Source organism: Echiichthys vipera (assembly GCF_963691815.1).
Source record: "Echiichthys vipera genome assembly, chromosome: 10".
In the NCBI taxonomy this organism is placed as follows: Eukaryota; Metazoa; Chordata; class Actinopteri; order Perciformes; family Trachinidae; genus Echiichthys; species Echiichthys vipera.
In genome coordinates this window covers 19,434,693-19,505,872 of record NC_139835.1, presented here as the reverse complement: position 1 = coordinate 19,505,872, position 71,180 = coordinate 19,434,693, and the positions used below count along the sequence as shown (strand labels likewise).

The 71,180-nt window shown below is 40.2% G+C and overlaps 3 protein-coding genes across 3 annotated transcripts in view; all 3 read left to right on the top strand.

Annotated features, from left to right (window-relative positions):
• The first annotated feature begins 10,759 nt into the window (after positions 1-10,759).
• LOC310952922 (muscleblind-like protein 2a) lies at positions 10,760-26,073 on the top strand. The gene is made up of 10 exons (XM_083921766.1): positions 10,760-10,936; positions 12,479-13,176; positions 15,945-16,109; positions 16,211-16,426; positions 16,552-16,806; positions 19,126-19,179; positions 19,549-19,711; positions 20,749-20,784; positions 21,473-21,567; positions 22,427-26,073. The coding sequence occupies exons 2-10, from the start codon at positions 13,003-13,005 to the stop codon at positions 22,439-22,441; spliced, it is 1,173 nt and encodes a 390-aa protein (XP_083777892.1). The 5' UTR covers positions 10,760-10,936; positions 12,479-13,002; the 3' UTR covers positions 22,442-26,073.
• Positions 26,074-27,356: 1,283 nt separating this feature from the next.
• rap2aa (RAP2A, member of RAS oncogene family a) lies at positions 27,357-38,581 on the top strand. The gene is made up of 2 exons (XM_083921169.1): positions 27,357-28,212; positions 37,733-38,581. The coding sequence occupies exons 1-2, from the start codon at positions 27,899-27,901 to the stop codon at positions 37,968-37,970; spliced, it is 552 nt and encodes a 183-aa protein (XP_083777295.1). The 5' UTR covers positions 27,357-27,898; the 3' UTR covers positions 37,971-38,581.
• Positions 38,582-50,502: 11,921 nt separating this feature from the next.
• The window catches only part of LOC310952917 (FERM, ARHGEF and pleckstrin domain-containing protein 1), a 54,829-nt gene continuing 34,151 nt past the window's right edge, over positions 50,503-71,180 (top strand). Inside the window, exons 1-2 of the mRNA XM_083921760.1 lie at positions 50,503-50,728; positions 54,498-54,704. Of these exons, the coding sequence (XP_083777886.1) occupies positions 54,525-54,704 (180 nt within the window). The 5' untranslated portion in view covers positions 50,503-50,728; positions 54,498-54,524. The remainder of the gene's footprint in view (positions 50,729-54,497; positions 54,705-71,180) is intronic.

The window sequence follows — 71,180 nt, the reverse complement described above, 5'->3', positions numbered from 1 at the left end:
AACTATCAAAGTTTTGGTTTTTTTTTGGAGGGGGTGCAATTTTAAATATCTTTATTAAGGATATAAAACTCATATAATGCTTCATCATAACTGTGTGGGTGTTTGGATCAGATTTAAGTACAAGTAACAATACATTGTTGTAACAATAATTCATGCATGTTCAAGTAACTCAATTACATTCAAGAAACTGAATAAAATAAATGTAAAAAGTGTGTGTACATTGCCCGTTATAGCAAGCTGATTGCCAAAAAAATATGTTTAAGTGGCCTTTAAGTAAAATATGAATGCAGAATAATTACTTTTAATTGGGTATTTTTTCAGTAAAGGCATTTAAGTCACAGTTGGAGAAGCACAGCTTTAAATAATAACATTAAATGTGGCTGAATTCCATGTAGCTACTTCAGTTTCAGAGTCCTGGTATTGTCTTTGTTTTAATTAAAGTGAAAATGTCTGCATATCGTAATAATGTTTATTTATCTTAAGTAAAGAATCTGAAGAGTATCTGAGTACTTCTTGAACCAGACAGATGCATCAACTGCTAATTATATAGCTATGAGACCAGGAGGGTTTCCTTTTAAAATGGTTACTTGCCAAAAAGGGAATTTATTTTGGAAATTTCTTTTAATAAACTAACATGCAGCCCTGCTGTGTGACAAGCTGTAGGAATACAATGTTCCCGATGACAGATGGCATGAACACTGCATGAACAGAAGTCCCACATAGCTATTAATGCTAATGAAACTCTTCTAATGTTGTAAATGTGTTATATACCCAAGTTATATATATATGTGTGTGTGTGTGTGTGTGTGTGTGTGTGTGTGTGTGTGTGTGTGTGTGTGTGTGTGTGTGTGTGTGTGTGTGCTTGTTATCATTGCAAAAGTTACTGGGATTGCTGACTGCAAAAAGCTGACACTAAGGTGTGGGTATGCGTGTCTATCATCATGTGTCTATGTGTTACTGGTACCACTAACACCTGTGTTGTGCTGCCTTAACGCCTTCAGTGATAGTGTACAGACCGATCACTTGGAGATTTACGTGAGAGGCAGAGAGGAACAAAAGGAACCGGAATAGTTAAAAATGTTCAAATGTAAATAATAACTGTGTTTACGTGTAATAAAAAAGCTACTGTGACACCACAAAGATTGGAGAAGGAGTCTAATTAGCAAATCTCAATCAGCTATGTGTTCCCACCTGCAATTAATGGTTGCTATGGAGAGACTCATTTTTATAAGCAGAGAGGCACAATTAAAACTCTAGTTTATTACTCAGAAGCGCTATTGCTATTGTGAGAAAGAGTGGACAGTACTGAAATTGTTGCTGTTCATAATTTCATAAATGTGGGAAGTAGAGGAGTCTAAGAAATTAAGTACATTGTTCTGGTTTGCTTCTTTAATGTCTCTGTTCACACTGAAGTCAATGGGGCAGTTGAATGGCACTCTTGGCTCATAGCTCAAAATGTGTTAGCCTGTTTGCTTAGATATTTACATTGTTTGAAAAAGAAAATTTTTCCTACATTTCAATGAAAAAATAATATAGGTATGAAGAGTGACATACCAGCCCGCAGTGGGACTTCAATGTTTGACTGGCACTCTTTTAATTATATCAAACTGTTGCACCCTCTTCTTCTCCAATGGTTTTCTGAGTGGATAACTGGTGCCACCTACTCTCGATGAACCAAATCCTGATAATAGCGGTAGTGGTTGGAAACAGGCTTTTTTTCCCTCTACATTTGGTTAAAATTTACAACACATTTGGATGGAAACTCAAATAGCGCCAATTTTTTGTTGGACTCATTTTCTGTAACCAGTGTATCATGAAACCATGGCAGGATTAGCAAACTTGCTAACTAGCCAGCTGTCTGCTAATTAGCTAGCTTTCATGTTACATTGGTTACAAACAATTTGCCAAACAGCAGGCTGGTGGCCAGCAGCAGCACTGGGTCTTGCTGGCCCTCAGCTTCACTCTCTCCGGAGCAGCGTCCGCTCTCCTCACACACTTTAAACCCCATTGAAGTGTGTTGTCGCTAAAACAACAATCAGCATTTTCTAGCGTCATAGCGTACTAGCCATATTACCACGTAAAACAGTTCATATTTCCTTTCTACCCATTCTATTTCTATGGTTTAACAGCTTAACCCCACTCTGTGTGTGATATCATACTCACCAACTTTAACTCTGAACATTACGTCCATTTGTTTGAATGGGGGAAGAATTCACGAAAAACAAAACTTATTGGCATAATTTGGAAAGTATAAAAGATACCAACACTAACGGTCATTCTGATAATATCCTGAGCTGATTTTGAATGTAGAAAAGGATGTTGTTGTTTAGATTTTTTGTTTTTTTTAGGTGCTATAGTGGTTAGGTGCCAAAACACGAGGAAGCACATGCTGTTACCCAGCAATCCCATAATCTCAATTGCTGTGCATCCATTGCCTTAGCATAATCAACAACATATGTAGATATAACACTTACATTTAAAGGCTGAGATCTCATCAACTCATGAACAACACATTTACAGAGGTCAGGGTTTATTTCTTGTTCAGTCACAGTTACCGCTCTGTACTTTTTTTGTCATCCGAAATTATTCCCTGAACACAGAACATATATAAGACATTTCAACTGCTGAATAGTTATAAATAAAACAATAGGACACTGTTCAATTTTAGGCTTATTATTTCTGTGACCTCTTAGTATTTGTTTTCACTAAATGATGTAACTTTCTAACCTATCTGAAAATGGGAAAAATGAAAACTGTCAGAAAATGCTGTAAATAAAGTGATGGGGGAAAAGCCAACACAGGTTTTCACAATCTCAAAACTCTTGCTGCCATTCCATCTCCGAGAAGCTGATTTATCTGTATGTATTTGTTTATTTATATAATTTCATGTTGCTAAAGAATGGCTTCGCCTGATGGAAAATACAAGTATTACCAACACACCTCAGTGATAATGGAAGAGAGCTTTCTTAGTGTAAGAATTTCTATGTACATGTTAAAAAAATAAATAAATAAATATAAAAAAAAGTCTTGTGATGAAATGAACAGTCTAAAAGCCTTTTGGCTTGTTATATTTAATCTGCCATTTTTCTTGTCAGACCTGGAAAAAAAAGTGAATTCCGCTTAAGATATCAGAAATAAATGCATTGAATGGCCATGAAAATGTGACGTGTGTTGCTTTTTTATTCTCAATATCTAACACTAATGAATATGTGTGGGGGTGTTTTGCAAGAATTACCTCTCTTCCCAAAGATAAGTTCAAAATTGATTGATTTCTTTCACCTCACTTACAGGCGTACTGTTCACCTGCTATCAGAGTGTCTGATTTTTATTAATTAATCCTTAGTTATATTGACTGCAATTTATTTAGCATCTGTCAACCAATTAAAAGTGGAATGTAGAACATTGTCTCTTTATTTAGACAGAACCAACTGCAAGACTGCTTTGCTGATATCTTCCATCGTACAAAAGGTCAAGAAGGAAATTCCCAGAATGTATGTTCAGACTCCGAAATAACCAGCACAACACAATTACAAGTGCATATTCATCTAACTATTCTCATTTCTTCAGATATGATGAAATAACAAGGTAAGCAGGTGGCTGCTGCTTTTATAAAGCCTAACTCAAGATATGCAAACCCAGTGCTTTTCTTAGGAACTGGCTTAATGTGTTTTCTTATTTCAATTTATTTCAACTCATATAAGAAACATACACATTTACATTCCTTTTAGGCAAGATAACAAATAAGTGAAGATCTGCAGATAAAGTGGTAACAGAGATAACACATTTACTATAGCAAAGCAAACTTTGAAGGTATATTTTTTGATGGCACCATGAAAAGCAATGTGACTTGTAATAAACTAATTATCTTATTGCAATTAGATCCCTGATTTTGTGATATTAAGTGTAACAATATTGCCAATATTAACTTTAGCACCACCAAACAAAGTGCTACAGTGCTTACAGTTTATTGAGTTAGCTTGGTGTTTTCAAAGGCCTGCATATATTGTTTCATATCCAGTGATGCACAGAAACTTCTGCTTCCCTCCAGGTTGTACAGTACTGCTGGCTCAGCATTTCAGCAAGTGACTGCAGCAAGTCACTTCTACCCAGATGGTATGACCGTATTATTTTTCGATGTTTAACCGTAGGAAGTGTTTAATGCCTTGAAGAAAAATTCAGCGTTGCTCGAAGACAGTTGCTCTACATTCTGAGTTTTTATAGTCAGCACAAAATCTGTTGCCTCATAATGATACGCTGGTACTTAAACCATTAAGAATGAACTTCATTATCAGCAGACATTTACCACTTTCTACCGATGGGGAACAAAAACAAGAATTTGGCTGTCGTTTTGACTGTTCAATAACATAAAACAAAATCAAATAGGTAAAAAGAAATCACTAGATCAGATCTACCATGAAATAATCATACAATCACAATAATGTAAGTCTGATTATACCCCCCCAAAAGACAAACTATAACCTTGGTGTAAAACTAAATGATGTTTAACCAAAATAAAAGTTTATTTGCGTTTGCTTTTGTTTCATTTGGCCTTTCTGAGCCATGCTAAGCTGGCCTGATGGAGCTATCTGAATATTGAAGTATATTGATCCTCAGTTGAACATGCAGGTCATCTGTCCCACACTGCAGTCCCTTGATGAGCATATTATGTGATACAGCTTGCATCATAAACCTCCTCACAGTTTGGTTTCTGAGCCAGTTTTGCCATATTTGAGCCTCTGGGTTAGTCAGTGTGTGAAAATATATTTTAGAGAAGACTGACATCTACAGGCCATATGATACAATTGCAGCCTATGTTGATCCACAGGCTGTTGATTCCTACTAACATTCAAGAAACCCCATGTTTTCCTTATGACATTTTTACAACAGTTATTAATGAAAGAAGAAATGGGCCTTCTGAAACACAAACATCAGTCCTGCTTGGCTTCTTTTATGTTTCTTTTTATCACTAGATGGGATTTTTGCTCTCAATAATTAAATATGCTGCAAGTACAGTGTACTGCAGTGCAAATAAACGGTTTATATCTTCTTTAAATATTCTTACTGGAGATTAATAAAATGTTCAAAAGCAAAGGACAGCAGCAAGGTTAGGTTTCAGTATCAGTTGATTAATGTTATTATGAAAGAGACCAACTTGAAACCGGACTGAGAACTAGATTAACAGTTGTATTTTGTTTTAATTTTGTGTAGTAAAATGGATCTTTAGTGTGTTTATGTCATAACAACAAGTACATAAAAAACAAGTGCATTTTCACCTGGAAAAAATATCATTTCAGGTAGGCCTTCCCAAGTAGGTAACATTTCAAGTTAAGCAGGCTGACTGAGTGATGTTGAGAGTGGATGCATTGTATTTCATAGTGCATGTGAGATCTGAACAAAATGACAGAAAAAGACAATGTTACACCTATCACAGCCACACGGTGATGCCAATAACTATTAAATGGTGTGTAAATAACTAAAAATGTGAACAACAAACCGGGTTAAGGTCAAAGAAAAGAAAGAATGGATTTCTGCATTCTCTTTGTTCTTATATCTGATTCACTTTGACAGTGACATTTCCCTCAAAGGGAGCAATATGGTGACCTTTCCTGTGGTACTTGATGCCACATCTCCAGTTTGTTGAAATGATCTGTCAGTATGACAGGTCAAATAAATCCAATCTGTTGCTTTAAAGAAGCCTGGACAAATGTAAAAGGTAGGTAATTGTTCGGTTAATCATAATATGTTTGTTTTTCATCCGCATCATCAAAGACTGAATAACTGACATGGACAAATATGGATAAAAGGTCACATTCGCCACTGTCTGGTTCTCAAAACAACTTTTATGCACAATTTTGATTATATGCCAAGTGCAAAACACAAAGATTACAACATTTTTTAAATACTAAATCAACATTCTCAATGACTAATTTATTTGTCTTCTTTCTAAACAACCCAACACACATATAGGCTACTGAACTGGGAATTTGAGATGTTATGGTTCAGAACGCCAAATTGCAGACTAAACCGATACAAAATATTCATTGTATCCTCCATCAGCAAACAAAATAGCAACTGAGTGTATTATACTGTATGATAAGATTTTATTGGGGACTTACTTATTGTGACTTGATTGTTAATCATGGTTTGATATCTTGTTTTACTATTTGAAACAATTGTCTTTTACTTTTGCTTGTCTTTTATTATTTTAAAGAACAGTCTCACACTCACAGTTTGAATTTAAGCATGTTTATGTGTATGTCTGTGTCTGTATGTATGGATGAAATTACAGACTGTCCATTTTGTATGTAAATGTGTTGTTAAACATAATAGCAAAATCTTGCTCCCTTCCCTTTCTCCCTCCCTCTGACTCTCCCTGACTGATCTTATCTGGGTTAGCATCCATCTTATTTGACCTTGAGCGGACCTATTCGGCTGGGTTGCTGCTCTGCGTCTTATTCTGATGATGCAAGTCAATGGTTTTTCATTATAACTCATAAAAATCCTTTCATTATCATTATTTCTAATAAAAACAGATTGGATAGTCTTTGGGGCACATGGGCTATTTCAATACTAAGTAGCATAATGCAAATTAATGGGCATAATTTTGACCTCACACTATTTTTGTCAAATTCGTGTAAATATAGTTTGTTTGTTTGTATACATACTTCGTTAATTAACGTTCATATGAAAACGTGTTTCAATTAATCTAATCCCCCCCAAAACTCACATGGTTTTATTGCTGTTCCCTTGGTAACAAGCAAACCCTTGCCCTTTTAGCCTACTGGCATTTGTGTGGGTCGTACCACTTTGTAGTGGAAGGGGGGGGGTGTTTCGAGATATAAGTTATAGAATGACCTCTATTTGCCAAAAAGAATTCAAGTTAAAATAATTATAATTCATCTTATACAGCTATATGACATATCGTTTGTTAATCTTCATTTCAAACGTTGTATATTCAATTATAGACCGCCTTTAGGCTTCCCAGAACACCCCGGTGAAAGTCATCACATTAAACGGACGATCGTACAGTAAGCTGTCAAAAGCTTGTTGCTTAAATCTGTGCAGTGCTAGAGAAGTAAATGTTGATACAAGGCGGAAATGACAAGCTGTAATTCTTTTGAACAGAGTAAGAATTAAACGGGGTTGTTGAACAGACATTTTGGGAGCACTTGACACCTTGTTTTCGTCAGTTCAGTCGAGCTGTCGTGTCGTCTGTTCCTAGCTGCTGCGTGATTGCTGTTTCCTCTGGGAGAGCGGTTCATCCGCGATGATGAGGTAAGCAGGTGCACTCCTTAGCTAACACGGGGGATGATGTAAAGCTAAAACATGTTAATGTACGTGTTCTTGGCACTGTTAGCCCCCATGACAGCGGTGCCTATCTCTTGCTAGCTAAGTATTCGTGATGAGCTAGCTAAAGTAGCCGAGGATGAGAATGCAAATCACAGACTTGCGTTAACCATGCTACCCGCGAAGGGACGTCACTAAACTGTAGCGTCACGTAATGTCATCACGGTATTGTATTTTCTGCTGTTTAATTACTTATTTTTTCTATGTCCATGGTTAATTAAGGGTTATAACTGTATATACAGTAACGTTGTATGGGCGGGACATTCATTATAAGACAAATTAAATTCACCCCCACCCCACCTCTTCATTGACATATGCAGTGGTGGGAGAAGAAGTCAAACCCTTTTACTTAAGTAGAAGTATTGATACCACACTGTATAAATACTCAAGTAAAATTCCTGCGTTCAAAATGTTACTGAAGCAAAAGTACAAAGCATGCATCAAAATGTACTTAAAGTATAAAAAGTAAAAGTATCATTATATAGAATGGCCTATTTCAGAATATTAGATTATAATTATGATAGAATAATTATAGCTGCTGTGTAGCTTAAGCTATAAGCTATAACAATATGTCATTTCAATTGTTGATAATATTTTGTATAAAAAATCTGAATCTGTAAAGTAACTAGTAATTAAAGCAACTGTAGTAGAGTATGAAGTTCAATATTTACTCTGAAATGTAGTAGAGTAGAAGTATAAAGTAGATAAAAATTGAATTAGTTTCAAGGTTGGATATGTAGAATCTTTATTAAAAGATATATATTAGAAAAATGAAAGTATTGCTTTTCCATATATATATATGTATATGTATATATATATATATATGTATATATATATGTATATATATATATATATATATACATATATATATATACGTATATATATACATATATATATATATATATATATATATATATATATATATATATATATAGATATGTATATAGATATGTGTGTATTTAGTCTGAATTAATATTTAAGAAAAAATTGTAACGGCTTTGACAATGACTTCCTGTCACGTTCTGTTTACATTGTACCAGCCAATAGTGGCCGGCATTGCTGGTTGCCAGGGTTGCCTGTTGTTTGGGGCAGCTACTGCAGGCTGGCACTGGGTGAAAGCCTCAGCGAAGCAGCGTTATTTGTCCCAGCAGCAGAGTGATCGGAGACGGGGCAGAAATGAGAGTCAATATAGGCCAAGAATTCACTCAATGGACTGATATAAAGGAGTTCAACTACATTAAAACGCACTCTGAAATGGCTACGCTTCTCCTTGAGAAGCTAACTTTCCTGTTTACTTAGCTGTAACGGCTAACACTAACTGCCAGTCGAACTCCTCTGCAATACTTGTTTTTATGGGGCGATTTGCCAGAGGAGATGGGTTCAAACAGGCTCAAACAGACTCTGGTGTCCTGTAGGCTACTGGGCCGGGTCTGACCAATCTGGCAACCTGACTGCTGAAATTATGTTTTGTTGTTGCGACTACGATCTTGAGACATTAGATTGCTGTGTTCTGCTCATGCTCCATATTCAATCTTTAAGTAAAGTACAAGTACCTCAAAATTGTACTCAAGCACAGTACTTAGTGACTTTTCACCACTAAATATGGATAACAACAACAACCCTTCACAAACAATTTAAAGTATTTATGGCTTTAATCACACAAGATGCTTTTAGTTGTGTTTTAACCAGTGGTTGAAAGGCTTACTGACAGTGATGACTTTCACAATAACAAATTTAGCTTGGCGATAAATTGTCCCAGAAATTATTGCGAGAAGCGATAAAACTGCCGAGACCATTTTCAACTGATAATCATAATGGCATAATAATGCAAGTACGCCTTTTCATAGATCAATAAATGTTTATTTCTAAATAATATTTAACACTAGAACTCAAAAATAAATAAACAAAACAACCGAAAACGATAAATTAAATGGATTCTCAGTATAATTTAACACACTGGCGTTTACTTGCTCCTGTTTTACAACAAATGCAACACACCGACTCGGTTTGAACTCAAAATCCTCCCATGCGACAGCCGTGCCGTTCGGCTTTTAAATCAACTCCATCTTTGTTTTTATACCTCCAAATCTCAACTAGCATGCCCTCTAACTGGCTACTCAGAGGGCTCTCCTGCTGCACCGCCAGGGGTCCGCCTCCCCACACAGAGACTGTGCAGCTGACAAGTGACTGACACGACATGTGACAAGGGTTAACTCCTCATTACCCTGAGGAAGCGAGAGGGGTCAGTGGAAACCGTTGCACCGGAGTGAAAACTCTTTTCATATAGTCTCTTTGATACAGGAACACCAGAAAACTGAAAAATGCAAAATATCGCGGCTGGAAAAGTTATCAAGCTCATTAAAAGTTATAATGCGATTAATTGATTTATTGATGATTGTGACAGGCCTACTTACAGTAAAAAATGTCCAAAAATGCTTTTTAATGCATTTACTACATTTATTTGACAGCTTTGTTACTTCACAGGGTCAGATTATTAATACAGAATATATTCAACAAATAAATGATGATGTGTTATCATAGATTGAACTACCCAGCAGTGTACAAAGTACCGTAATTAAAATGAGCCCCACCTTAACCAGTTGCAACAAGTGATGAAAACATGAAACAAAATACTCACGTAAGATTTTGAATGCAGGACTTTCTTTCACCTCTGTTTTTAACCTGCCTCCAGGTCGAACTGCTATGTTTGCATCTTCTCATCCTTAATACTTGACTGATTATGGCAGCATGTGTCAGAAATAAACATTAGCATACTATTCAAAATGGAAAATTCTTATCACCAAGAATCATGTCATTAATATACATAAAGTAAGCTGTGCAACAGGAGGTTAACCTCTGCTCAATTTAGGATCTTTTGATGGTACAACAGTAAATTTAGTGGTACAGGACTATTTATACAAAAGATACAAATATAAAAAAACAAAAACCTCTGTTGTACTCTGACATCAATATGGAAACAAAGTTGAAAACCCGGCTTATTAAGGAATTGTAAGTACACAAAATTTAAATAAAAGCCTACTTAGACCGTTGGAGCTATTGCAGCCATGTAAATAACTTCCTGCTCTCAAAGCACTATGTAAAGCATATACCGGCTACATTCATGTGCTTGCTACATGTTCTGTATGTCATATCAACAGGATAAAAGGTTTGTATGGTGTTAGTAGGTTTATTATTTTTTGTGTTGAATTCCGTTTGCTCTTAATAATTGCATTTAGTTCATAGATAAAGGATCAACTGCCAACAGTATCTTGCTCCAAGCTGTGCACAAACAGTGCATCGGCTACTGGTTTTCTATTGGCTAATTTCTGACTGGGAGGGGTTTCCTCAGGGCTGGCACCCAGACAGGAAGGGGGGTGGCTGGAAATGTTTCAGCGAGAGTTAGACAGGCAATCTGTTTTTACTGTTGTGAAGATAAAATCTTTGCTCACTGAATCCGTTGGACAGAGACGGGGTTAAAAGCTGTTGTTGTGGTCATTACATTAGCAATTTGGCTGCTCAATAGTTGCATCTCTAATCAAGATTCTCATTCGGGGACAGAAGTTCTTTAGTGCTACATGAAGTGAGAGAGGTAGGTTTCCGTGCTCTGTTTCCTGACTTGCGCCCAGAGGAATTTGCTGCAGTATGCTGGGAGATAGCATGCAGTAAAGCTGAGCGGCTGTTATAGCACAAGATCTAGGTTAACAACAGCAGAGTTTGTTCTGTTTGCTTTTATGAAAGAATGTGTGCGTTTTGAGTCTTTGTACATTTGTAGTCCATGTTACATGCTCTCAATGGAAAAAGTGCTCAACTCAAAAAATATTTATACAGCTCATCAGTTAAACATCTTTTCTGTCTGCTCAGCAATTTCCTGTGTGTTTTACCAGTTAGTGTGCTGGTCTGACTACCCGGTCCTGTATTTGACTCCCAGCATGTTGTGTGTTTAAGCTTTGCCTTGCTTTAGGCCTAAATTCTGTATGTTCTTTGCTGGGCCAAATGTCAGCATATCCGATGGCAGCAATTTGGCACCAAGTGCTCGTGTCATCCGACAGTATTAGCAAATAGAGAATCCCAGTGTAATGGAAAAATAGGTTATAGTGACCAGGAAAGAAGTTACTCATCAATAACATTTGTTAGGAATGTAGGCATCTTATTGATCTATGGATTTGGCCTCTCATATTCGTTTTTTGATTGAGTGATTGATTAATCGATTACCACTCGGCTACACAACCAAGACTAGCGCAACTGTGGCTCTGTGTTTGTAACATGCTTACATTTTTGTTGATGGCGTGGTGAAATCAATTGTGAAATGTGCAGACATGATATTGCATGTACAACAACCATCACAACGTTCTGAAGTTTAAAATAGTCTGTTAAAATGAAATAACGAGCATCTGTTTTCTCTGCTAGCTACCATCAGCAACATTAGGCTGAATAAAACAAAACAGAATGACTGAGAGATCAACGTGATGAGGAATTATTGTTAAGTTAACCACTAAACCACAAAAATAATATAATAACTAACTTTACAAGTACAAGAGTTTTTCAAGTTGTATAATTAACACTGCTGACTAATTTAAGTATCTTGTGTAGTTTCAGTGTTTGACCCTGGGACATACAGTATATTTGATGTTACCAGTGTTGAGGGTTAGCCTGACTTCCGGTCTCTAATGTCTAATGTCTCTAATTAATGCTTTTGATGGAGCCCTGCGCCTTGTCTTCCTTGCTATGAACAGTACTGTTCACTCTGATGTTAAAGAGACAAATGCAGCCAATGCTCACATTCGGGATGCCGGAACCAGAAAATGACCGGAGCTTTTTGTTTAAGAAATGACTTGAACAATTAGTCTCTTAGGAGTCTGACATGACTAGATACAACTTGACTAATTACAAAAGATCACATTTGCTATTATTTAACCAAACCAGATTTTTGCTGTAAACAGCTAAAGAACAGATGACTTTAGATAATGAAAAGTCTATAGTAGATCAAATAAAATAAATTTGCTACCAGTGTTTATGGTATCTCTACATGGGCCAACTGTAGATTGTCCTTCAGGGAATCGCACCATAATTGTAATGTTTTTTGTTGTATTTGGATACAAATTCTATACTACAAATGCTTTTTGTCTTTCAGATCACCAACAAAAAGTGCCTTTGAGAAGATATCCCTGACTTGAAGTTGGTCTGTCCACATTTCTGGCCTACGCTTTCTTTAAGGCCAGACTCAAGCACCAACACAGGATACCTCAGCTGAAAGTCGTTTGCCACCACTTTGCACATCTTCAGCACCTACATTTATAAAAATAGAGCCATAATATAAGAGGACATAGAGTAATGACCTGAGAATGTATGACTGAATTGAAAAGTCTGCATTCAATTCCCCTCACTTGTGTGATATTTATGGGCACCATCTGTGGAATATACACTTGAACGTGCAACAGAAAAACACACACATCTGCAGTTGTTTCCTTTTGATGGGTGATTTCTCAGTAATTGACCAGTCATCTGATCTTTCTGCTCCAGCTGATGGAGGACTCACCAGGTTGTCTTAAAACAGGGCTTTGCACATAGAGCCAACCTACAGGTTTTGGTGTATGAGACAAAAATAAGATTGACTTAAAAAAAAAAAAATTCAATTTATGATCATAACCTTTGGACATGGCGTTGAACATTTCTTCAGTAAGAGACACAAAATGGCTTACTCTGGAGGTCTGTCGACAGTTTCAGAGAGGAAACTGTTCACGTAGTGATGAGGAATGCAAATTCGCCCATCCACCGAAGAGCTGCCAAGTTGACAATGGAAGAGTTGTTGCATGCTTTGACTCACTGAAGGTAAGAAATACTGCACACATATCTTACAAAGACTATAAACTATTTCTGGCAGCCAGTTTGATTACAAACAGTTTGTTCTCCTGTTTGCTCAGTTGCCCTGATTGAGACCAAGGCTTCCATAATCCACTCTCACACATTCACTATCACACCACACAATACAGCTTTGCCCCCAGGATTATTCTAATGTTGAGTCATCGTCTTATCTCCTTACTGTAGGCAGTTTATACACAGCTTGTCTGGACAGAGAGCCTCTTCTCTGCCCCAGTGGGAAAGAGCCTGGGCTTAAGGTTTAACACTAAGTAGCTACCTTTTTACTTTATCTAAAAACAATATGTATTGATTCATCTTAATTGTCAAGAAGTGATGAGTTTAGGCTAAAACACCATGTATCAAATGCCTTCAAAATTATCAGGATTGATTTAATATTTAATAGTTATGGGTTATACGTTTTAAGTTATTTTTAAGTTTTAAGTTATTTGAAATACATAATAAATATATTTTGAATTAAGTTTAGACATGGTTTAAAGATCTCAGAAGGCGTACTGCTTTGAAATAGACCAGTCCTGCTCATTGCAGATATATCGGTATAGGCATATATGTCAGCCGCTCAATTGCAATAAATTAAAGAATAGAAATGCCAAATATATGTAAGAATAGATGTATTTCTATTTATAATGCACAATAGAGATGTTGAATCCCTATCAAACATAGTTCTATCTTATTTTAAACTAGAATTACATGCTGTGTTGATAAAAGAAATAAAGATATATATTTATATAGATATATAAATATAGAGTTAAGATAGCCATTGTTGTAGTCAAGTGGGGATGTTGCAGCTCTTCTTCATGAATAAGCTTCTGTCTGAGGAGGCATCAAATTTCTGTTACTGACATGGCTACTTGTATAATGTCTACTGGTACTAACTCAGAAGCCGTTACTCTCCCTCAGCCTTTATCTATGAAGGGACAAATAGAGCTAGTTGCCCAAGTTGTGCTTCCCAAACAAATGTTTTCCTCTTACTTTAATTGTATTGGCATTTTATTGACTCCTGATTGGTCACTTACAGGTCAAAACAATTGCTGTCAAAATTCTTTACCCATTCACCAATTAGTACTAACAGAGTTAACTTTATCGTACAGGAGAATGTGCACATGCTTCGCTATTGTAACTAGTATCTCATGACTTCCATTTAAGCAGATGAGTCTTGCTGATACACAAACTTGAGCCGTTTCCTGTGGCCAGCTCTCACAACTGCATTATGTTGGAAGATTAATCCCAGACAGCAGAGAAGTACATCACGTCATGCAACTTTAGCTTTACTGTCAAGATAGAGTAGTAAATGGACAACAACATCCTTGTCTTTGACCTTAGTGTAATAGCTGAGGCACATGAACCTATAGTGAAATACACAAGGCATACTTAATATTCACACTTTCAACTTTCAACTAAAAAACTGCACAAAGTCATATAACAATAAACGGTAGACATTAAAGGCTCAGTAGGCAGCTTATTTTTGTCAGTATTAAACAAAAACATCCAAAATAACCTTCTGGATAATGTGAATGAAGTGATATGAGAGCAGATCAGACCTCTGCGTCTCTCCTAGGCTCTGTTTTCAGCCTGCAAAGAATCTACCCCATGACGGAAGCCTCCTGCTTACCGTAGCCAAAGGCATACGGCTGCGGCTAATACAAGCTCAGGTTTATGTTGCTACGTTACCGAATCATACTATTCCGTCTCAAACGCCTTCACATACCCACAAGTTTGCCAAGAGTAACAGTAAATTCCCTTCTATAATTTTAACAATTGCAATCATGATCGGGACGATTGAAATGAGGGACGCGTAGGCATACTCATAGAGGTATGAGTAAAGTTAGTCATCCATTTCAGTCACCCCGGTCATCTAATGAACTACTTCGGCACTGTTCAGTATTGCCTAAATATAAATACTATTTACTATCGCTTATGTGTTAAAAAAAAAAAAATGACTTGGACATTATGGAGGATAACGGAGAAAAAGAAAAGAAGCTTTGGCAAGTTGGCGATTGCCCTGAGCAGGAACTGTCAGGTGCGTGTATGAAGCGCGTGCATCAGATGCCAGTGCTCGTCTGCTGGGAAGAGCTAGGGTCAGAGCTGAGGAGATGAGACCTGTGTAAACTCAACCTCAAATCTTTTTTCTAGGTTTCCTGCCTACTGAGCCTTTAAAAGGGCAGTACATTCTTTCTATTGGCACTGCATTTTCTCACAGCTATATCCAGGCTAATGAAACATTACGACAGTTAAACCTACATGGATTATCACTAAAAAATAATTAATAGAAATCTCTTGGGAGAAATGCAAATTATGTGGAATTAGCTTATTTAATTTGAATATAGAGGACAGCTAACCTCTCATTAAGCTAATACAGATGCTTGATTGACAGGCATTGTATTGGTACTGCAGGCTTGTTTCAAAGACCTAAAGGAGAAAGTATTATGTGAAGAGATACTTGGATGATTTTAAGCCAGGTCTGTGCAGGGCAATGTGGGCATTGTGTTCGGATGAACCGTTTTTTGGTCTGTCATGGCAGAAGCCCCCAGATTTGTCGATTTCGTCAGACTGGGATGACGTGAAATGCGTCGTTTAAAAACAGTTAAATCCACTGTTTTCAAAGAACAACTCAACAAATTTTATGATAAGGAACAATGAGATTTTGCAGAGGAATATTTGTATCGTCGTCCTGCAGTCTTGAGTGCTCTTTATGCCTTTTCTACTTGCTCTGAACACAGGGCCGATGCTCAAGAGAAAACTGCAAGTATCTTCATCCACCTTCACACTTAAAAACCCAGTTAGAGATAAATGGGCGCAACAACCTCATCCAGCAGAAGACAACAGCAGCTGTGCTTGCCCAACAAATGCAGTTCATGATCCCCGGATCCAGCCTGCAGCCCGTGGTAAGGTTCTCATAGTTATTAGGAGGGGAAATTTTGTGTTATGTCTCGCTTGTAATGTATGCATAACATTTTCCCTCATTGCCGACATTTATGTTACACAGGGACTGGGCACAAATACTGGTCTTGGTTATGGTTCATATATGACACCTTTGAGCCATGGAATGAGCCTCATCCCAACAGACAACCTCTCCAACACCTCGGTTCTTGTTTCTGGGAGCCCATCTGTTACGGTCCAGAGCTCCTGTTCTTCTTCTTCATCTTCTTCGTGTTCTTCTTCTTCTCCCTCACAGAAGCTGCAGCGCACAGACAAACTAGAGGTATTCATGCACCACAAGGAGTGCATTAACGTGGAAAAAAAATACATTAGTAGTTCTCTGGGTAGACATAATCTCGCTTCATACTGCTAAATTCCTGTCACTGTCTTCATAATTGCTCCTTTCAGGTGTGCCGCGAGTTTCAGCGGGGAAACTGTGCAAGAGGGGAGACAGATTGCCGCTTCGCTCACCCCAGTGACAGCCCAATGATTGACACCACAGACAACACTGTCACTGTTTGCATGGACTACATCAAGAGCCGATGCTCCAGGGAGAAGTGCAAGTATTTTCACCCGCCTGCACACTTGCAGGCCAAAATCAAATCCAGTCAACAGCAAGTCAATCACACAGCTGTGGCAGCCCAGGCCGCAGCTGCAGCCATGGTGAGACAGAGTCTTATCTTTTTTTTGCCTTATCTTTCTGATTACTGAAAAGTGTTTTACAAACAAAATACACATACACAATGATTTTAGTGCTTGTTGGTTTGATTATGTTTGCCATGACATCACTGAATGTGGAGCACTAGTATACAGTATATTTGTAAACAATTATTTGTAATGGCACATTTAAAAGGTGGAGTCTGCAATTCTGGAGTAAGATTGTTGATATTTAAACTCAACACCCTAACAAATACATCCGCTCCCATCAGTCATTATTTACCTCTCGTTTCCACTGCCTTTCTCTTATACCCTACCCCACCTCCACAACCCCACCTCACTGCCTCTAAACAGGAAATATAATGTTGCCATGGATTCATGGAGTCACACTGTGAGGTACACAAGCTGCAGCTCAAGAGCTTCCCTTTTAGCCTATACTTGTTTACCTTTTTGGTAAAGTGGCACCATTAAAAGTATGGCGAATTAGCTACTGGATGTACAGACAACTATTACTTGATTAATTTAAAAATGTACTCACCAAAGAAAACTTAATGATTTCCAGGCTAGTTCCAGAGATATAATGATCATCTTTTTTCTAGGATTTCTATGTGGATTTGTGGACGTTAGAGAGATAACGATGTCTATGGGATTGACCAAGTTATGACTCAAATAAGGAATGTTGTTTTGGAGTCACATTTTGAGCAAAATCAGCAGGCCACACTACAATAACTTACTTCCTGTTGTTTATAGAACACAGTATCTTTGCCTCAGATCTCGCACTACACCCCAACCCATCCCCCCTTTAACTCTCCAACATAGATCCAATTAAAATAAGTTTGCACATTCTCGGTCTCTCTTTTAATATGCGTTGGCGTTTGTTTTTTTTTAATCCTGTGTTTACACACAGCAGATTGTAAACACACCTTTTATGACACCAGGAAACATTACTAAGAAGGAGGAGATGAGAAGAGATTTATGGTAGCTGGTTATGGTAATGTTAGTCTTTGTACTAAAAGGCCCGTCAATCAAATAGAGAGCAATAGCAGGTTCCAATCTTGCATATTGAGTTTCTATAATGGAGCTGTGCTTTTTGCTGACATTTCAAGGCTTGTGCCTTTTAAACAGGTCCAATCAAAAGATGTGCATTTTCTATTTTGGCACATGCACCATATACTTTGTGGACAGAACCAGTGCTATATTGCAGTTAAGTGAGAAATGGCTTGTGCCACAGTTTTATTATGTGCTATACAGTATGAATCACTGTAATGGCTAAGCTTTGTGATAACTGCCTACATGGGAAAGTGCACAAAAGAGCAAAGTCATTTGTTATGTACTCTGGACCAAATCGACAGTTTTCCACTTCATAATTTCAGTAATTTCCTTTTCCAATTATTGCATCTAAAACATTTCTTGGCTTGGTTCAGGTTTATAACATAATCTTTACCTCAACTGCTTTAAACATAATGCATTTTAAAGTCCCTCACATGTGGCTTCGGTAAAAATGTGCTTCCTTGTCATCCATAGACCATCTACATCACTTTTCATGTACAGTACCTTCTATGGTTACTTACATTTATATAATATTTTTCTTGCATGAAATTTAGGTGATATTTTAAGCTCACTGAAGCAATTACAGTATGTTTTCTTGTGTACAGTACAAGTAGAGGAGGCATCTGCCATTCCACCTAAACCCTTAGTGTGAATGTAGTAAATGTCGCTCCACATTCTGTGTTTTATGTTATTGCATCCATGGTTATATCAGCGGTTTATTTGTGTTGCTGCCTTTGGCTAGCTCTCAGAAGTCATTTTTCATTTAACAATAAAAATGTTCAGTGCTTCGTTTGCATTACATTGTTATCCCTTCTGGAAACCTGTAAAATCAATGTATCTATGACATTCCAAAATTATACTGCGTGCATAGTTGCAATTATTGCTTTATGGTAATGGTAGTTTTTTTAATTACAATTAATAAACTCAGATCTAGTAATGTTATAGTGATCGATATACAGTGTGAAAGTATTTAGGATTGTGCCCTATCATTGTAAATCTGTGTTGCCAAAGCTATTGATTAATTGTACATGTTGACCTACTAATGAATGAGTCTTTAGTTAGTGTGTCCTTTAATCAGTTATTTTGGTTACTGTGCATGCATATTGTGTTTTATGTGGTATACTACATTCAGATTATTTTGTTTTTGTTTTCCCCTTCTCACCTATCCACAATGCTGTCCCCCATGACGCACCTCTGCTTGCTGTTACCTGTATGTTAAACGCTTGAATCCCATTGGCCCACTGCCATCATGTGCTCGCTGCCTGCTATTTAAAGACTCAGTCGACTGCCAAAGCAATGAAGCGATCCCTCGAGGCAACTGTAGACCTGGTATTTTCACCTTTTGCTTTGGTTGTAGCTAATAATTGTACTGTTATAACTTTTCATTTTTGTCATTGTGGTTTCAAAGCTTCTTCAAGTCTCATATAGTCTTTGTGTACACAGTCATTATCAGTAGCTTTAAGTGCTTAATTCAGTAGGTGTTTTAAAATATTTGGTTATCCCATTCATATTTGTATCCTAAAACATGCTTGATTTTTCCACTATGTGATAACTGTCATCTTTATTGTGTAGTTGTGTGTGCCGTTTTTCCATATTTTTTGTAAATGAATACTAAATAATAAGAATTTTTTTTTAATGTAGTTGAACGGAGAAAATGGAAAGTTTTGCTTTGTCATGTCTCCTCTTTTTTCCGTTCAGGGATTTCCCTACAGTGTACCCCTACCAAAGAGACCAGCTTTTGAGAAGAGCAGCTGGGCCAGCTCTCTCCTCAGTCCCAGCTTTTTGCACTACCAACAGGCTCTGGCCAACACACAGCTGCACACACAGCTGCAGCACCCCACTGCTGCATTTTATCCCACAGGTGAGCTTTTTGGTGCTTTTTTCTGTCTTGGCTTAAATAAGAGACTTCAAACTAAGATGTATCATTTTACTCAATTTAAATGGATAGTTGGGATTTTGTTGAAGTGGTGTTGTATTATATACAGTATTATATGTACTTATCCATAGTCAGTGTATCACCTCAAGTATTCAAGTATTAATTCTTGATTTATTCTGAAAAACTGTTGTTTATGCAGGAGTTGTTCATAATTTGATAGAATAGCCGCTGTGGCTATCACCACTGCTTTACTAGCATGCTTTTTTAAATAACCAAGGCACTTCAACAGAAACCTTTATTTTGTGGGGGAAAAAAGGAGCAAAATTGGAGAACAGTAACCACTGTGACAGGAGAGAAGATTTCAACAATGTTTTCTTAGGGTTATAGGATTAAAAAATGAATAGGAAGTGTAGAGGCCCTTACTTTGAATGACAGATACAGAAGCAATGAACTTGTTCATAACCATTTAAAACACCGAAGTCACACAATAACACAAACTCACTGATGGTCAAGGCAGTAGTAGACCAGCAGCTCCTTTGTACTGAGGTAACAAGACCTGTTTTTATCAATGGAGGTCGGGGGCTTTGAAGAGGGCATTGAACAGCTTAAGGTCCCCTTTGTAAACAGGAGTCTGACAGCCGGGTTAAGTGATGACAATATGTTAAATAAAGCGTACCGTTAAACTGATATATTTTTCAGGTGGTCCATTTATGCTGCTAAAATATTTTTAGCAGTACATTCCTTAGATTTCATGTCTGTATTCCTCCCCTCTTCTCCAAAATGGGGCGTGTGCTGACTGCCGTCTACTGTTGGTAATACACGGACTATGGATAAGTACTTAATACAACCCCACTTCAGAAATTCCGAACTATCCCTTAAATCTACATATCTGTTACATCTTTACTGTATAAACACTATAAGCCTTACTTGTGTATGATTTATTCAGTAGGCTTATGCCAGTGTGGACCATATTGATATGTCAGTCAAAATACAGTCTCTCTTTCCCTTTGATATTCACATAGGTTCCGTCTTCTGCATGACGCCCACTAACAGCATCGGTAGGTCCCTTCCTCATTTTGTATACTGTGTCTCATTATCAATGGAAAACAGAAGTGAAGCTTTCATATTGATCTTACTTTTTATTTGTTCCAGCATTTTGTTTTCTTGCTTATTTTTGCAGCTTTTTTGATAACCAAGTCTTGGGATAAACTCACTCGTAATAAAACTGAAGGTCATCAAACAGACATACATTTAAGCAATTTGGTGGACTTTGTTTGTAGAATGATCACGCAGCATGGATTAAACGTACTATCCAGACTGTCATCATCAACTTGACTTGTTTATCAAAAGGTTGATTTACATAACTTTAAAAGAGCAATATTGTGAAATTACTATTCCTCATGAGGAGCTCAACAAAACTCCATCTTTACATGGCGCCGCCGTTAGCGGAAGCGCCCATAAAAGCACTTTGATTATATCAGGTGGCATTTCTGTACATGTGGTCTCTTTTGGAATATCAAATTATGGACAGATTTCCTAATTTTATCTCTTATAAGCTCCTGTTATGTTCTCCCCTGCTGTCTCGCTTTGCTGTGTGATCACATGCCATCTGCTGGTCTAACCCAATGATGGCTTGCTGCTGATGTCATATTGTATTTGCTTGACAAGAGAGAAAAAACATTGCTATGGTTACCATAATGCTCCACCTCCCTTGTCATTGCTTTCATGGTTCCCTTCCTGAAAAAGTCCCCATGATGTACAGTGCTACGCCTGCTACTGTCTCTGCAGCAACTACTCCCGCCACAAGTGTCCCCTACGCAGCAACAGCACCAGCCAATCAGGTTTGCTCCTTTTAAAGCTTTCTGTCACAAATCCTTGAGCTTTGAATAAGTGCTTCATCTTTAAATCAGGGGAGTTGCTTCATCAGCGCAGCATTACCCTGCTTGCATTGCCTGTAATTAAGCTTCATCCATCTGTAGACCTTCAGCTGAACAATCTCAACCCTTTCCCTGATGACAGACACCACTTACTTAGGTCTTTCATCTGCAAATAGTGGTGTTACAAATATTCTTTATTGCATGTTTTCTTTTGCTTTGTTCCATGTCAGTGTCTGTTTCATTACTCAATATGCAGTCCAAATGTTCTCTGAATACTAAAAACACAATAGTTGTTTAGGTAATTGTTTAATGCATTATTATATTATTATCATCTGGGAAAATAATTAGGGTTTTATTTTATACATGAAACTGTAATTGTTTTTGGTAATCCCCTTGGGGAAGCCTTTAATCGGTCCATATTTATATACAATCGATGGTTAAAACGTTGCACAAATATAAAAAATGTATGTTGTGCAGCTGAGCCTTACACAAGACTTTAGATTGCAGTGAAGTTATTTAATCCTGTTCATTTTAGGAAATGTGTATAAAATAATGCGTAACATGCTCATGCAATATTTAAATTTTATGTAATGGTAAAGCCATAAAAAAGACTGTCATACATTGTGGAAAGTTTGTTTTTACATTAAAGAGCTAAGGGAAAATGAAGACCAATAACAAGAGTTTAAGTGTTTAAGGTTTTTTTTTTTCATTTCATTTTATCAATTTGATATCCATCACAATGATTATTCTTTATGTTCCTTTTTTTTAAGTATGTGTCCATTGTATGCAACCACTAAGTGACTGTCTTTTGCCCCTGAAATAGATCATCCTCAAGTAACCACCAGAAACAGAAGTCAGTGCCGTGTTGCTGCTGTTAAGGACAACAAACAACTGCTCTGTAAATATTCTGTTAACACCACACACAACCTACAGCAAGCTGCATGCTGATAACATCACTGATAAAAAGTTGTAGACAGTATTTTGAGCTCTCATAATAAATTACATAGCTCAATTACTAGTGTTAGATCAGTGTCACAGAAGATTATTGTATGCACGCGCCATTACACCTGCATCAACATAAGTAATGTGCATAAAATCCTGGTTTCTATTTCTCAAACCAATTCTAACAAAGTCAGAGGATCATTTAGCCTCTTAATCAGCTGATACACACAATACACAATGTGTCTCCAGTCCGTACTGCATAATATACTCATAAATAAAAGTTTGAATTTCTGAAACAATCCAACCAGGAAACATGTGTAGATCAAACACAAACAGGCAGTGCAGATACATAAGTAACACCTTAATATTAACTGATATTGAAACAAACAGAAATGTTGTTCACTGACCGTTTTAAAAGATGTAAATATTACAAGAGGAGAGAGATGAGCATGACGGATGTTATCTGAAAACAATACATGTTAAGACCAGGTGTAAAGGGGCCCTGTGTTGTTAAAAATGTATCCTCAAGATATTGAGGAACCTTTTGTTTTCCGTTCTTGAATGTTTTCTGTAAACTAAAAGGTTTTCACATTAGTTATTGTTGATCTAGTGCCAGCTTTAAATATGTCAAACACACTAGTAAAACACACTTCTTTTAACTTTAAACCCCACATTGTAAAAAAGGACAGATGTTTTGAGGGTAGTTCATGTAAATTGATTACCCTGTCATCCCCTGAGAACAGAATCAGTGCTCCACCTCCTGGTGTGCCTTTGCATTGCATATACAGTATGTTTGCTGAGAGAAAATACTGTATCATCCATTTGTTGCAGGCCCTTTTTTTTTCTTTAAGGCAGTGAAGTAACAATATTCAAACCATTACATTTTCCCTTCTTTATAATTAAAGAAAAAACAACTAATTGGATTATGCTACAGTGATAGTTGACCTGTTGATGTATCTGTAAGTGGTTTTCACTTCAGGAGCCAGTTTCACAAAGATAGACTCTGACTATGACTTAGGACAAACTACTATTCAAATCTGGGATGTCTAAATGAATCTGTTGCACAAAGCTGTCTAGTTTTGGAGTATCTTAAGTAGATCTAAATGCCGGTAAAACAGTTATACGACATTACACCAGGGGGAGTGTACCCCGATTGTTACCATGGAATGATCTCAGTTCTGAGTTAGCCTGGTGGTAGAGTTGCTCACTTTTTTTATTGTTGAGACGGCCTAACTTGCATTAAACTAATCTAAGAGCAACATTAGGACTGGCTTGACATTATAGACTAGTCCAAAATATCTTTGTGAAAACCGGCTCCTTGTTCAAGTTGAACATATAGCAAACCATGTTTTTAAGAACAGCCTCCGCAGCCATTAGAGTTAACATAGAGAGTTAAGGGTGTTAGAATTACTACAGCTCATATTCAAACTAAGAACCTGTAATCCTATAAGGGAAGAGTTGAGTACTGTGTGGACTGTCAGTCTTAATGTTACAGTTGTCAGTACTGTATTTTTTGAATGTTACAAGTGCCTGAAGAATTGCAGATGAGGATATCCGTGCATATTTAAAAGGCTTTGTGTGAAAATCACTTGATGGACTCTATACTCTACTTAAGTCACATTTAGAAAGAAATGTTTTACAACGCTATGTCAGTGCATTAGTATTTTAATTAATTTTCTTTGTATGTGTGTGCTATGTGTAAGAGTTTATATCCTGCTTCATTTGTTTCACTTTTAAGATGATTAGTGTATGACATTGACTCCTACTTAGTTTCAGCACAGTAAGATACTTTATGTAGTAAGGTAGATTTTAAGGAGTTTGGTGAAGTTAAATTGTGTGTTGTTGATGCCACATTATGCAATTACCCGTCTTTCTTTGACTGACAGCAGACAGAGTGGGTATTGTGTCTGAAGTGAAAAACAAAAAAAGATGTTAAAAACTGTTTTCACTCATGTAACGTTCTCTTAAGCATCTTTCATTTAAGTTTTAGTTTCCTGTTCTGCAAACAGCTTGAGCAGATATCGGGCTTTCATTTAATGTCCTTTCAAGTGACTGATATAAGATTTATGAAAACGTGTACACTTTTGTGTTATTAACTCGGACAATCCACCAAGAGATATTTCTTTCTTTTTTTCACTTTTTTTTCCATTTGTTGTGAATGTGTGAGTTTTACACATTATTGGTTGGAATATAAGAAATATACTTGCATATTTTACTAGTTAACATTAGAAAAGAACACTTTTAAAATGTTTTCTCTTCTATTTTATGATGAATGTAATTTATTAAACTGACTTTAGCTCTGCTGGAGGTTCCTCAAAGGGCCTTGATTTGTCGTATTAGCCTATGATAAGCCGTCTTGTGTCCAGGGATCGAATGTCTGAGCCAAGAGAAGCTTCAAACATTTCATCCCTGACGCTGCCTTGTCACCTGTGAGGGATAACAAACCTTTGTATGAGCAAGGCAATAGAATTGCTTTTTTTATGTACAAAAGTACATACATTGTACAGGCCATACATTTACAGATAACAACTTTCAGAATAGTGTAATAATAGTTTGTCATTTAACTGTTTTAATGTGTCGCTGAGGCAATCTGAAGCGGCAGTGTTTAAAACTGTATTTTTGTAGGGGATGAAAATGTTTTTTCTCCCCACAATAACACGTTAGATTGTGCTTTCAGATATTTGACTTTATTATGCCATGGTGAAACACTGTAAGTGATCCAGTGCATGAGAATATATTTTGAAATGTGACGTTTGTGTTTGATATGGTTTCCACTACATGTTAACATCTTGCAGCAAACATAAACCCCCCCCCCTCAGAGAATCTGCAGTCAGAAGGTCAGTCAGGAGTTGATGGGTCAGCGGCTGTTTGAACCTTCATGTTTATTCTTTCCATAATACGATTGCTTTTGAAGTTTAGGTTTAAATTAGATATATGACTTTTTTCCCCCTTATTTATTTTACCTGCAACTAAAAGGCATATAGTAGAATGTTTGTTTCACCTTTTGGCAAAAAGCTTGAATGTCATGGATACACCTGCACATGGAGGTTGTTTGAGATTTGGATCATCCTGTCAAAAAGATTTAGACAATAAGAATGTTTGGTCTGACTGACTAAAGCACTTTCTCAACCGTCAGACTGAGAGGGCATGCTTTTTGTTAACTTTGCCTTATCTTTAATCTATTCCTAAATTTGTGTTTGTTTGGTAATTAGGAATCCCATATTGTCTAATAATTAATAGCATTTCATTGAATTTTCTGTGAACACAAGTTTTGAGTTTGAGGCCAACATGACATGTGTAAAATAAACCTAAACACTGTCCTGATAGGACTGGCTAAATTGATTGTTAGGTTATATCACCCTCAAATTATGCCAGTGCCATTTGGTTCCATCTTGGCCTGAATATAAACTGTCCCTCTTTCTCTCTTTTTTTTTAACTTACTTGTGAAAATGATACTATTTGTGCATAATTAAACATTTCATATGGATAGTTTTGTTCCTGTAAATTCAAAATTGTGTAAAATCTAATATTGCAAATAAATAAATGTCAAGTAAAGCTGTGAACTCTGTCATTTGATTTTGCACTGTACATTTCTTTTTGACATCATTGAGATGCCAGTCATTATACAACACTAAAATTAAAGATTTGTATGTTTTGTTGATTCCGTCACACATCTGGCTCAAAACTCAACCTGGATGGGAAAATCTCAAAATAATATTTTCTTTTTTTTATAAACAATCCATCCATCTTCAACCGCTTGTCCCTAACGGAGTTGCGGGGGGCTGGAGCCGATCTCAGCTGACATCGGGTGTGAGGCGGGGTACACCCTGGCCAGTCTATCGCAGGGCACATAGAGACAGACAGACAGATTGACAACCATTCACACTCACATTCACACCTACGGGCAATTTAGAGTCATCAATTAACCTAACACGTACATGTCTGCATGTGATGAATAGTTCAAATGTATTAATTGCTTGTAGAGACCATTTCAGGTAGTGTGTCTGGAAGTTTTATTCTAAGTGGCTTACTCATGAAATTAAATTAAGACAAGGAAGCTTTATTTATATAGCATAGGCTATAGGCATATGCTTTATTTATATAGCACATTTCAAACACAGGCCATTCGGGGTGCTTTATAGGCAAAGACAAGCGTTAAATGTATTTTCAAAACAATAAGAAATAACCAGAACAAAATCAATTAGGATAAAACAGGATTTGATGAAAAATAACACTTAATAATACAGAAATACAGTTCAATTATGTTTAATAATTGTCCACATGACAAATAGGTGCATACAGTGTCTTTGTTATTGCACTGGTACAGATCAATAAATAATGAAAGGTGTCGACTTGTATCCGGTTAGGGCAGCTTTTATGTACAGCGTTCTCAGATTTTGGACAGCAGCAAACAAAATGCAGCGTTGCCATAGCAACAGCATCCGGTGCCTCTTTTTTTTTTTCCTCCTCCTGGATACACATCCTCGAGCCGCCCCTGTGATTGGACGAGCTGTCTTTGGATGTCACTGGGGCAACCGAATGATGGGGTTTTTAACACATGAACGGAAACGCAACCGCTGAATGTGACTGGCTCCCTCCGTGCGGCTCCCATTCAGGCACAAGTGAGGTTTACAGGGAGCGGAGGCTGCCCGTTGGACCGCTCACACATCCGTCAGAAGAGGGAGGGCTTTTTTGTTTTCTTTTTTTTCTCCTCCCTGCTTTCGGTACGGGAGCCGAGCGGGGACCAGCTGGTTTACGCAGCGGCCGTGGGTCTCCACCCGACACTAGTATGGCGGCTGGGATTGCACTGGAAAGCGAGGAAGACGCGGAGACATGTCAGAGATGGTGAAAAGGAAACAAAGAGAAGCAAGTTCTTTAATTAAGTGTGGGAATTGTTTTGAATTGGTGCTGTTTTCCTGAGGCGCCATCCGGCTTGAACAATTGCGCCTGCAGTTCATAACAGGGGCTAAAGCCAGCGTTTTTCCAGTGTCCTCGATGGAGCAAGTTTGTGTTTTTCCTGATGCATAGAGAGGGGTGAGCAAAGCAGATGAAACCCCGCACGCTTCACATTACAGGGCGATATTTTCTTCCTCTTCCTTTTCGGACAATTGCGGATGCCCGTATAGCTGTCAGTGTCTGGCCTGTACGGGGGGAATTTCTACAATGAAATCCATCTTGGGGCACCGAGTCTTTGTGCTCTGCCATAGCTGAGCAGCGGGCGAGCAACGCTGTGTTATTGACAACCCGTTCGAAATGGGACACGAATGGTGAATGTGATTCGTGCGGGAACATTTTGAGTTCATGTCAATGACGCGCGGAGATTTGATACCTTGACGACTTGATTTAATCCACGATGCGCGAGTATAAAGTGGTGGTCCTGGGCAGCGGCGGGGTCGGGAAATCCGCCCTCACTGTGCAGTTTGTTACCGGGACGTTCATTGAGAAGTACGACCCCACTATAGAGGATTTTTACCGCAAGGAGATCGAGGTGGACTCCTCGCCCTCGGTGCTGGAGATCCTTGACACCGCTGGTACCGAGCAGTTCGCCTCCATGCGGGACCTTTACATCAAAAACGGCCAAGGATTCATACTGGTCTACAGCCTTGTCAACCAGCAAAGCTTCCAGGACATAAAGCCGATGAGGGATCAGATCATAAGAGTGAAAAGGTTGGTGACATGCGCAGCGAAAAGAATAATGTCCAGATGGTTAAGTGTAGATATTCTATATTATCCTTCACACTTAGGGCTGGCCTATCCGGCCCTGTAGTTTCAGTCTGTAGATGGGCCTCGGCCTGGTCTGAGAACTGTGCTTGAATGGAGATGCTGTGCATCTTCAGGGCAGATGACAGCCACACAACATGCCTGGTCTATTTTGGTGGATCAGATCTCACCCACAATGCTTGTAAGTAGGCAAATGCCCTTGCGCTGCAGAGCCAGCAGCTCTAAAAGTGATCATCTGTGATCTCTGAGAGTACAGACTTTGTGATGTTTTTGACAGTTCTCTTAGGAATCTTAGGAATGATAGTAACTTGCAGGGCAACAGTGCTGATCCACTTTGTCCATCAGTACAGTGGAGACCAGCCAGTCCTCCAGTCATAACATGCGAGATGCTGTCTGTGATCTGCCAAGCTGCTGCCCACTGTTCTGAATGCTGCAACCCCTGTGTAACAGCAGCTCGGGGGATACCCAGGATTCAGTGCAGCAGAGGCTCTGTAGACAGCTTCAAGGAAGCACGGCTCAAAATACTGTAGGGGTTGAGAGGATGAGCACTCTTAACATGCGGAGGAGGAGAAGTCGCCATGTTTTTAATTAAAAAGCTACACAAGCTCTTTAGGAAGAGCGGCACAAGTGAAAGCATGAAATCACCTGATGTCTGAGCGCTGTTACACAGATGATCCAGATATGAGGTCACCAGAGTGAACCGCTGATTGAGGTTAGCTGAGGCTGTGTGGTTGGGCTGTCATGTTGTTGGTGTTCCATAACCCTGGTGGGCCAATGCACTGTGAAGATACTGTGCTGTACATTCACCTGGTGACATGGCATGGTGGTAAATAACCCGGTGAGAGACCAAATGTCATAGATGCTAATGTGGGGCTCCAGAGAGAGGAGTCTGTTCTAATGAAGAAGCAGTACATCTTAAAGTTATTACTGTTTATTTTATACCACTAACTACTGAAGATAATGGTCAGAACAAGGGCAGTGCAGCCATATCCAGGCTGTTCTCTTTCTCTGTTGTGGATGTTTATTTTCCATTTTGTAACCTAAAAATTATATTTAATCATAGTAAAGTTGTTTATTTATTGTTTACTTAAGTCTTTGCCACCTAATTAGATTTGAGCTTTTTCAAATGCACCAAATGCAAGAATTAGGTCAACATGTTTCCCCCATGTGAGGTGAGGTGATGTGTGTGTGTGTGTGTGTGTGTGTGTGTGTGTGTGTGTGTGTGTGTGTGTGTGTGTGTGTGTGTGTGTGTGTGTGTGTGTGTGTGTGTGTGTGTGTGTGTGTGTGTGTGTGTGTGTGTGTGTGTGTGTGTGTGTGTGTGTGTGTGTGTGTGTGTGTGTGTGTGTGTGTGTGTGTGTGTGCGCGTGCGTGCGTGCGTGTGTGTCTTTTATATGTAAATGTACACATGTGGGCTTACACAGCAGATGCAGCCAAGATATGATATGTGATTTCACAATTTACACTGAGTCGGGAGCTGCTTTCTAATCTCACAGCAGGATTTATTCTCTGTAGTGAAAACATCACACTCCACATGAGACACATACTCCTCAACAGCAGTTCATTTTTCCCATTCTTAGTGTGAACAAGTTTAGATTGTATTGGAAACAGTGGATTGTATTTGAAACAGTGGAGTTAAAGTTTCAGGTCATGGGTAGTCTTAAAATCAATATTTTGTGTGCAGTTGTCATTTAAAGGGGTAGTTCGTAATTTTAATTGTAACTTGTGTTGTATGAATTACTTATCCATATTCTGTGTTTTTACCTAAAGTAAATGTCGGCACGCCCTTGGTTTGGAGAAGCAGGCAGAAGGACAGGCCCAAAGCTAAACAATGTACTGCTGTGGATGGGGGCAGCAGCAAAATGTATTTTGGCCACCTAAGAAAAGGCCCACTTATCCACGCATATCAATATCCAGTTTTGGTATACCTATACATGTATTTAGAATACAGCTTTACTTTGCCATCAGACAGCCCTCTTTAAGTTTACGTTCGGGGAACCGAAGACGTTAAATGCTCTCATCAAAGATACCAGACTCCATTGTCATTTAACCTTTGCAGAACACAGGAATGGCTGGTCTACCCCTTCCTCAATCACTTAGTTTGATTGTGTTGTTGTAACAAAACTAACAAACTAAATGACCGATCAAGGCAGCTGTAGACCAGCAAATCCTGTGTTCTGCGAAGTAAAATATATGTTTTTTACCAATAGAGTCTGGTGGCTTTGATGAGAGCATATAACGACTTGAAGTACCTCTTTCAACTCCACTGAAAAGACTGATGTATAACTTTTAGCAGAGTTTTTTCTGAATGAAAGTACCAGTATGCATATTTTCTTGATTAACAGAAGTTTTTATTCATTTAGAGATGAATCAAAGAATGTCACAGAATTGAGGTTTAGAGACCTCAGCATCTTCCTTCTAGCCTTTCAACAACAAAAAATCCTTTTTCATTCAGAGATGATGTTGTTATGATGAAAAGTTTTGCTTTACTCAGCTGGGTGTTATAAATGAGGTCTGAATCAACTAAAGCTTTTTGTTCGGAGCCTTTTCAAACCACTCACAGAAGATCTCTGTTATTTCAAGCTTCTGTTGACAACAGTGGTATAAGGTGAGTACTGCTCCTGAGAGGCTGTAGACATACAGAATATTGTAAACTCAACACATACCTCTACAACGATTAAAAAATGACTGCGTCCTTTTTGCGATTGATATGATTTAATTCTGTGAGTAAAAACTGGACACATACTGTATGGAAACTAAGCTCTTATGCCCATCAGGGGTCAATACAAGAACCACATACTGTATTTATTTATTTATAAATACATTTGGCACCCATAATTATTAGTGTCAGACATTGAGGACCGGTAGAACTTTGACCTCAGCTGCAGCAGTAACAGGTGTCTCATTTTGGTGAGCTGTTGTATTTAGGAACTGTGATGTAACTTCTGCAGTCATGTATCCTGCACAGTACACTGTTGTCAATGCATCTCTCGACTGTCTGTCCCCAGTGACCCGTCACGACCATATCGGCGTTCACTCAGGTCAGAGGCACTGCTTTGCGTCACTTTCACTCTGAACCCTGTCAGCATCTATCGGTGCCTGCTGTTAGTGGCTTTAGCACAGAGGCCACGGGTGCACATGATTACACCGAGGCCTGCCTGTGTCCGCCGGGGACCTCATCACTTCTCGCTTCAGCTACAGTTAACTGTACACCCACCAGGGATATAGGGCGATTGGTGACTTAACAGAGCGTGTGGCCAGAGGACAGTGAAGAAGAAAGAGGTGAAACAGGGTAATAAACTACTGCGTGTGTACTTTAAGCATTGGACTAAAGGCTTACAAAGCATGGAGTTATTTTTCCAAGGCATGTTCTGTGCCAACGGGTTGAAAGATCATTAAATAGAGGTGCAGCAGTCCACCATCCCTCCCAGAAAGATCCTATTTCATCTGTATCTGTTGTGAAAACCGGGCAAAAGAACTGAGCCACAGTTCAGTGATGATTACTTAACAGTTGACTTGGCTTTCTAAAGTATGTTGCAGGCAGGATGCAGTGGTGTTTTCAGATATCCAACAAGTTGTTTCTGCCCTGTTTTGGGAGTCAGTGAGAGAGAGAGGCACTAGTCAGAGTAACCCACATTAACTTATCCCAACAAAAAGGTCAGTCCATCACTTTGGTCTAGACAGAAAAACATCAACAACTATTGGATGGATTTTGCTAGGACTATTATTTACGCATGGTTCTTTGAGAATGAATGCTAATAAAGTAGGTGATCCTCTGACCTTACTTCCTATCCCCGTACTTTTTTTTAACTTTTTTTTTAACTTTCATTCGACCGTCACACCTGTAAAGTTTCACGACTGTATCTGGTAGGGATGGGCACAGATAATGTTTTCCCCGATCGAGTAATCCCATGAACTACTCGAGGAGAGATCAATTTTCCTAAAAGAGGGAAATCTATTTTTAGAACATATCTTCTGTGCTTTGACAGCAAGCGAGCTCGATGCTCTCTCTTTACACTGAAACTGTTAAATATGTACTGAATGTGTGAGAAGAGCTGTAAAATATGCTCCTGAAAAAAAAATATCTACATTTCCCAGGCACCAGCGAACTCCCAGTGTGTTTAACAAATAAGGAGGCAGTGCCTTCGCTTCTCATGCTGTCTCCCCAATCCTCCACCACACACATACTCATAAGCACCTGACACACTCATTTCCTCTGAGACTCCTCTGGTCTTACCTTATCCAGCCCTGTTTAGCTCCAACAACACATTTATTTAGCCTTTTCTTGTGAAATGAGGAGTTGTTGTATAAATAACTCTGACAAAAGTTCAGCTCAAAACTGCCACGTCACACTGCATTGTAAAAAACTGAAAACAAAGACAGATATCCCTCATTAACCCCTCGAGTTACCTCATTACCGCAAGTAATCCAGGAATGGTGATTACTCACGCCCATCCCTAGTATCTTACACACACAATCTGGCAGCAAACATATAAACACCTAGCAAAATTCTCAAAACCGCCTCTGTGTTAGCTCCCGCTACAGTAGACCTCAATTCACCATGATGACACTTAAACTGACTTACAAGGTGAAAACCGCATCGCTGTTGCAACTGGTAATGTTAGTTACACGGTCAATCATTTTGGAAATAAGAGCGCACACCAGCCATATTGAATTCAGGTGAATCAGTGGACCAAATAAGCGGACAGGGACATCACCTGAGTCCGCACTTACTGCAGAAAGCACTGTAGCTTTTTGGATCAGCCAAGGTCCTGTAGGCAGCTACCTGTTTTACGTAATGATTAAATACCTCCCCTGTCACCACCACAACAACAACAACAACAACAACAACACGCAATGTAATAACCGAGGACTAATGCTAAAATCAACCCCCACAGTTGTCCCTCCTTTGTGAAAGTGGTGGGTGCTTGTCTGCTGTCACTCTGTTTACATTCTCAGCGTTTGCCATCATGGCTATTCTGACTAATCAGAGATCAGTTCAGGATCCACGTTGTTGTGCCCGCCCCAGACACATCCGACCCATGAGTGATGTACTTGTCCCAAACCTTTATTGAGCGGAAGTGCAGCTACATTTAGGTTCACTTCGACTTCAACACATCATCAACTGATTCAGACCAGATCAAATGAAAAGGTGTGAAAGCGACCAGACCAAAGAAAAAATATAGTTCTATTAATTTTCACATCTGGTGCACACCAGGGAAGTGGACTAGAAATGGTGTTAAAGCGCCTTCAAATGCACTGCTTCTTTGTCGAGTGAAGAGGGTTAAGGTGATGTCCAACTCAAGTTATTCCAAGTTGGCAGTCCTGGTGAATTGAGCTGAACAAATAAAGTTTATCATCCTGTCACACAAAACCCCGTACACAAAAGCCTTTGTGATAAAGAATGTTAACATCTCTTTTGCTCCAAACTGAGCATTTATCTCAACCACAAAGCTTTTCACAAAGAGTAAGGATTATGTCAAACTGTGCAATGCACTCAAACAGTGTTTGCTCGTTAGTGACAAAATGCCATTGAACTATTATTATACCTAGAAGCCCATTAAGACGCAATTTGACTTTTAAGCTGTTGCCATGGATAATCACAGAGGAAAAAAAACAAGCAATTATGAAAACAGCCTGGCAACAAGCTGTCTAGGTATAACTGGTTTATAGCGTCTTATTTTTGTAATACAGTAAGTGAATATTTAAAAATGCCCTGAAGAGTCAAAGCAGGGAGCTAATAATCTCTTCAGTTTATGAGTCTTAATCTGTGCACATTTGCAAATTCACCTATACATGCTAAAAGTAAGTTGTCCATCAGCACGCATTAACAACAGACTGACACATTGCACTTGTATATGTAGAGAGCTTTCTGCCATTAGGCTAATAATGTCGACACTGTACTAATATTCTCAGTGTAATGTATAATTTTCAGACTTATGAATGAGTCTCTGAACTATTCAAATCATTTTCCTGTCCTTTCTTACCACTATTTAATGAAAAAAGCAATCTGAACAAATTTTCCGAAGCCGGAGCAATTTGCAATTCAGATTTTAGATCTTGTCCTTTGTACAGTAAGAGGAGGAAGTTGTGTCAGACGGCATAATTACCGCAGGGAGATAGTGTGACTTATTATTACTGTGATACATCAGATCCAAGCATGTAAAGCATGCATAGCAGGTACAGTCTGTCAGCTATACTACTTATCTCCCCTGTTTTAACATGTCTTGGCCAGTTTCACCATCATCTATGAACAGCATCAGATTTTTTGACGGAAACCGTAAGCAGAGGATTTTTTTACAATCATGACAGAATCCAAAAGGGACTTTAAGTGGTATCCCTGATATTGTATTTTTCAGTCATTCATTCTTTTGTAAAAAATAAAAAACTTAATGCGAAATGCATGTGGTTGTCATGGCGCGAATAGAAAAGATTCTCCAGATATCTATTCCTGATAAAAAAATGTTTTCTTGCTCTGATGCTGAGCCAGAAGAGAGGAACGTACTGCTGCTCTCTGACTCATCTGATGTCTCTCTGCTGACTAAACTGAAGACCCTCCACGATAGAGCCCTTGGGAGGAGACCCAGAATGCAGCCTCCGTCATCCTGACGGTGCTGGCCAGAGACTCTTGGGCCTCTTGGTTCCACTGTCCAGCAGGGAGGCCTATGCGAGTTGATGCATCATGCATTATAGATAAGGTGTGTCTGGGTCAGCTAGAATGGGTGTCTGCAGACAGACAGCTCCAGTGTGGGCGCCTCTAAGCTCAAAAGCGGAAGGCTAAAGCATGACATGTTGTTTGTGTCACAGCAAAGTTATTCATTTGTCTCTTGAGGCTCGTGTGTAAGCAATGTAAACCGCTTCCTATGTCTTCTGTGTTATGGGCAGGCCTTGCTTCCTTGGCCGACACCCTTTATGTTGAGGCCCTGGGAGCCTTGGTATCCGTGGCAGCCGTGGCGTCTCACACCTGCTGGGACCGCCGGTTCCCTCCACTGTTATTACGACTATATATAGACCCTCCCCTTTAGTACCAGATGTCTTTGTGCTTATCTTGTGTTATGATAAGGCCTAAATGAGCTACATAACTTGCAAATGGCTGACCGCGTCGAGTCCTCCATTATGGTTAAAAATAAAACACACAGCATACTCAGGCATGTGATATGATGTTATTTGGACTGACCTTACTTGGATTCATCCTGCTGTTCATTATAGTTTCTTTTGTAGATTCAAAGCTTTAGTTGCTATGAGAGGATTTGAAATCTGTATATAAGATATTTGGCTTTCCATAGGCCTCCATGAGCAGCAGGAGATTTGAGCCAAAACCACAACCCAGGGCAGAACAGAAAGACCCAAATGGCACCGTTACTGCCAATTAAACGCTGAGCCCCCGTTGCTCTCCTAAATGAGCGCAGCTATAAAATAAAAGGTTTTGCCTTGCAATCTGCTCACCCACATCTATGTTTAGGATTTTCCAGCAAAGGTGGGAAAGGTAATTTAAGGTTCAAGGCAAGAGCTGCCTACCGCAAACAAGACGCGGTCCGAAATAGTTCTCAGGAAAATAACAGCCTTGGCTGTTTTCTGACACCAGGAATGCTGTGAATGAAACCTTTGCACAGTACGCTGCATGTGAAGATTGAGAAGCGGTTTCTTTTTCTCACACAGGTTCCCCGCCAAGCTCATAGAAAACTATCACCCTCTTGGTTAAGCACCGAACCGACCTGTAAGATCGGCTCTTAAATCTCGGTAGATCCCCCCCACGGCTGCCAAGCTGATCCTGGGAACAGAACTGGATGGTTGAGATTAAAGTTCACTCTGGATAAAGTATTCATGAGTAGATCAAAGTCAGCTTTCAAAGTTTAGGCTTATTTAATGCTGAAACCTTCAGCCCCCTGGACTGCGAGAGTTGCTCAGGCTGCTCAACTTGCTTCTGCAGTCTCCTTGTCCCTCCAGTCAATTCCTTGTATACCTGTTACCATAGCAATCAAGGATGAGGATGTTTTTTTTTCTATAAATAATTTAGAAGCATGTATATTTCATAGAGCGAGGGCAGCATTTGAAAACCCCTAATGATGGGTGTTCGGGTGCATGACTCTGGTTAGATTGTTTTTACGATGTTCAGAGTCGTGAACAGGGACATTTAAACTCTGTTCAAATGATGGGTCCATCAGATGGGAAGCTCTCCCTCACCAGCCTCACACACACAGATAAGGATGAAAGAAACAACAACCTGTTGTTTACCAAAGGCTGATGATATGCACAATCTGCTCTCCCTCTGATGTTTTTGATCTCTGTTATCTCTTCTGCTGTGTACAAACCAAAGGCCCCGCTATGTTTCCCCAATATCCAAACTGATGTCATGATTAAAGTGATGAAACTGCGTCAGAGCCGTTCCTTCTGATAATTATAGTGCAGTTGCCTATTTTATTGAACGGACCGTCTCATCTGGCCATCCACTAAGTAGTCCAGATCCACAGCGACGTGTTGTGCCCCAGCAACATGACAGGGAGTTGACAGCTCAAAGGATTATGGCCACTTCCTGCCCTCAGGGGTCACAGCTCTGCTACCCATTTCCTGCTCTCTGCTGGGTCAGGCTTTGGGCTTTGGTGTTTACATGAGACAGAGTGGGCAGCACAGAGGTTCGGTGGTTAGTGCCCCATAGCAAGTATGTGCTTTGTGTAAAGCAGTCAAATACCAAGTGTACACCAAAGTAGAAATACTTTACCAAGACGCCGATTTTTGAAAAAGCCAGGCTTATTTTTGTCATGTAGAGAGAAACGGGGGCGTCAGACTTGGGAAGAAAAGTGGACTGACATTGTAAGAAAGACTGTTGAATGTTTTAGCAGGTCATATTTCAATAGGATACTATACCAAATTAAATTTAAGGATAATGGAATATTTTGATTTTCACATGCAAAGAGTAAAGGTTTTTATCAGTGCTGCAATTAAAACAAGGGATGCACAGATCCAATACTGATGACTCAAATAGCTGGATTGACAATGGGGCCAATCTAGTCAATTCAATTGTGTTTACATTATGTACTAGACTTTTAATTCATTTTTGAGTTTTGACCAATGTGTTGATACATTTAAAATGTTTACACTTACATTATAATTCCTGTTTTTCTGTTTACAATTTGCTGGTACACTAGTATCTTAGTTCAAACTTAAGTTAATTTATAGCTATGTATTTTTTGTTACATACCGCATACTGCTTATTAACTAAACACTGGTATTGGATCAGTACTCTCTATCAGCCAAAACCCAAAGCCCAGGTATCGTTCTTGGAAATGGAAAAGTTGGATAATCAAACACCTAAACATGTGCCACTACTGAGTTCTGAAAGTATAATTGCCTGTCTTTGTAAGTGGAAGCTCAGTGGAAACGCACTGAATGCTGCCATACAGTTCCTCAGCTGAGTATATCTCATCTGTTTGTGTCTGACAATGCGATGTGGGTCTGTGTCTGTCCTCAGGTACGAGAAGGTTCCTGTGATCCTGGTTGGGAACAAAGTGGACCTAGAGAGCGAGAGGGAGGTATCGTCCAGCGAAGGTCAGGCCCTGGCCGAGGAGTGGGGCTGCCCGTTCATGGAGACCTCAGCCAAGAGCAAAACCATGGTAGACGAACTGTTCGCTGAGATCGTTCGGCAGATGGACTACGCTGCCCAACCAGACAAGGATGACCCCTGCTGCTCCTCTTGCAATATACAATAGCCCCGGGGGCCTCCAGGAACAGGCCAGGCAAAAATCTACTTAGAGGAAGCTACTTTAAACCGCAGCAGACAGACACACACTAAGACACACACACACACACTTGCACACGCGAATTAAACAGAAGGAAAAATTCCTAGTTAAACGCGATGGATTTTGACTCCACAGAGCATAAAATTTGCAGTGACATAATTATTAATAACAATATGTGACCAATGAATACATGAAAGAGGAATTCCAGGAATTTGCCACAAGAGAAATTGACAAATGACAAAAAGCGCGCCCTCGCCTTATGTTACTCTCTTCTGTTGATTAGATTTGTTTCTATCCTTTTTGAGTTGTGAGGGGAAAATCATCAACAAACAGTCACAGATCAGGATCTCTACTCTTCAGGCTGTTCTGCAATCTGTTATATACAAATGCATTTTTGTTACCACAACTCAGTTACAAGTAGCTACTGTACTCAAATCCCAAATCGATTTCTGGGATCCAGTTTCCAGGAGTATTTGATTTACAATATGTACAATTTTTCTCCCAGCTTATTTTTTGCAGTGGTTGGTGGGAGGTTTTTCTACTCATCACAGGGCTGAACCAAAGAGGTGACCTGAAAGCACCTCCATTTTCTTTTCTTTTTTTTTCAGTCATGAAAAAAGTAATGGAGAAAAAGTGGTGGAGAAGTCGATGTCTTTCTTGAAACATTGGTGCAGTCAGCTCTTTCCTATTTTCTCACTTTGAGATACAATAGTAAAGTCTTTCGCATATCATGTGATGTTTCATTTTCCAGCGTGGGAGACTCTTGACAGCAGATTGCCATGTAGTAACATAACTAACTTCTTCATCCTGATGGGACAAAGAGTTCACCTCTACAGTGTTTGAATATCTCTACAGACGATCTCTCTAAACTCTTTTCAGGAATGGGTGACATTTAAAGTGAAGATGCCAACATTTGTCATACTTTCTTTCTTTTTTTCTCCTCCGATAAATATGAAATGGGGTGCTCAAGGGTTTCAACATCCTGATCCCATTCTGTATGTTCTCAGAGTATTCAAATCCATAGTAACAAATAGTAACGACAAAGGCGTTGATAATACGAATAATAAATGGTAGTGTAAATATTTTGTATTGAAAGTGCCAGCTCCTGTGAAGACACTGACTCAACACATGTGGAATTGTCAACTGTATGCATGGCTAGTAAACAAAAAAAGACTCTTATTGTTTGAGATAAATAAAGGCTGTGGAAATGTGCAAACCAAACACATACACGACGTCCGGATCTGGACACTGTTTCAACTGTACATCTGTGTTGCCACAGGAACCAGAATTTCCTGTGTAACCATTTTCATTGTTGATTTTATATTTTTTTATGTGACCATTTACTCTTTATTCCCTCTCTGAATGGTGACACTGTTACATTTGACACCTAAACAATAAAAGTGTGTTGAACACTCGACTGAGGTCTCCAAGCTTAAGTGAAGTGAATTGAAAAAGAACGTTTATTTGTTGCACTCTTTGTTTTAGTGCGTCTTTTATTTATATATATATATATATATATATATGCACCAAATATACAGGTGTCTTTTATCTGCCTGTCTAATTTAAAATCACTGTCTATTATCACACCCAGGGGAATCATAGTCAGCACTTGGTTCAAATATCAGTATTTTTCATTCTCACTAAAGCTTAAAAAATTCAATGCCATCCAAGCTTTTATGTCCCTGTCTAGGTAAAGTTGTGTATGATCTGCATAGCAGTGGAATGAGATGCCGTAATTCCTGAGGATGGACCCTAAGTGGAGCATATAGAAGGAAGAGAGCATTGGCCGAAGGGCAGAACCCTGAGGAACTCCACAGGGGAGCGGCGCTGAGGAGGATGTAGTCATTAAGGCTGACAACTTCGGTCTTATAATTTAATGCAAAGGAAACATTGTTTACTGCTCCAGTAAATAGGACGGATCTTAGATATGACCTGGCAACAGGATATATTTCTAGTCCAAGCTATGAGCCAGAAGCTTACGCTAACCTTATGCTAGCAAGAATCAATCAATCTTCAAGTCCATTGTGTGCGGTTGACAAACTATTAAAAAAAAGACAAGCTAGCTATCCACAGCCATGGAATCATCAAGTCATTATCAAGATTTCTGCAAAGAATGATAATGAATGTTTAGTGTAAAGTGCAGTGTAAACTTACTTCTTGCGGCTTGTGTGTTACAGTCGCGTCCTGTTGTGTTCATGAGGATGAGACACTGACATCGTAAATAATAAGAAACTCAGATTTCTTTTTTCATTGAATTGAATGCATTAACTGTGAACACACAGTTTAGCCAGGGCTCCTTAGTAGGTGTGCTAAATCATGTTTTAGTGGACACCCTGCAGCTAATCAGAAAACAGTATTCACCCAATCTCTTATTTGTTTTGTTTGCATCTACAATGAGCCTTTGTCAAAGTAGAGCTTTCAAAGCCTGCTGGGAGCTGTAGTCGCTGAGTTCTAACAAAACGGAACGACTGAAGATTAAACAACGATTTTGTTGATATTCAGCGACTTCAGCTCCCAGCAGGCTTTGAACGCTCTACTTTGACAAAGGCTCATGGGAGGTGGCAACAAAACAAACAACAAAAGTAGCCATTTAGCTTTGAGTTTGGACAGTAAACACTAATTCATGTTTTCAAAAGAATAAAATAAATTGTCCAGTAGAGACTAGAGGAACAGAGGGCAACTTGGACAAAGGGATGGGACTCAGCTCTGTGTTTGCTTGCACTCACACAGCTTTCCTGTTAGTTCAGTTTCAACACCTTGCCACAGAAACACAAAATTTTCTTTTCAGTTTTTGTCTTGTCTATGCCTGTTTGTGTCTACAGGACAGTGTGTTATTTCTTTATACTGACCTTTTAACCTGAGGAGTTTAACGTGGTGGAACAATAAATGCAACTGGAGTTATTGAATTCAGTCATTTAAGAGATATTATTAGAGCCTACCTTTTTATTTTTAAAATGTTTTACAGCTTTAATTCCTCAAAGGAGAGGTCACAGAATTTGAGTAATGAGAGATTAACACCACCTTTTATTTGAGAATTTGACTTCACACTTTTACAAATTACGCTACAATGTGATTTGAAGAGTAACACACAAAGATGTACAAGAAATATGATAACATACAAATACAGTTTATGTCTTGAAATGTATTATTTGATAAACCCTTCCGTTCCAGATCACATGGATTGGGAGTTTATACCTCGTGTCAGAGAGGGCAAACCAAACACTTAGTTTAAAAGATTAAATTGTTTTAAGAGATTATGTAAAATGACTGGCTCCTCTATGTTTTCAGTTCTTCTTTCTCCTTCCTTCTAATTTTGGAGATTGTTTTGAATCACTGATGCAGAGTGGAAGTGGCCTGTTGGGATAATCAGCATTTAATAGATCCGAGGAAAGTGTGTGTGTGCCAGCATCTCCTCTGAGGCGCTCGTCAACATCCACCTTCAGCTACCTGATTTAAGTCTGTGTGGTCTGTTTGTGCTGTCTTGCTTGCTGAGGTGCTTTATCTACGCTGATGAGACAGGGCAGAGGGCTGAAGGACCTGATGGTGAGTGGTCTCAGTGGGGTTCATTAGGACCCAGAATCCCTCTGGTATCACTCAAGCTTCAGCAGCATCATTTATGTTAGTGGTAACATATAGTCAAACCATAGACTGTATGAGTCAAACACAGGTTAATGTCCTTGTTGTCCAGTGAAAGAGGCTTAATGAGAATGGATCACAGAATGCTTTGCAGGAATCAACCTAATAGTTGTTGTGTTGCTTGGTGGACGCTGTCTGAGGGGCAGGGGCAAAAAATTAAAAAGTGCACCAGCTGCATGCGGAGGGGCTCTAGTGCCCCGAAAGTTTTCTGACATGTAAGGCAACCTATGGCACTGCATTCAAGAAACTTTCTTCGATTCAAGAAACTTTATTCTTCCCAGAGGGGCAGTTGCCTTACCAATTTAAAGGCCACTCTAGAGGGCACTTGATCATGTTTTCTCCGTAAGGACACCCTAGAGGGCACTTTATCACATTTTATCTGTAGCATCCAAATCCACCAGTTTCTCTTGGACTTTAAAATGTCACTGTGCACTTTCCTTATTCCACAAGTCCTTGCGGAGTTGGAGCACGAATGGCATTCAAGGAATAATGGGTAGCATTATGAGTTGTTGAATTCTCAGTGGGGAACAGACTGGAAAATAAAAATGAGCTCCCAAACAACCCCCTGAGTTTCACAGTGTAGGTGTGTGAATTAAATAGGCGCTGACTCATTGTTTACCGGTTCTCGAATCTGTAAGCCAAGGGCTCAGAGGCACAGACATTGCAGCTGTGACACAGCACACTGTGTTTGTTCCATCTGAGAGCCTCTGCATCAGTATGTCAAGTGTCAAGATGAAAGGGGAGGCGGGTTATATGAGTCACACCACCCCCGCCCCTCACCCTTCTCCCCTCTCCCCTCTCCCCTCTCCCCCATTGCTCCCAGACTGCAGCACAGTCCCTTGGGTGTCTGCGTGGGATATAGCAGTCCATAACAAAAAGGACATGTCTGCCCTGTGCACTTTTAATCCAGAGGACATGAGTTCATGAGGCTGCTATCCTGAGGAGAGGAACACCCTGCCAGCCCAGCAGTTTCGAGGATGAAGGAGATTCCAATGCACGGACCAAACAAAGGAGCCTTTAAATTGCTTTAATCGTCTCATTGATCAGTGGAGCATTAAAGTCTCAATGCAGTCCAGACAGGGGCTGAGATGTGTGGAAATTAGGCTTTTGTACCTGTGCAGCACAGAGACAGGGAGTGTGGAAAGCAACAGGGTGGGGTGTCAAAGGGGGAAATTATACCTTTAGAAGGAACATAAGGCATCCCCCTTGCCCTAATGGTAATGTATTCTTTTTCTAGGACTTGAAAACACTCGAGGAAGAGCTCCTGACTGAACATGGTGACAGATTATTTATTGCTTGTGTCGCACCTTAGAAGTCCCCGCCGCTGAAGAGAGCCGAGCTGTTCTCAGCCCACACTCTCAACACTCCCCTCTGATGTTTCGTGCCTTTTTTATATCAGAAATAATGTTGATGTGCAGGAGGGGAAAGACGGAACAAAGAAACAGAGCTAGGACTTTCAGAAGGCCTAATAACTAGGTATCACGGCAACCAGATGGCAACACATGAGTTGTCAATTTCACAGTCTAATTTGCAGCGTTAAAGGGGGAGTTCACCAAAATCATAAAATACCATATTTTGTCACTATTCCCCTAGAGGTGTCCAGATATGCAGACAGAGATTATTGCTTCAGTAGAAAGTAGTTCAAATTTGTATCCACTTTCATTTTGTTTGGGTCGCAACAGTAACTAAGTACATTTACTCAAATACTTGAGGTAGTTGTAGCCTACATTACTTGAGTATCTCTTATTAATGTTAATTTATAATTCCACTACATTTCAAAAGTAAATATGTTCCACTTCATCTATTCAACCTTTCTTCAGATTAGGACTTTGCATATAAAATATATAACCATTCTATAAAATTTTAAATAAATATTTATTAAAATACACAACATTATGTAAAGCTGTTTAATTCAGACTTCAGGAAGTTACGAGTCCTGACCAAGAAGTAGTCCTGCAAATAAACCTCCGTACAATGGCATTTTGTTGCTTTTACACTTCAATTTATGAACAGATTAAACAAACAAATGATCACGTTTTAATTAGTGAGCTTTAGAGGTACTGGTAAGCAGATTTTGTTACCTTTGCACAGAGCCAGGCTGGCTGTTTCCACCTGCTCTAAGTTAAGTTATCCAGCTACAGGGGTTGGCTTAATATTTAACATATATGAGAGTGGTATAAATGCTCTAATCTAAGTGGAAATGTGTTTTTTCTCAAAATGTCAAACATTTTCTTGAATTTAAATTTAGATTGAAGGACTTTCATTTAAAATTCAGTAATTTTGGAGAGGTATATTGCTACTTTTACGTAACTAACTAATCTCATTATGTCTTCCAGCAGTGCAAAACCTGCATTAAACAACAAAAGTATGCACTGAATATCTTGTACAGATGGAACAGTTGTTTGTTGTTTCATCCACCTCCCATATGCTCTGGTGATCAGTCTGTCTGTTAGGTTGAAGTTATTACCTACAGTTATAAATGACTCATAGTTTGCTTAATTATTTTCACACATTTAATTGAGCACAAATGCACAGCAATATATAAACAGATGTAAACGGATTAAAAGAAGACAGGCCTGCAGTATCTAAAGCAATGATTCCTCATGCCTCATTCCCAGTTTTAAGGGATCGAAAAATATTCCCTTCTCCCACACTGGAATGTGCAGATATTCCTACTTACAAGTCCCTCAGTGTTCCTACCTGATAAGCTTAAAAGAGAAAAATACATTTTACAAGCAAGCATCTTGGGATGGAGAGAAACACATTTTCATGCAGAATCACTCTGACAGATATTTCTGTTTTTGTCGCAGTTACCTACATCTCGACGGTCGTGGTGAAACTGGTCTCACAGACTCCAGGACCTAAATCTATACCATCTGTCCCTGTTATGTTGTCCTCTAAAACTATAGATTGAAATACTAATTGCATGGATTTATACAACAGCTGAAGGATTTGGTGTATCCCATGTAAACACATGGGGCAAGACAAAATACTCCCAGACTTTTCTTCTTTTTTTAAACATAAACAGAAAAAAATGCATGACAACACATTGCAAGGCAGTGGGGGTCCACAGATGACAGTTTTCATCTGACTGAGATATAAATACAATAAGATTAAAGATAAAATAGTATTAATATAAACACTACCAAATGTATAAGTCTTATTATGTGCCTCTGAATACAGTCAGGTAGAGAATCTCTGCAGGAAATGATTTCTTGCCTAACTCATTCAAACAGAAAGGTGGCAGCAATAAAATCAGTGAAATCTCGCTGCCTTTATACATTCAGTATAATAGAGCATGTGATGAGGCTCCCCCCTGCTGCTTTTCTTTTCCTGTGGAGGTGGAGGGCTTGGCAGGAGCTCCCCGGTGTTCATGTCTAGGGGGTGGAAGCCTCATTCTTGAGCCTTGGATGGTCGTTCTCTGTACAAAACAGATTCCCTCCCTCTGCTTGATCAGCTGTAACAACTCTCCACCTCTCCACCCTGTTTGAACAGTTCAAGGCTGTCAGAGTTGCCTCTGTTGCCAAACACTGGAAAGACACCAAGATGTAAAATGTCTTATGTCGTATAATGTCCGACATTATTATAGCACCTGCTGACAGTGTGTGACTGTTGACTCTCTAATTAGTGATTGAATGTTGGGATTTGATGTTTTATTGAGAGGTGATTTACACAGTAGGCCAGATTATAAAATCATAATTATCCTAAATATCTTACAAGTAATACATTCCTCTGAATAAATTTAACATATTTGTGTTTTTGTGGTCCCAAGTGTTTTCAAGAGTTAATCTCATTTAAGGCCTTTGAACTCCGAGACCCACTTTCCCCGTCTTGGTGAAGACAGAATGGCCTCATGGGAACTGTCAACTGGGTAAAGAATGTATGCTTCAATTAAGACATGTAAATTAAGTGTTTAATTATATGCATACAGCCTGCCACACACTCACACACACTTCCCTCCCTCCTCCGCTTTATCAAAGCATCAATTGTAATAACATACAAGCAACTGGGGCATTTGTAAACGGAGTTCAAACAGAGCAGAAATATGGCAAACCTAGCAGCACAGGCAATTAGACAGTAGTTAGTGTGTCATGGGTGTGTGTGTGTCCAGACTGACTGGAACAGTGGGGGTTGGAGAAATGTAAAAGTCTAGTTTCGGCTCTAATGACCAGGTATTCAAAGTTGATGGGAAACGGTGACAGGGCAGGAGATGCAGCTGCTGCAGAGATTAAAATAGGAATGGAATCTCATTTCCATCTTCCATTTCTTCTTCTTAAGGTGAATACATCATCAGGGAAGGATATTTTGTGAAAAAATTTTTTTTTATGTGTTCCAGGTGGCTGTCGAAATAGACCACTGGAGGATTATATGCAAACTTCCCAAGGTGGAAACGTTAGTTTGACCAATCAGAAAGAAATTTCCCCTCTGTGGGACTAATAAAGGAGTATCTTATCTTATCTTAGTTGCAAAACTTCCCAAGGTCAAGGAATGAACTTAAATGACCTTTACGCCAACGTTGTGGATGAAAAGTCCTTAAAAAAATAAAAAATTTAAAAGTGCCAAACTGCCAAAAGTGACAGCTGAAGCTCAAAATATCAGTGGTGGAAAAAGTACTCAGAAAAATACTTTTAGATGTATAACCTGCTCAGGACATGTGCTGTGTCTATAAAATTACTTCTGTGTCTGCCTGAACTAACAGAAGTCTCCTGTTTTAGGCCTTCATTGTTTTAGCTCTGCAGCTTGCAGTACATGTTGCATATTCCTGAATTAATGTGTTTAATCAAATTAACCACGAACAAATCTCGTTGCAGGTATTCCAGTTAGAAATAAATTTCACAGAGTGGGAGGAAGTGTGGATTAACAGGGGCCCAGAAGCTCATTTTTGCTCTGGGGCCCCGTGGTAGATTAATCAAACTGTGGGGGCCCCATTTGAACCGTTTAACCCTGAGTACACAGCATTAAAAACATGAAGCCTAAATCCTGGTTGTATATTATATAATAAATAAATAGTACTGTGCAAACCAAATGTACTTATTGTATGTGTACCAGTGATTCCTCAGTGTGAAGTTGACTCATGATTGAATTTACAATTATATAACTGGGATCACTAAGAACATGGCACATCTTAATTGCTTACATAACTAATCCAAAACAGCATTGTCTCTTGCCTATTTTTCTCTTTTTTTGCCACAGCTCTCGCTCGTTTTTCACGCTCTTGCTGAAATGTTCCTTTTTGCCTCAGTTCCAAATCAGTGCCTCCAGGGGGCCTCTGAAGCTGCCAAGTCACAGAGTGCAATTTCTCCATCTTCAGTCCCACACCACCAAGGCGTAGGAGACTTCTCTTCCTGCCAGGGAGAAGGTGGGCGAGCAGCAGACATGAGATAGAGACAAGAAAAAAAAAAAAAGATCCCCAGTTTCAGCTTTCCAACGTGCTGCTCGTCTTTTATCGCCCTTCCGTGAACAGAGCTACATACACACAGGAGTGGGCGATGTGGAGGCGCCGGTCCCAACCAAAGCCCCAGGCCCGATCCATAAAAAGGACAGGAGAAGCACTTATATAGGAGGATAGAACCTACATCTTAATAATTATATAATAGAGAGTAGACATTAGACTGTTCATAGATACAGCTCCACCAACCCCAACCCTTTTGGTGTTCCCCTCTACCAGAGTCAGAGAGTGATAGTTGGCTTGTCAGTATCGTGGATGGATTACTGAACAGGGCTGCCAGGCACAGGCACAGTGCCCCTGGACCACTTCTGTATGAAGTGTACAAAGGCCACAAAACAACCACAAAGAGGTGGAAAACAACAACAAAGAAACACAGAGACATAAAAAAACAACTTAAGGAGACTCAAAAAAAACCACAGAGACAAAAAAACAACCACAAAGAGATGCAAAATGAATACAACAACATGAAAAACAACATTTTGGTGTCTTGAGGGATGTGGGATTTTACCTGTCTGCATCCAGAGGATCATTTTCTTGTTATGTGTCCGTGGCATGTACACTAGGCTTTTTGATGTTATTTCATATAAGAATATCTATTAAAGTTGTTTATTTAGCGGTTATTAAATATGCTGAATAAACTGTCCCTCCATTCAAACATTTCTTCACCCTTCGCTGATTTCACAACTTGATTAGCATTCCAGATCCCTTTTTGGCTATTACAGAGATGGAATAAATTCTCCGCTTGGACACAGAGGGTAACAGTGTTTTTCTGTTGGGCAGTGAAATCAGCCCGATCATGCCAAGCTAGTGTCACAGCTTTCTTTGGTGACAAGAGTGACGCTTGAATTAGTGTTTGTGTGGCAGACTTTTTCACAGTCCTGTTGTCATGCATGTAGGGAAGGAAGAGAGAACTTTGTTTTCTTTTTTAAAGATGTTTCATTGGGGATTTTTGCCTTTAATCAATAACACAAGTGGAGATAGACACGACGATGGAAAAGAGAGAGAGAGAGAGAGCAGAACATGCAGTAAAGAGCCACAGGTTGGATTTGAACCCAGGCCACTGTTAACAACACAGTCTCCATGGGTCACACTCCCAATGAGCTACCAGGCCACATTGGGGGAAACAACTTTTAATTGAACTTTTAAAGGTCTACAGGACTTGTGACACTTCTGCCTGGCACTCATGCTTCATGGTACGCCAAAGCACCCTCCGGTGGACCCTGGGTATAGTGCATGGTGGTATTAAAGACCACTGACAAGCATCCGTGTCATCTCTACTCTCAACCACATTGCGGAACACATTGAAAAAATGCACCTCACTAATGCAAATTAATTTAGGCTAGGTCATAGCATTGAATACTGCGAAAGAAAAGGCTGTCTTTCAGCTGTTTTTAACAGTCCTTGAACAAAACAAAGAATGTCTGGCAGTTGCGGTGGATGCTGTTGCGTGGCTGACCCTGTCTTACTACACTGACAATGAGCAGGCCACACATGAGCAGGACGGGATAGCCTCCAGAATATTACCCACTCCCTATTCCTTAGGATAAATAAAACATATCTCTTTCTTATACCAGCCAGGTACTTGTTTGACAGTATTTGAAATGTATATATATGCTGTTCGGTGTATGTATACATTAGTCAGAGGCTCTGTATTCCTTTAAAAAATCACTGTATTTATTTGCCACAATTGTTTAGCATTTTTACTCACGCACCAACTTCTTTTGTTTATACTCTCTGGGTTACTTTATGAACTACACCATGGTGTCCAAGAGAAATGCATGAACATTTTTAATAGAGCAAATCAAATGTGCCTCCTAACTCCCCCTGAATCATTCAATGGTAGTTCAGTTATTACCAACTCATACTGTGTAAACAAATCTTTATTAAACCCTCGTGATTTATGTTCCAGCATTTCCAAAAGTATCATTTTGTCCGGCCTTTTTTGGGCTAATGTCTATAAAACGATCCACAATACATTTATATTTGAGAACATTTCCATTGGATGAATGGCTATAAACACAATGGATCTAGAACAATAAAGAATATATAATATTGTCAGGCAATGTGGAACAAAATTATTTGATATTAAAGCTGCATGTTAAGGGAGTTAACTAATTCTGCCACATAATAGTAAAAGATCTTGTCAGTCAGGCTGTGACAGAAACGATACATGTCATTTATTTTATTTTATTACACTTCATTAGCCAAAACAGGACACTGTTGGTTGTTGGTTGTTGGTTGTACCAACTCATGGTTGTTTTGTGATTTTCTTGTTGTATCATTATACATTATGTTGCCTGTATGTTGTTGTGCGCTAATAAAAAAACCGTAGGCCTTTAAAATATTCCAATTTCAATATGTCCCCGGTTTAAAGGTCCCATATTGTAAAAGTAAGATTTCCATGCTGTTGTTTTTTAATTATAAAGTAGGTCGCAGTGCTGTATAAATACTTTGAAAGTATCAAAATGCTCAATCCACAGAGAAATACACACAGCCCGTATTCAGAAACTTTGCCTTTAAACGAGCCGTCAGGACTTCTGTACAGTTGCGTTGTCACAACTAAAGGCTAGTATCCCGCTGTTCAGTCTGACGTAACACCCTTTCAAAGTACGATTTCCGGGTCCAAATGCTCCGTTAAAACAAAACAGACAACAACGGCCAAACGTGAGCAATTATGATCACCTCTTTCGTCAGTTAGACACCTTTTCATCAATAAGAAAGACGTTAAATGACAATGACTTTGTTTTTTAAAAACTCAGATCTGTTCAAACAACGGGGAACACGGCATTGCAGCGTTGTAGAAATACAAGGCTTGGTCCGGCTTGGTCCCGGAAATCATATTTTGAAAGGGCGTTACGTCACCACCTAACAACTGGATAGACCTTTCTAATGGAATTCCATTGCTAGGCAACAGCCTTGGCCCTTGGTAACTTCCTGTCAGCTGATGTCATTCACATACACTGCAACAGGAAATAAACTTGGACTCTTTTAGAATGTTTATGTTTACATTTTTGAAAAGGTCCACAGGTAGAAAGTACCGCAGGCATTCCCCGGGTGCAATGACGGTGCCAAAACACTAAGAACCAGATCCAGAAGCACTGACCAATCAGAGCTGATTGGGCTTTTTCAGGAGGGGGTTCTTAAAGAGACAGGTGCTTAAAAAAGGGGTTTCAGACAGAGGGTGAATACAGGTATATTCAGAGTAGTCAGTTTTTGAAAATTAAAACTTGTTGAAATGTTTTAGTAGAAACCCAAAATACAAGTATGAACCTGAAAAGTCTTTGGGAACCACTGGTTTATATTGTTGTTCCAGCCGACGCCGCTGGATGGTGCTGTTGCTCCTCTGTGTCACGGCGCTGAGAAGGTGGAGGTGCTGCACCTCCTACATTGTCTGTGCAGAAGGCACCGGGAGTGGATCCGCCACTCGGTTCAATGTAATCCCGTCTTTCCTCCCCGGCTCACTCACTCAGTCGTCCGCCATGGCGACCGCAGAAAGCCTCCTCTCCGGTCCGAGCAGCATTTAAAAATACACTCAACAGGGCTTCTTTTCCTTTTCACTCACTGCCGCTGGACGTGGATGTAATATCTCCTTCAGCTGGGAAATACATACGTGTGGAGAAGCCCGCATTTCTCGAGAGAAGGGGTAAGAATCGTGCAGCCCGAGTGTGCTCTTTAAGGGAAGTGATTCAACTTGTTTGAAGAGATTATGGGTTAAGTCCTGGGAGTATCTTTGCCGTGTTGTTATGTGATCCTGTGGATTTCGAGGAAGGGAAAACTATCACTGTGTGTAAAAAAAAAAAAAAAAAAAAATCTTCACGAGTAGCTGTCCTATTTGTCCTCTAGATTGGGTTGCATTGCACAGATATACCTTAGCTGTATGGATGTGGACGGACGCCGCAGTCGCTGGTGTTTTATTATGCATGGCGTGTAATGATCAGGAACTTATGCATTTAATATGTCACTTAGTTTCCACGATGTGTCCAGGTGAGTCCAGGCGGTGCATTCATGTCACATCTACAGTACTGGCTGATAATGTCCTGAGGATTACAGCAGCCTGCTCTATTAACCTACATTACATTACCTCTCTGAGTGTTGGACTTCACCATTTTCTGCACTATTTTCTCAATTTCAGTTTATTTTATTTATCATTCAGGCTGGATTTAGGAGAGGCTTAAATGGCAGCCGAGCTCTGGTTACAACATGCATGCATCCAGTTGGTTGTCATTCTTTTCACTTGTAACGAACACATGTAACCTTGCCAATTATACAGTGGGAACTTATTGTGATTCATGCAATCCCAGCCACACCCAGGCATCGGTGACTGTTGCAGAACAGAGGAAATTGATCTTTTTTTGTTTTGTTTTTGTTGTGGAGCCCTGCCCTCAGGTAGACAGTTGGCTGTATCAACCCCGGCCTCTGGCCATTCAGCTGTCACTAAAGGATTCCAGCTGTGCAGTGTCGGACTGCACCGAGGGGCCCCTGCACACAGAGGAGCCACTGTTACAAGACCCGGAGACTCTAAATGAGCCAACAGTCACAGCTCCATGTTAACCCACTTGTAGGGGAATTTCAAGCAAACGAGTTCAAAGGCAGGGTGAGAAATATTCAGGGGTCTGTAAATGTCCCTTTAGCCCTGTATACTGGGCGACTACGCTTTAAGTGTCACGCTGTGGCCCCTGGAGCAAGGTGCCAGCTCTACGACTAGTGACTGTTTTGTGTGTTTGTTTCTACCTGAGTTGCCCATTCAGAGGAACACACAGACCTGGACTCATGAATGGTTGATAAATGATCTCTTGTGCAGGGGAGGGTATCCTTCTGGCTGAAATAATCACTGTCTACTCTTTCACTGTCCTCTGTTTCACTGGCGCTTTGTTTGAAAAGTGTCTGGTTACACGACATGCATGTGCAGGTCATATAAGACATGAATTTACTGACTCGGCATGACACACTTGCCAATAATCAAAACAAGGGCCACAGTGTGAGGATCAAATGGGATAAATGACTGGGCTTGGTTTGAAAAATATGCCTGTTGCCATTCAGGCTCTCGCTGACAGCACTTGGTGTGGTTTCCATCAGCCCGAGGGAGTGTTAGTGTGGTGATGAGTGTACAGACAGGTGCAAATGAGGAGAACATGCTCTCGAATGTTCGGGGTTCATTAGCTTTCTATCAAACCTGAATTTGCTTGTTGATTGCTAAAGTTGCGAAATAGTTCACAGGGCAGAACTGAAACTCAAACATGACATTCAAATGTGTCAAACTCAGATTACAAAGTTTATGTTTGGTTTGATTGGTCTTTACTAGTGAAAAAGCATGAGAACACATAAGGACTTGATAGGAGATTGGTTACCGCTGGAACAATCTGGATATTTTGGAACCAGCTCAGTTATATTTATTTGAAAATTTGGATAATCAATAAGATGTTTATGTCATTCACCAATGAAAAATACCAAACATTTGCTATTTCTAGGGATGTGAATCTAGAACAGGTTCCAGTTTAGAGCAGGTTTGACAAATTGGAATCAGATTTAGAATCGCATGCCTCACAGCTTATCAGTTCCTTTTATGTAGAGCAAGACCGACATGTTATTCTGACAGTTGTGCATTGCCAAACAATGACATCAAACTCATGCGTCTACGCTGCTGGAAACTTGCAATAAAAAGGGAGTCATGGGGAGAGGAAGAAACTCTCCAAAGCCTGGTTTCATTTTATTATTCAAGATGACAGCCATGCAGCTTGTCATATCTGTAAAAAAAAAGACCATTTCAAGTAAGGGTGGAAATGCCAACAAAATGCTGAAACACCACACTACTACTTACATGGGCTTAAATTCTAGGGATGGCATGCATTTGACACTTGGTGCCAGGTGACAAAGCTAAATGAACATGAATGCTGTGCAAATATTCTCTCCTTTCATCTACAATGTGTTCAGACTCGGATAATATAAAAAACGTTTCAGATGCTGAAAAAAATCTGTGTAGGCCCACTTCTTTGTCACACAGAAGATTTATCAGGAGTTAATAAGGGAATCAATAAAGAATCAGACTGATAAGAAGAATCGGTGATGGCATTGTTATCAATAAGATCTTATCAATTCCCATCCCTAGTTCAAGCTACTAAGATGAGACGATTTGCTGCATTTCCCTTTTTTATATCACTGAGAATTGAATATCTTTGAGTTTTGGACTGTTGAAGATGTTTGCTTGGGCTCTGGGAATTTGCCATGGACAATTTTAACCAACAATTCCAAAATTACTTGACAATTTAACTGATATTGAAGATAATCATTAGTTGCGGCCCTGCCTGTCAGCCTTGTGGCACATTCCTTTATTAATCAAATCCACTTCAACTACATTCTGCAGTGTTTGACTTGAAACCTCTCCTGAGCATCAGGCAGACATAATTTTGTGTATCCACTGTCCTTGGCCTGTTTTCTCTATGCACTCTGCTGGATTATATTATCCACTCCTTTTGAAATGCCTTATTCAGCTTTCAGCTTAAACTTGGCAGCAGTCGTTCACCTCTGCAGTGGCTGAACAACTGCCCACTGGCCCTTGGTGCTGTGATGAAGCACTTGGTGAGGTCTCAGAATGACATCAGCCTGCTGGAATGTGCAATGAAGAGAGAATTAAGCAGGACAGCGGGGCCTCGGGGGCATCTGGCTGTAGATACATGAGGGGTGGATAACAGCCTGCTCGTGTGTCAACCCAGAGTGAATGAGTCCTTGATTCTGTCCAAACAGTTCTCCACCTGGGACAAACAGAGTCAAGCTGCATGTTATTCCAGATTCTGCTCCTTCCCTTTGACTTGAATAACAGATGGGACCATCCATTGCTGGATGTGGCAGGGAAGTGGATCTCTATTACTTTATTTTACCCTTTGCTCTCTGATTACACAAATTCACTGTGTATTCAGTTCACATCTCCCACAGTGTCTTCATGTATTTGACTGGATGCCCTTGAGACCAATTAAAACCCAGCCAACTATATGTCTGTGTGTCGTTGGCCATAATGTCTTGTTTTTACGACTCCCCAAATCAATGGCCATTGTATTGACTCTTTGATTTTACACTCTGGCCTGCTGATTCGTTTGTCAAATCAAATTAGGGATCCTTGATTTGTGTTTTGAAATCAAGAACACGCTCAGATTTTTTTTCAAACAGTAATTGGTTCTCACACAGGCGACAATTATCAGCCATTAGCAGCAAGTGCAGTACTGCATTTGCAATTACTGTGTTGGTGTGACACTGAAGGTTGTGGAGCCTATCCTGTGGGCTCTGATGCTTTCATTTTATTTCACCTGCTGCTGCACCACTGTTGCTTCTGACAACAAAGATGTAACTCCTCACTTTACATTCACATTATTTTGTGTTCATACTGTATGAATGACTTTCCTCTCTTGGCCCCTGTGCAGGCTGGGCGGTGAGCACTGCAGTGCATCATGGCAGAGCCGGAGCCAGAGCCAATGGCCTCTGGAGCTGGGCAGCGTCTTGGAGCCCCGGAGACTCTTGGCATCAGTACTTTGGACCCTGGACACAGACCCCCGGTCATGCCCCCAGGACGACATGTCACCATCAGGGTCCGCATGTTGGACGACACAGAGGAGCTCTTTGACATCTCGGTGAGTGGTGAAAAGCCTCTTACTCTGGCACATTTCTTGATGGGAATAGTTATGTCGGACTGGGTCTCCTCATTATTGCACAGTTGCCATGAAGCATCTCCCGTTTTCATCATAGCAGCAGTAGTCTGGAAACAGGTTGGCATGGCAACTGCATGATGTTAATTTGTTGAATGCATAGATGAAATTGGAATAGTCGGTTTAGTGTGTCAGGGTTCTTCCAGTTTATTGTGGTGCTGTTTCTTCACTGTTTCCTAATCTCCTAAACGGTTTTAAACCAGTTCTACATGTTTTCCCCTCTAGTGTTACATGCTGACAAGCTCTCAGGTTATTCTTTGGGAACCTTAGACAGCATTATATTTCACAGTTCTGGACCATATTTGTGCATTCTTAAATAATGTAATGCAAGCAGGCAGGCACACCAAAGAGAAAGCAATACTTATGTATGTCTTTGAATGAGAAGAGCTTCCATTTGAATGCCATTCATGATTTCTGGGTTTAGAGGATTAGTTGTCTCATCAGAGATCTCCACTTAGACATTCAAGTCTAAGCTATTTGTACAGATTATGTAGAAGTTGAGCTAAGATTAGATGCTAATTGTGACTGCCGTATTATAAGATGATGATACCTTAGATGCAAAATAAAGATATATTAAAGCTGAATGCATGGACATAAAGCAGATGGTTTGCAGATATAGCTACCATTCTAACTTGAAAACTTCGATTTGAAAATCATTGTTAAAATGTTTTATTCTTCACCAAAAGTGAATTTTAACACGTAGTGCCTGTGTAAAGCCTGATATAGCTATTCAAAAATAATCCTGCTGGAGTTACGTTTGCAAAAAACTACAATGCCCAGCTGTTTAACAAAATTACTGAGCCTGTTTTTAAAATCAAACAATATGTTTATTTAAAAAGACAAAGACAGGGTAGTTTGGGTAAGTCTGAACATATTAGGAGACAGACTAATGTTAGTTTTGGTGTTTTTGTGGGGGTGTTGGCAGAGAAATATAGAATATCACCAGCATTATCCTTGAGGGCAATGAAGATGAGATACATGGCACACTTTCTTGTGGTGTTTTGGAAAGGTGTCGTCGGACCTTGATTTAATGGCAGAAGCATAGGGTGGAGTAAGTAAAAAGACTGTTATTTTTCCTAGAATAGAAGAACAAGCCACATTCTGTGGCCACAGTCCTTCCTGGCTGGAAGAGAAGAACGAGATGAGTAGATAGAGGAGAGTGAAAAGTGATGATGGAGGGAAAAAGATATAGCAGCAGCCACAGACGACTCGCTTAATGCCTATGAATGGGTCTCGGCTTTAAAGCTGCTGAGCTTTACTGACAGTGAGTGTGCAGTGCAGGGTGGATGTGTCCTTCTAGTTGGCAGTATGGGTAATAGTTGCCCCTTAAGTGGGCAGCAGAGCTCCCCGTGTATGGCTGCTAATCTTTCTAGCGGTATGATGTGTTGTATTCACTTAATACTTAAGGCTCACTAGATTCTCACAGTGAGGTCCCTCTTTGAGTGCGCTCATTTAACCCACATTACTGTTTGTGTACTTTAGGTTAAGTGAGGCATTAAAGCTTTGTTTGTTTACAAGACAACATTCTTGATGTTCTCAGTCAGAACTCTATTAAGACGACAACTTATGTGCCGCGTCTGCTTTGTCTCTTCTCATCAGCTCGCTAATACTGGCCTTTCAAATCTGATACAAGGTCTCTGATGCAAGGTAGAACATGCGAGGAAGGGATTATATTCACTCTGCTTCAGGACTCGTAATCTGGAAAATCCTGCAGTAAAACTCTGCTTTCTAAGGCTCTCAAAGGAGGGATCGAGCTCAAAAGTTTTGTGGTGTGCAGTAGATTTTTATGGAGTGTTTAAGATTGCTCTACCTTCCAAAGAAATACACACTCATGCTTTGTGTTTCTTGACATGTCAGATGTGTATGTACGGAAGTTTCAATTTAATTTCTTTTTTTCTCGGCCTGTATCCTGTTCCCACTTGCTGTTAGGTTTCATACAGTTTGAGTCAGAGATTACGAAACAACACTGTTCTTAGATTTACAAAATGCGGTTCCTGATGTATGTATGGACAAATGCTGCACAATGCAAGGCTCTCCCACTAAGATGGCCTTCTTGTGTGGACGTAGCAGGCCCATGATGGTGCTGTTGTGATGCTAGAAACTGCTTTTGTCAGTACAGCAGACATGCCACGTAAAAAAAGGCTGAAGATGCTGCTCAGGAGAAGATAACACAAGGCCCCCAGCCCAGCTTTACAGAAAGCTTTATTCATGCTCAATTTAACACACAACATTATGTCCTCTATCTCAAGTCAGCACTTGAGATAAAAATCTCAGTGGGCTGGATATAGTTTTTGCCTGTAGGTGTGCAAGGAGAACATTCCCTTATCAGCTCACATCTGGGGTGGAAAGATCTGTTATCTTAAAAAAACCCAATATATAGCAAAAAAGTTTTTAAATTCAGTTCAGTGTTGTTTCTAAAGACAGAACGGGTATAAGGGTTGGGTGATATGTTTAAATTTTCCAACCTGCCACTAGTGTTGCACGGTATACTGATACTAGAAAGGTACCACAGTACCCAGCCGTTAGAAACAATACTATTTCACGTTTTATTAGTATTGCTACTTTATGAACTTTGTGTGACAGTGGGTCAGCGTGTCTGTGTGAAGGTCCTCTCTGCTTCATCACTGCCTAAGGCCAGAGTGGGCAGGGTTTCACATAGTGACAGACAGTCACAGAGACAGACTTGAGTGCTAATGTGGACCGTCGAGTGAGACTTTATTTTCTTGACAAATTAACTTTTTTCACCATCAGAGTAGCACGGGGCAGTCAGGGGTAAAGCTAACTGTTTAACTGTCCGATGTGGTTCACACATCTCTGTATGCAAACAGTTCACACTGGAGACAATGGCCCTCATTTATCAAACGAACCTACAGCAGAAAAACATGCGTACGACCATTTCCTGGCAAACTTCGGCATTTAACAATTTGGACGTGAGGGGAAGCTACGATCAAATTTCATATAACATGTAATGTAGCTATAAAGCTCAGCAGCTTTTACAAAAATACATTTTTATTTTGACTTTTCAAGTTTTAGTGTTTTTCATTAATAAAAATAAATGAATAATTTTAAGTTGCGCATGCTGTCGTTTAATATTTTATTCCATTACTTTCATGTTTTATTTTTCCACCGTGGTATCGTTTCAGTATCGGTATCGAGATATTTTATGCAGGTATCGTACTGAAGTCATAATATTGGTATCGTGACAACACTACCTCCCACCAGCAGCCCAATAACCGTTGATTGCTGATACATTTGCACAGGTGTGTGTGAGGTGTGGCGATGTAGTTTCAGCTGGGAGATGTGTTTGGGCGGAAAGTTTGATATGTTCAACAAGCTCTTGGCTTTTTTTGTCTAATAAGTCTAATCACAAAAACCCAACCCTAAAGGATTTATTGTTATTTGTGATGGGTTATTGAAAATAAATGCCCTTTCAGCGCATAGATGCCTCATAAAAACTTGACTTGGTAAAGTTTGAATGCTACGAGTGAGTTGCTTAACTTAAGCAGTAAAATGACCCTTAATGGTACATCAGCTACATCCCAAAAGTTTCCGCTTTTTTTTTGGTCCAGCTGCGATAGAGGATACAGAAGACAAACTGTACATCACTTTGGCTCAGATCCTGCTGATATTAATCTCTCCCCTGCAGCAGTGAAGGGAGATAACTGCATGGTCTACAAACCACATTTGTCAAGCAATTATCTAGTCCTTTATTTCACAGCAGGAGCATAGAGTATTGTTAGTGCAGAGGCAGTTCATCTTAGGTGATTTCATAGTCAGAGTGACTCAAGGTAGGATTTTTTTTTTTACATGTGTCTCTTTAAGAAAACATAAAGCGTCTAACCTCCCCCTGTAATCGATACCGGCTGCTTCGGCTCCTTCTCCCCTATTACGGGGGGTTAAGTTTCCACGTCGGTTGGCAGAATATCAGATGGTCGAATAACAAAAAGGGGCCACCGAGCCATCTCGCGGGTCACATACCATGCTGTGGCCTACTTCACTCTGGCTGTGAACACACTTGTGTTGATGCTGATGATGTTTGGCTGCACAAACTTGGGCAACACTCAACTGGCATTGATTAATAAGCACACTTGAGCCAAAATAATGTTCTGTTTGCACTTCTTCCTTGTGGATTTTGACAGAAATATTTTCCAATTAAAACGGGCACCTTGCTTCGGTCCATTTTGCTCGTGCAAAATTCAGTAGAGCAGTAAATCCAAACTGTAGCCCTCAGTCTGTCTTGCAGTCCTCAGGCTAACATTCACTGACTCTGTCTGTGCTAATGTTTTGAAGCTCATGTTTGCTGATGGCTGGTAGACGCTCTGCAGAAGTTGCCTTTGAGGAGTGTGACTGTAGCATGGATTTTAGGGGTTAAGGGGTGGGGGATGGGATGTTCAAGGCAGAGTGGAGAGAGAGGAGTCATGCTCATTCCTGTGAATGAAGGAAACATTCAGGCTTCTAAAGCCGGATCTTACTGCTAGAATACTAACCAATAATATGGAACTCACCACTTCCCATTTAATACTCTTATGAGCAACGTAGTGCATTGTTTCCCGAACACAGAGTGTAGTAGGTTTGGAGCATCAGAGCTGTATGTGGGGGGTGTTGATGCTCTCATCATCAGCTTTTTATCAGTTCAGATCACAAATCAGTGGATAAAGATGTTTTTGGACGCCTCTCAGTTGACCTCTGAATCTATTATTTTATCATATACCACTATTTGATCTGTCTATAGATACTAGCTCACATTACTCTTGGGAGCATTCCATGTTTTTTTTGGTGCTTACATACATCAAATAGGCCATTGAGACAGTTTGTTGTTGTTGTTGTTGTTTGTTGTTGGTGCTTTGTTTTATGTGTAGGGACTCTTATCATGCTACTGCAGAGGTTTGGTGTTATTTTGAGTAATAGTGGTTAAAAAAGCTGTTTTATAGCCTCACTGTACTGCCCCAAGCTAATCAGTGTTAGCCACATCCGGCTGTCAGCGTCTCTCTCAGATTTCTCTGTTATTGGTTGTTACACGAAAGACCATGGGTTAATTTTGCGCCGGAATTACACTTAAAATACAAATGCAATGTAAAGTTGCCCCCCGCCCCCATCCTGGCAGGAAGCATGTCTGAGGTCGACCCGCTGAGTCACAGTCGTGCTAGCTACAGAATTCATGTGACAGGGTGTAATTCATATCTCGCGGAGAAGCTGTCCGTGATCTCAATGCATCATCCCCATGGCTCGATCCACAGTTTATCACTACCAGTTCCAACATTTGTCACAGCAAAGCAGATACAGAGTACTGAGTGAGATACGAGATGAAATCGCCTATGCCTGTGACCAGCGATATTCAACCTATTTTGGGAAACAGTCATGGAATCTGATGCTTGGTGAGATTCTTTTTTCTTTTCTCCATTCCCATAACTTAAGCAGGTTTACAGGGCAGCGGGGACCACCCAGACTAAAGGGGCCTATGTCCCGAATGGAAGGTGTAGCAAGCTTTGAAGGGACTCAAACACCAGTTCAGAGGGTTTATCATCATCTCCGCCACTCTATCCCCCCATATGCTGTCACCCATTCATTGTGATAGGAAGCAATTAGAACAGCTTCAGTGTGCCTCGCTGAATGGAAATGAGGTCCTGACTTAACGAGCAGGAACATGATGAAGGGCTTCTTTCAGCTCTGTCTTCAACAGCTTCAGTAAAGTTGTTTAACGACTGTCCGACCAGCAGTGTGGAGGATGAGCCGGGCTGTTGCCACCTGTGGATCAATGTTCAGAAACACACGAGAGAAAGTCAGATACAAGAGATGCATCTGTAGCTAAATTTTTAGCACAGATAAGAATACAAGTTACTTAATTAATTCAATTGACTTATGCTCTGCAGTGCATACCGATGAGAGTGCTTATTAAATGTGACCTCCATACTGTTGTTATTAGTACAAATACAATGAATTGGTGCTTCTCTATGTCTTATGTGATTTGTAAATGAAATGTTTTGGGGTTTGGGTTGGTGAGACATCACATTGCGCTTTAGAATGTAATTTTAAACTATTTTCTGACATTTTGTTTTTTTTGACCAAACAATGAATTGCTTAATTGAGCCGACAATGAACACAATAATTACTGAAGCTATTATTGGTGTAACGCCATCAGGGAACTAATGGCTAAACTAACAATTTGGGAAAAGCTCTTTTTCACTGTCTTGCTGAGAGTTATGTGAGAAGATCGAAAACACTCTCATATTTGTACATTAAATATGAAGCAGTTAAGCTTATCTTAGCTTAGCATAAAGACTGGAAACGGGGAAACAGCTAGCCTTGCTCTGTCTGAAGGTAACCAAATCTACCTCAAAACTAGTATGTTAATGAGCATACACATTTTACAAAGGGTATGTACTGGACTATTTCTGCACTTGATCTAAGGGTACGTAACTATCATATCTGCTCATCCTATCTAAACCACACGTTTTTGGGAAATTACCCCTATTTAGTAAGCATTTGTTCGGCTATTGCTACTTTGTTTGTTTTGGCTGTATTAATCTTGTAATAATCTGCATAAACCTTAACCTGCAGCATCACAATCAACAATGTTATTCAAGCGCGCATGTATGTGAAAAATCTCTCATCTTCCACCACGTTGCCTCTGCATAGTGAGACACGTCGGCATAATTGAAATGCAAGGCACATATTATTTGTGCACATCACAGACCACCGAAGGTTCTCGGCATCTCATGTTGCATGTTGGTTATTTTCAGACACGACATGTCGCCTGTAAACGACGGCAGAGCTCAGAGGGAGGAAGAAGTCTAGTTTTGAAGCAGTGTGCTAAATCCTGTTAAACTCAGAGCTGCGGTGAGGACACGGTCTGCTTCCCCCAGCCTCACGGCGCTTGGGGGGGGCTAACAGAGGTGGTTGAATGATTTTGGGCTCAGAGGATGATCTGGCACCAACATTTCTTGATGAGCTGTTGTTGGCAGAATATATATACAAATGGGATTGGATTGGCTGTTAGAGCATTTGAGTGGATGGGGCAGCAGCTATGCAGCCCAAAGCAACAAATTGAACTCTTTCCTACCGTTTATACCATGTCAATGAGTTTTCTAAACCCATTACTGTCACTCCCCCATTCCCTAATATAAGAGTGTGATCTATTTAGATTGACTGTGCTTTGACTGTAGCATTCCCCTGATGCAGATGGTGGTTTTTTAGGTGTGCCTCTGTTTTGGAGAATTCATTTTAAAAGGACTTTAATTAGCAAACTGGTAGAATGATGCGATGAATTGGTGACCTCTGCAATCTTTCCCTCCACTCTTTAAGAGTACAGAGAGTTGTGAATGAAGGGATTGTTGGAGACAGCGTACAGATAAATTGCGCCTCTCTGATTTTATCTCCTGTGTCACCCGAGAAAGTGTTTGCAGCCTGACTGTGGAGACAAGGCCTAACAAGGAGGCTGGGAATTACCGGCATCCCGACATCTGTTTGTCACTGCTGTCTGTTCAGCTTACATATTACATTTGTTTACTTTTGGGAGCCTTAAAACGGAAAAATGTGTTGTTTCCATTCTTTGACACTGCTGTCCCGATAGTCTTGGTTCCACCCACTTTAATATATTGTTATTTTCTCCTTTATTCTCCGCGCCATCCTGCCCTGGAAAGGAATTATTTATCATTTATCATCCTTCACTCTGCTGCCAGAAAGCACCTTGTTGGCAACCTTTGGTGTGTGTGTGTGTGTGTGTGTGTGTGTGTGTGTGTGTGTGTGTGTGTGTGTGTGTGTGTGTGTGTGTGTGTGTGTGTGTGTGTGTGTGTGTGTGTGTGTGTGTGTGTGTGTGTGTGTGTGTGTGTGTGTGTGTGTGTGTGTGTGTGTGTGTGTGTGTGTGTGTGTGTGTGTGTGTGTGTGTGTGTGTGTGTGTGTGTGTGTGTGTGTGTGTGTGTGTGTGTGTGTGTGTGTGTGTGTGTGTGTGTGTGTGTGTGTGTGTGTGTGTGTACTCTCTCTTGAGGTGGATTCCCACATGATGCCCTCTCTGTGAAGGTGCATCGCTATAAATTTCAACACCATGCGAGTTCACGTTGTAAAGGCCACATGGAATCACTCTGGCCTATGTATGGGTTGCCATGGCTACACATAGAGGTGGAAGAAGAGCGTCTGAGCCGGTTGCCATGCTGCAGAGTTCTGTCTTCCACTGATATCTGCTGGTGAGGGGAGGGGCGGGATTGTCCATGCAGAGCATTAATGTGAGCGTAGTGTGCCAGCATGGGGATACGCTGCTGCACACCAATTATGACATATCCAGGAGACGCAGCCTCCCTCATTGAGGGCTGTGGGTATGTGTGCAAGTTTTCATATTCAAATCCCTTGACTAAGGATATGACTGACATTAAGTTTTGAGGGGTTTTTAGCTTGCTGTGGTTTCACTGAATGATGGCATTGTGTTTTGGGGTGGCAAGTGTCACGTGCTTGGTGTCGTGGAACATAAAAATATAAATGGAAGATTTTTGTTGCGACTATAGAGTCAGCGCTGTGGTTTAGAAGGCTCGCACATGCAAAGAAGAAAGATTTTCCACTGGTAAAGCTGGAAAATATTTAAAAGTGTTCAGTAATGCGACCGTGGCATTCATGTGCCTTGCATCATTCTTGCACTGGCTGAAAATATCCTTGTGCTTCCCTCACATGAACTCTGAACCCTTGGTTGCCTTTCTCTCATGGCATTAAATTGAAATCTCCTGCAGTGAAAGGGGGAAGGGGGGGGGGGGGGGGGGGGCTGTTTGTGTCCCACGTAGAGCCATCTTTCTCCCCACACATCCTGAAATGTAATTGGGTCGTGGAGGAGGGGGAGAGATACAGGAGAAGAGCAACAGTGGGAATTATGTGGTGGCTGATGGCTAAGAATATTAACTTGTGAGAGGATGCTGGAATTCATGCAGTTCCATCTTGAGTCATAAAGATAAATGGTACTTCAGATCAATTTACTGAATTGTTTGCATTCAAACCTTTTTGATTTGATAAAGAAAATATCCAAAATAGTTCAACATATCTGTGTTTAAGAGGTGAATTAGCACACACATACAGTAGGATTGTGAATTGGTGTTATGCTAATCTACAGTATAGTATCTTTATTATCACATGAACCAGTAATCTTCCAGCTATGATAGGCTGACTGTGCTGGACGTGCCTCAGTTTCCCACCGACCTTAGTCAAGTACACCTTAACAAAATGTCGCAATTAAGAATGTGAGAAAATTAAGTTAGCGTTCTAACATAAAAATCTAAACAGATGGATAAAAGCAATGCATAAATCTTTGCCACATTCAACTTCTACCACTCCAAGTTGTTGCAGAGCAAAATTTACTGAACTAAATGAAAAAAACTGAACAAGCTATTATTATTATTATAAATCCTACCTTTTACTATGGACTAAAGCCTAAAGAGCAACAATCCAGGACCGCGTCTGTGGATCCACCACAGCCGGATTGTTGGTCTGGTCTGGTCTATAGCAGTGTTTGCAGAATCGCAGCATATCGGTAACAGTGGATTAATAATATTACTGAATGCTTGTCCGTCCCCAGCTCAGGCTTACCCATATTGTGGGGGCATGTTGAAATTATATATGCATCATGCATCTGGTAGGAATGTGCATCACTAAAGGGTGATTCCCTCTCAGCAATATTTGTTACATATTTCCTTTGAGAGACACTGCAACGGAAAGAAAGCCATTTTATAGAGGTGAACGTGGGGGGGATTTCTGTCACGGAAATGTGAGCACTTGATCATTGTTTGAACTGTAATACCTCCATCATAAATCTCCTCTCCATTTTCCATAAAGCACATGCAAACAGCTTGTAACCACAGCTGAAGCAGTACAATACTGCAATGAGAAAGACATATGCTTTTTTCCTTGAAGGACAGATGACACAGAGAGCTACTGAAAGCTGCCACTAATGCTGTCAGGTTATATCTGGTACCATTATGCCGCAACTGCTTTCTATACTGTGCACAGGTGCCTTGGGAAAAGTGATGCTTTTATAATGAGTCCTGTTCCTATGGTAACCAAGATGGATGTGTCTTTGTGGAAGATCCTCATGTTTGTTTGGTTCAGACAGCAGTGAAGTTGACTCTATCTGCCCGTGTGACCGTTTCACAAAGAAAGGATGAGACGAATGCAAACATAACCTGTGATCTCTTTGTAGGGCCTTGTGACAGACACATGAAGGTGGATCCTCTGACTTTTCATGCACATGCATTATTCCATTGAACGTTACCCTTTGATGGCAGCATTCTGATCCTTTCATTAAGCTCTTGAACTGTGCTGCTGCATCCCACTGACTTAGTAGCAGCAGGGTTAGTAGACATCACAGTGCACGATGGGCGCGGCAGCGGTGCTGCTCCTAGCTAGCCCCCAGTCTCTCTGTGATGTCCTCCTGGTCTCAGATAAAGAGTGAAACCCCAATGGGACCCGGTTTGCTTCACAGCAGCACTGCCCCTCTTCAGTGAATTATGAATTATGAATTTCTCATTGAGATTCAGAGGGCTAATTAACATGTCAGACCTGAATAGCAGTGTGATATCATGGGATTATCCTTATCCTGTAGTGCCTTATTTTTTACTCCAAGTGCTCTGGCTTCACCTTTCCTGGCCTCATCCCCTGAAATGTTCCTATCAGTTAGAAGTAGTGCGCTGCTGCGCCACATATGCTGCTCTTCTTTTCTTATGTCATTTTCCACCATGCTTCCGTGGTAATTAAAACAGAAATTGCTGCATCTCACCCCGGCTGTGTTTTTTTCGGTCAGTGCTGTAGTTCTGAAGCCGCTCCCACGATGCATTTCGCTTGACATGTTGCGTATCAGAATTCCTTTCCGCTGTACCTGTGCAGCTGAGTCTGCCTCCCTCTGCTGTATGGCAGTAATTGAATTTGGGGTCTCTTGGGTGGATGAAGGAGATGTGTGGGAGGGAGAGTCAGGATGAAGGAAGCAGAGATTGAGGGAGAGAGACAAATCTCAAACCAGCAGCCCCAGCTGCACATATGCCTGCTGGATAGGTATTGACCTGCCAACACTCGCCCCTCTACCCTTCTTTATTAAACTGTTGCATAAGCTACCATGGAGAATAGCAAAACAGAAGATTTCATCTGTCCTTTTTTTTCTTTTTTTACTTTTCTCCTATCCTTAGGCTCCTTTTTGAGCTTTAGTTCAGACTCTTGTGCTTTTCTCTGGCTGTCTCTATTGATAAGTGATGCACGGAAGTCCATCGCTAAAAGAATCAAAGCTCTGTCAGTGGGGGCCAGTGTGGGAATGCCCCTTAATAGATATCAAAGGATGAGTCCCCGGGGATGTCTGCTTTCACTCAGCCAGCGGGGGTTGGTCTGTTCTGGGCATTTCAGGTCTCTGGAGTCTCTCGACAGCAGAAAATGACTGCTTAGTCTCTGTCATTGCAGAATTACTAGCTCTAACAGGTTGTTGTTAGTGTCATAATGAATCCTTATCTGTTTCGTGTCCTGAGCTGTGGAAGTTAAATAAGCGCTGACACATTCTCAATGTGATGCACATTCTGCAGCTCACCTTACAGTTGATAATATTTCAGTTCAATGCACACATTCCATGTAGAGAGTGAGTTTCTTGTGAATTCTCTTACGCATATTCTACAGATGTTCTATCTTTTTCAGAGCAGTAGATTGATTGTCTAATGATCTTGTTTTCAAATTCGGCTGGAGACACAGGTCTTGTGGTTTTAGTGTGACTCACTTGCTTTATTTCATTTAAATCTATTACATAGAAATGTCGTCTGGGGGCTCACTCACATGCTCTCAGTTGGCGTCCTTTTAAACAGACAGACAGCATGGAAGCATTTAGCGTAATACACATATATGTGGTTAGTGAAATTTCACTTGAATGTCGTTTTAAGTGAAGTGATTACACTACACAGTCAAATGTAAACCATGTGCTTTAAGTAAGATTCTTATTAGTAGTAGAGTTAAAGTGTTGTTATTTCTCTTTTGTTGATGATAAAACATTCATCCAATCACATAGAGCCATACAACACATACTATGATAATACAAAACCATACTTGCAAAGAAATTAGGTTATTACAGCAGCCAACAGTGGATATACAGCATGCAACTCTGACTCGAACCTCCTCCCCGGCAGAGTAGCCACGCTGCTGCATACTGTAGGTTACCATGGAGATCGTTCCCCGGTTAAAGAGTGAGCCAGCATTGTGCGAATGAAAGCCTGGGTTGCACCCCAGCATTGGCTTGCTCACCTTACTCAGTGAGACAAACCCCAGGCCTGCATTCAAACCCAAAACACTTCAGAGAGAACTTCTTGTGCCTCAATCCTCTTACTCGCAGAAACACTCATGTTCACTTCTCATCTATTGTTTATGTGTTGTTAAATTAGTCAGAGTGGGGTTTTTTCTCTCTGAGAACTCTTAAACCCCAGCACTCTAAAGCAAGAGTCCAGTGTTTCCATTTCCATTTCCATTTGTGTGTGTGTGTGTGTGTGTGTGTGTGTGTGTGTGTGTGTGTGTGTGTGTGTGTGTGTGTGTGTGTGTGTGTGTGTGTGTGTGTGTGTGTGTGTGTGTGTGTGTGTGTGTGTGTGTGTGTGTGTGTGTGTGTGTGTGTGTGTGTGTGTGTGTGTGTGTGTGTGTGTGTGTGTGTGTGTGTGTGTGTGTGTGTGTGTGTGTGTGTGTGTGTGTGTGTGTGTGTGTGTGTGTGTTGCAAGTCAGCTTTAACTCACACTAATTTCACGGCACATAGAGATGGTTTTGGGTGTGCTTGAGAAGCCATGAGCAGGGTGTGGCATTTGCACCCCCATGTATTTTGGCTTCCAAAAACCATGGTTATGGTCACAGTAATTGCAACATTATAACATGGAGAAAAGGAGCTAAACGCCGTGCCTCTAAAAGTAGAGCATGCGTTACACCGTAGAGCGATTCAAATAAAAAGATAATTACTCACTTTTTTAACCTCATGCTTCACTTCAGCTCCAAATGTCTCTTCTATTTTTTCCCCCCTAAGAGATTAGGTATCACAATTTTCCTTAAGTTGCCATGGTTACTGGTCTTGCGCTTACTTCCAGAGGAGAGGAATAATTATTATTCTGTAGTCACTGAGGCCTAAATTCCTGCTGGAGCTGGTGGCCTGCAGACATGGAGTAACAGCTGCCTTCACAGAGGCCGTGCGTGCTCTCGCATTTGTTTGCCGGCTAATGTTCGTGTGCCCGAGTTCTCTCACTGAACAACCTTAAATAGGAGATTTCACCTCAGGACAGCGTCCACATTCGTCACGCTGTGAAGAATGAGCGCTAATGCTTCCGCAACTGGGTGCTTTGAGCACTGAAGGTCTGAAGGCGTAAGCCACATTAAAATGGGCAGTGTAATGCTGCAGTGAATATTATGTGTCAAAGTGACTTGACTCCTGGACCGAACCGTTCAGGTTAGTGCCTCAGGATGTTTTCTGAATCCCAATCGCATAATTCTCTATGCAGGTCTCCTACCACTAAGCTTATTTTCTTATCAGTGGTGCAGCTGCTCAGTTTCACAAATACATTGTCAGTGCCAAACCCAAACAGGAAAAACCCTACAGCAACACCTTAAGTGAAACTTTGTTTTTAGTTGAATGGATTCCCATTAATGTAATGCAGACATTGATGATCCCCTGGCTTTTTTTTTTTTTTTACTATGAGGTTGATTTATGTGGTTTTGAAGGAAATGTCTGAACAACTACTGGATGGATTCAAATATCTTCCGTGCTGGGCTGACGGGCCAACAAGCCCAGCCAACCCGTGTATGGAAAAAAACGCATTGGTTTCTTCTATTTAGTGCTAATTACTTACGGGGCTGCAGTAGCTCAGTCGTGGGGGCTCTGCTTGGAAGGGTCACCGGTTCAAATCCCTGTACGGAAGTTGCATGGACTGATAGCTGGAGAGGTGCCAGTTCACCTCTGCTGATTTGCCCTTGAGCAAGGGCTCGGGCCCCCAAACTGCTCGGGCCCATGGACAGGCGCCCCATTTAAAATCTGTTGCTGTCTCATCCCGCTTGCCCAGAGACAGTAAGAGTATAATTCAAGATCTATTGACCACCTACTTTGAATTCAATGTGCATCTTACTGTACACTGGCAGCATTACGGGTGCTTTATCAAACCGAGAGTGCTTTCTCGGTTGTTGACCTTAATCCTCATCTGCAGGAAGTGCAGCCTTGTTCTTCGGCTCTCGTCTCTACATCTGCGTGCTGTAAGGTCAACTATATTCTGACAGGGAAATCCCAGCACACCCTCACACTGGCCAAATGATAATTAGAGGTTCATTGTGAATACACTAACATGTCTTTGACTTATTGATCTCTTGGTATCCCTGGAGATGGTGTTCCTGCACCTATTGACTAAAACATGTTTTAAGCAGAGAATTAGCCTGTGATCGGTTGGATTTAATTGCCTTAAACTTATTTTTCATGTCTTTTTACAAAATTAGACTAATTGTCGATGCAGGTTTTGCCCCAATGAATGCCACAGTGCAGACTGAGTAGATACATTTTAACAATGCTGTTGCTGACTCATGTTTTTCTGCATCGGGTATGGGATTTTTCTATATTTGACAAGGTTTTGAATGTAAGGTCACAACAGCTATCATCAGTACAGTAACTCAGCTATATCACAGGGCAGAGGGCCTCTGGATTTGTGGCGCTGACGGATAAGTAGTTTAAGGCTAATCTCGAGGAGGCCGATTGATTGGCCTCACCAGTAAAGCAGCATGTGCAGCTGTCATTATTTATTACTGATGGCATTACCAACAACTGATTCATTCCTTATGAGACCCGACTGCTGTCTTGAGGTGTAGAGGCAGAACGCTGCTCTCTCAGCCTTGTGTTGATGCCACACAATGTCTCAGGATAGCAAATGCATCCCACAGTGAGAAACCACGAGCAGAGTGATGTTTTCTGTCAGTAAAGCTTTCTCTGGCACTGTTGAAAACCAGCACTATGCATCATCTTCTTTAAATGTCCTATAACATGTCAGTTTCACCTGTGTTGAACCCAATTCATTCATCAATTTGAGTCACACTACGAGTTAGATCGTGATTAATCACGTAAATTGAATAAATAATTGAAAGACTAATTAGAAAAACTCCTTAATTAAGAGTAGGTGAAATAGATAATAATCTGGTATACGTATGCCAGAACAATCAGTTAATTCATTCATTAGTCGACTGCCTGAAAATTAACTGGCAGCTAATTTGATGATGATTTATTGTTTCAGTAGGAAAGATTTCAAGGTTCGGTTGGTTCCAGCTTCTGATATGTAAGCTGCTTTTCTTTTCCAGATATGATAGGAGATTGAATATCTTATCTAAAAACAAGTGTATAGTCTTAATTAGATAGCAGACAGTAGAGAGAATGCAGAAGACCTGGAAGCGCTGACCAATCAGAGCAGGCTGGGCTTTTTCGGGAGCAGGACTAAAACATTTCCGACAGAGTATGCCAAAAATAATGTATTTTTGAACATTAAAGCACGTAAGCATGTTCTAGTAGAAATCCAAAATACAAGTATGAACCTGAAAATGAACATACAGTATGTCCCCTTTAAGTTTTGCAACCAAACTCTCCAGTTTGATGACACTTCTATTTTTGCACGTTCGCGCATTAGGATTATTAATGTATTTGACTTTATCAAGCCAGGATCTACATATTAATTATGTTCCTATTAATGCTCATGCACCATATCTTAATGACATCCCATATTATTACTTTGCTCTCTCTGTTGCTCTTGATCTCTCAAACACACTGACACGCACACATGCACAGTGGCACACAGTGATTATGTAGATCAGGGAATCTACTCCAATATTAGCAAGCTGCTGCTCATAGAGGCAGGGCGGCACATTTATTTGTATTTAATTAACATACCTTGGATTTTAATGTTTCCACAATATGTCCCATCTGTTTAGTATTTGCAGAATATGTGCAGAATTGAGTTGTTGGTAAAGTACAACTGGCCTGTCATTGATCCGTCTGAGTCAATGCCCAGGTCGCTAATTCAACAGCTGTTCCTCTCCCTCTTAAACGCACTCTGACATTAATTGGATATTTCTGATATTGTCTTACAGTCCCAACAGTGTCACATACTCTAATCTGGAAACTAAATATTGAAACGGTTGGTTCAGAAACGAGTCCACGCAATTACAGACGCACACACTGATTACTGTTCCGCAGCTGATCTAAAATTTAGATCTTAAGGGAAGTGTCACGCTCAGTGGACACGTAAATGATACTGCTGCGTACTGGCTTAGTTTACTGGGAATAGACATGTGAAACTAGAGTCTGCTTGGTTTGTGCTCGGGCTTGGTGGACAGTGACAGATAGGTGAATTGGGTTTGGCTTTTCAGGGTTGCAGTTTTTCCAGCTTGTTACGCAGAGGACTGATGAGG

Bases quoted from the DNA above. Each gene is read 5' to 3' on its own strand.
- LOC310952922 (XM_083921766.1), top strand. From the start codon at position 13,003: ATGGCGTTGAACATTTCTTCAGTAAGAGACACAAAATGGCTTACTCTG. The intron at 13,177-15,944 runs GTAAGAAATACT...CTCTGAACACAG, and splicing joins CATGCTTTGACTCACTGAAG to GGCCGATGCTCAAGAGAAAA. The intron at 16,427-16,551 runs GTATTCATGCAC...TGCTCCTTTCAG, and splicing joins AGCGCACAGACAAACTAGAG to GTGTGCCGCGAGTTTCAGCG.
- rap2aa (XM_083921169.1), top strand. From the start codon at position 27,899: ATGCGCGAGTATAAAGTGGTGGTCCTGGGCAGCGGCGGGGTCGGGAAA. The intron at 28,213-37,732 runs GTTGGTGACATG...GTCTGTCCTCAG, and splicing joins CAGATCATAAGAGTGAAAAG to GTACGAGAAGGTTCCTGTGA.